This window comes from Lathyrus oleraceus, chromosome 1 (assembly GCF_024323335.1).
Source record: "Lathyrus oleraceus cultivar Zhongwan6 chromosome 1, CAAS_Psat_ZW6_1.0, whole genome shotgun sequence".
Lineage (NCBI taxonomy): Eukaryota > Viridiplantae > Streptophyta > Magnoliopsida > Fabales > Fabaceae > Lathyrus > Lathyrus oleraceus.
In genome coordinates this window covers 460,554,570-460,626,658 of record NC_066579.1, presented here as the reverse complement: position 1 = coordinate 460,626,658, position 72,089 = coordinate 460,554,570, and the positions used below count along the sequence as shown (strand labels likewise).

The 72,089-nt window shown below is 37.2% G+C and overlaps 1 protein-coding gene and 1 pseudogene across 1 annotated transcript; one reads left to right on the top strand and one right to left on the bottom strand.

The window, feature by feature from the left end:
* Positions 1-21,504: 21,504 nt before the first annotated feature.
* LOC127115321 (chaperone protein ClpB1-like) lies at positions 21,505-30,204 on the bottom strand (annotated as a pseudogene).
* Positions 30,205-36,902: 6,698 nt separating this feature from the next.
* LOC127085588 (UDP-glucose:glycoprotein glucosyltransferase) lies at positions 36,903-51,673 on the top strand. The gene is made up of 37 exons (XM_051026102.1): positions 36,903-37,235; positions 37,316-37,747; positions 38,415-38,568; positions 38,757-38,928; positions 39,381-39,454; positions 40,526-40,622; positions 40,737-40,849; positions 40,935-41,050; positions 41,763-41,820; positions 42,232-42,384; positions 42,476-42,574; positions 42,676-42,822; positions 42,917-42,985; positions 43,587-43,678; positions 44,112-44,274; positions 44,689-44,823; positions 44,903-45,002; positions 45,092-45,186; positions 45,311-45,423; positions 45,565-45,775; positions 45,889-45,957; positions 46,088-46,233; positions 46,742-46,843; positions 47,034-47,181; positions 47,513-47,569; positions 47,648-47,778; positions 48,165-48,253; positions 48,338-48,684; positions 48,780-48,869; positions 49,258-49,322; positions 49,525-49,627; positions 49,728-49,886; positions 50,054-50,194; positions 50,329-50,372; positions 50,469-50,583; positions 50,840-50,992; positions 51,122-51,673. Exons 1-37 carry the CDS (start codon positions 37,084-37,086, stop codon positions 51,299-51,301), a joined length of 4,884 nt encoding a protein of 1,627 aa, XP_050882059.1. The 5' UTR covers positions 36,903-37,083; the 3' UTR covers positions 51,302-51,673.
* The last annotated feature ends 20,416 nt before the right edge of the window (positions 51,674-72,089 follow it).

Genomic DNA, 72,089 nt, shown 5'->3' with positions numbered 1-72,089 from the left:
GACTGATATTGATGATCGGGATCACCTAACCGACCTCCGGTCCCACATCCCCTAGCTACCCGAACCCGTGGCCCTAACTCACGTTGATGATTCTCCCTAGGTGTTTGAGCATCTGAGGGTCCAGGAACATCACTACCAATTGCAGGAGATGGCCTGTTGAGATAGTCAGACAAATCAGTGTAGTCTTGTGTATGCATCGAATGTGTACCGCCATAGTTGAGTTTATAACCCATGCCAAAGTAGTTAGGTTGTGTTTGACTTGTTGGTGGGCGACCGAGACGATTGAAGAGAGACATTGGTATGAATGATGCGTCGAGGAAAGGTTGGAAAGATTGTTGAAGGTTTCAGTTTTGAGATGTTTGTGCTTCTTGGATATGGTAGGAGGAGGGACGATTTATGTTGAATGATCGTTGAGTGTTTTGGCTAAGGCGGCTTTGGTAGAGTGATGTGTTGGGTGCGAAACAATGTTGGGTCTCTGGTTGATGATCTAGTTGTTGGTGATGGTACGGGGTATACTATTGGTATTGTGGTTGCGTGTATGACATATTAGGATTGTATGTTTGTTCTTTTGTGGAACGAAAAGTTTGACGGATAGAAGGTTGTGTGTAGCCGGTCTAACAATGTTGTTGGGGGTTAGATGTTGAGGCGTATGGTGTGTAAGTTGCCTGACGTGGGTCGTATAGGTACATATCCTCGGCGATGAACTCAAAATAAATTGATATGTACCAAGCCATATAAGTACGACTTGGTTTTTCTTCAGTTGGTACCACAGCGTCAGTTAAGACATGGTCATGGCGGTGCTTCCATTTGCGATACTCAGGTCTAGTGAAGCTTTGCCATGGGTTGAAATTCCATTGGTCTTAACTTTGCGTAGATGTCATTCTCCTAGGTTTGTTGGGGGATCTGGGATGTGTTGAAGCATACCGAACTGCAATTTCACACGATCACTATTGTGCATCTCCATAGTGGTGAATCTTATGATCGGTGTGCATGTTAGTTCATACGGATGCGTCTTCTTCGTTGATTTCATGGTCATGATCCAAATTTAGGTATGGACGCCAAATGAACTGAAATGTGAATGTGTGTTAGATTATAAACTTGGTAGAAGAAATTAACAAATTATTACGAAATAATTAGGTTATTATCTATACATCTGTTGGTCGAAAGTGATCCAAGAGATTGTGATACTAGGCAATACAGTGTCTAGGACATCTGTTATAACTCATACCACGTGCCGACCATATGCACCATAAATATAAAAATATTAGTTAGAGATAATAATCAGTAAAGTAAGTAAATATATAGCATTTTAAACATCTTACTTTTGTGCATACGGGAATGTGAAAGGGTTGTTGTTGACGGGCGCTAGGGACGGTAGTCTTGACCAACCCAATGCTTGGAGCAAAATAGCACATCTAAAAAAGATAAATGTGTCTTTGTGTAAATTTTTACACAAGGAACTATAAAGATAGGCCAGACAAGCGGATCCCCAACTGTAACTTCCTATTTTATCTACATGTCTTAGTAAAGGTAAATACATAACATGCATACTAGAACTACTACCTTCGGGAAATAAAAAAGAACCAATTAAAATCATAATGTAACACCTAGTTTTTATTATTCGAGCCTCTTCGGTAGAATGCTCATCTAAATGTAAGTTGTTATAGTATGCCTTAAGGCGTAAAAGGAGTATATCTTGACCTCTTGAGTTATCATCTAATAAATCAGTATCCAAGAGGTCCATGCAAATTGAATTCGCATAGTTGGTTTTACCATTTACAACTTTACCTTCGATATGCAGTCCCAATAGCATGTAGACGCCTTCTAACGTCACGGTACACTCACCAGTTGGAAACCAGAATGTGTGTGTCTCGGGACGCCATCTTTCACATAACGCAAGAATGAATTTATTATCCACCGACCAAGACATTATTTTGTTTATATGTCCAAAACCGGCAAGTTCGACATACGGTTGAATCATCGGGTCCATGTGTACATATTCGTGGACTCGAGTACGGAACCTTGAAACATCCTATAAAAGAACAACAAAACACGTTACTAAGTTGATATGTTATTAAAAGATATTCTAGACAAATAACAAAAGAATTAAACGCTTACATAAGTTGCTATGTTTGCAACTGTTCCTCTCTGTGATTCGCTCATTGTAAGGATAAACATCTTGTCGGAGATGAAAGAGGTTAGTGCTGATGAAAAAGGTTGTTGCAGATGAAAGATTTGATGTTGTTGAGGAGTAGTGAGTGTTGGTGTGGGAGAAATGTGAGAGTCACTTGCCTATTTATAAGGTGTGACATGCAAAAGTGTGGAAGCTTGGGAAAACGTGATTGCATGTGTTATCCAAATGAATTGGCGCCCATGTGCATTTGCTACATGCTAGCGCCAATCAAATTGGTGCCTCCCTAGGCTCATGCATGACACATCTAGAGCTATCCCGGCGCATGCATGGCTTTGCATGCTTGCTTACGAGGTCTGCATGCATGCAAGACATGGTGTCGCCAAATGGACTGACGCCCATGTGCAAGCATTGCAAGCAAGCACCAATTCATTTGGAGCTAGGGCTTGCATGTGTGACACGTGGCTTTCCTCTCTCTTGCATGCTGGACACATCACTTCCGTCTAGCTTTCATGTTTGACACATCACTTCGGACTTGCTTGCATGTTAGACATATCACTTACGTATTTAAGTGTCTTACTATCTACATCTAACAATCAACACACATTCATCTGCAGCAGGAAATTAATTTTCACCTGCACAAGAAATATTATAATGTCATCTTCACCTAAATATAGTGTCAATGTTCACTACAATGGTGAGACATATGAGTCTGAGTTATGCGGGTTTTGTTTTCGAAACACCGATACCATTCGACTTACGATCAAGAGAAATTCAAATTTCTTGCATCTGAAAAAACGAATTCAATCTTACATAGGATCTGGTATTGTGTTAAAGATCACGTATCAAAATCCAATTTTTTTTAGAACTGTCAATGCAAGTTTTTCCCACTAAAGGTACGGGATGATGAAGATGTTTAATATATGTTTGTTAGTCACGACCATTCTGACTGCAATTGTATTGAGTTGTATATTACTCTTCAACCAAGTATACCATCTAAGCAATCTCAAATAACTAATCAGGATGAATCTGATGAATTTGATTCACAATACTCATATGACATTGACCTAGAAGCAGAAGTAGAAACAGAAGTCAACATCGTTGATGAAGAAGAAGAAGAGACCGAGACACAGGTCGATCATATGTTGAACAACAACGTTGAAGATGATGATCAATCAGCGCCATTACCTCCAAGTCGTGTATACAATCCACCTCAACATATGACAAACATGGATCTGCATAACGATGAAACATCCAACAGTGTTTTTTATAACCCATATCCATGATCAGAAGGCGAGTTAAAGGTGGGAGACATGTTCCGCACTAAAGAAGAATGTGTGCGAGCTATCAAAAAATTTCACATGAATAACTCTGCTGATTTCACAATGAAACGCACTGATTCGAGAAGGTATGTCATCGAATGTCGTAACATCCTTTGTAAGTTTTGGTTGGCTACGTCTCACAAAAAGAAAAGCGACTCTTGGGAGATAGCTTCAATAGACTCACCTCACAGTTGCATTGTAACTAAAGTTGAACAAGATCACCGTAAATTAAGTGTTGCATTAATATGTCAAGATATTTTGCCGCTTGTTAACAAAGACCCATCAGTGAAGGTGAGTATAATTATATCTCATATCAAAACAAGATATAATTATACTTCATCTTACAAGAAAGCGTGGATTGCAAGGACAAAGGTTGTTGAATAGATATTCCGCAACTGGGAGGATTCATACAAAGAATTGCCACGATTTTTATGGGCACTAAAAACATATGTGCCAGGAACTGTTGCAATTATGGAGACATTGCCAGCAATTACGCCAGATGGAACCTGTATTGCTGGAAATAGAATCTTTCACCTCTCTTTTAGGCGTTTGACCCGTGCATCAAAGGTTTTGCATTCTACATACCTATTATTCAAATTGATGGAACATGGTTATATGGCAAATATAAGGGTATTTTGCTTATGGCGGTTGCATAAGACGGCAACAACAATGTCTTTCCCATTGTCTTTGCTCTGTTTGAAGGTGAAACTGTTGGTGGTTTGGGTTTCTTTCTTTGACATCTCAGAACACATGTGGTTCCACAAGCCAATCTCTATTTGATTTTTGATAGACATGTTCCCATTGAGACTGATTACAATAACCATGACAACGGATGACATGATCCTCCTTCTATCCATGTCTATTGCATTAGACATATCGCACAAAACTTCATGCGTGCAATCAAAGATAAGAACCTTCACAAGAAAGTGGTGAATGTTTGGTATGCTCTAACTCAACCGTCATTTCAATATTACCGTGATGAAATTAGACTATCTAATGAAGATGCGGGAAGATGGTTGGATAACATACCAGTAGAGCAGTGGACAATGGCATTTGACTGAGGTTGTCGATGGGGCCACATGACCACAAACCTTGTGAAATGCATGAACAACGTATTCAAAAGCATTAGAAATCTGCCAATAACCGCCTTGGACAGATCAACATATTATAGGTTGGCTTCTACCTTCGCAACCAGAGGTGAAAGATAAAGTGCGGTGTTAATGTCTGGGCAAATATTCAGTGAGTGTTGCATGAAAGTGATGAAAGAGGAGAGCATAAAAGCTAGCACACACGCGGTAATAGTCTTTGACCGTTATAGGCAAAATTTCAGCGTAGAGGAAACAATGAACCACAATAAGGGGAGACCAAATTCATCCTATGTTATCAAACTAAATAGAAGTTGGTGCGACTGTGGAAAATTCCATGCCTTCCGCATTCCTTTCTCCCATGTCATTGAAACATGCGCACATACTCACCAGAACGCTTACAACCATCTATATGATGTTTACAAGGCCATTACCATCATGAATGTCTATAACAAAAGCTTATCGGTGCTACCAATGAAGGATTACTGGCCTCCATATGAAGGTGACATAGTTTGGCACAACGAAGAGATGTGTAGAAAGAAAAAAGGACGACCAAACAACACACGTATTAGAATAGAAATGGATACGACAAATAAAATGATAAGACTATGTAATATATGTCGTCAATCAGGACACAATAAGAACAATTGTCCCAATCGAGGAGCAACATCTGAGTCATAATATTTTTGTAATTGAATTTTTGTAACCTTCAACCTTTATATATCATTAACTTTTTGTTACAACAAGGTTCGCAACAAGCATCACTACAACATAAGCAAACTTAAAACAAAATATTTCTAATTGATTACAACAATCAAAGTGATGGCATGTCGTACAAACATCATTTCCTTAGCATCCTTATCAGTTTTGATTCGCACCCAACCAAATATACTGTCGAGTCTCTCAATACTTCTAATGTTTCCCCTTCTGGTATTTTTCCATACAATCAACGAACTAGCTCCCTCTTCAGTTGATCAAAAGTAATGTTCCAGAAGAGCATCAACATCTTAGGTTTGTCTCTAGAATAAATCACCTTTTCATAGCGGCGGCGAACACCAAACATGTTTGCAAAATGATGAAATGAGATGTGGAAAAATAATTCACACAACACCTCTATTTATAACCAAAAAAATTGCACGTTGCACTGAGACGTCAGACCAATTGGCGTCTCCTCTCAAAAGTAACACATGGGCGTCAATTGGATTAACTGCACCATGTGTCCTAGTCAATCCAATTGGCGTCTCCTCTCTAACTTTAGGAGCTAGCGCCAATTTGTCCGACACTTCCTCTTAAAAGTGGGATAGTTTGAGATTTTTTTTTAAATTAGGATTATTTTGAGATTTTTTTTAAATTAGGGTTATTTGGGTAAAAAATTCTATTTATTACATAGTCTATCATGATATCGATCGGAAAAGAATAAAAAATTAAAAATAAAAAATACTTTATCTTTATAAAGGAGTGATTGTTTGTTTATCCATGGTAAAAACAAAATTGGATTCCTCTTGGAATATAAAGATTATTTTGTTTTACCCATTTAGGTGACAACTATATAAAAAATATTTACTTTTATTAATAGGGCATGTTTATGTGGCTTTTTTTAAATAAATAAAAATTACGTGAACTTTTCTATTTTTTATTTTTATTATTTAAATTACGGAAAGAATGTAAATTAAAATCCGCTCAAATTATAGAAATAGATTAATATGAAACAATAAATCAATAACACTTCTTTATTGTAAAACAAACTATTTTTTATTAAATAATAATATAAATTATTTGTATATTGGTTTGTTTTACAATAAAGAACTGATATTGGTTTATATTAGTTTACCATCTATAATATGAGTAGGTTTTAATTTACCTCTCCCTCCTAATTAAATTTTAAAAAATAAAAATAAATTTTATTTTTTTAAAATAATTAAGTTTTTTAATTAAAATTTTAAAATAATTATTATTTAAAAATATTTACCAAAATAGTCACTTTTCCAAAAACATCATAGGCTCCAAGTACATTGACTCATCCAATGAAAATATTATTCATTGACGTCACATGCATTGGTGCATCCATGGTCATGGCGTTACTAGGAGTGACGCATGCATGTGTAGGCGTTGTCGCAACCTAAAAAAATAGAATGCGAAAAAACAACCGGCGAGAAAAGAATGACAGAAGAGTCGCCACCGTGCGTTATTTATCCCAAAGGAGGGAAAGGAAACGCTCGAAGTAAACCTGGAGAAAGGAAAGGAAAAGACAAGGTCTCGCAACCAAATCTTGGGTTCGGGAGTCGATTATGCGAAGGGAAGGTATTAGCACCCTTACGCATCTGTAGTACTCTACGGGATCCACTATTGTTGTTCTTGTCTAAAGGGTGTGTTTTTATCTAATGTACTATTTACTAAAAGAAAGATCGAAAGAAAATGACTCGCACGGATGTCGCATCCACTGCATACGTATCTCATTTGAATATGAGAATCAGAGTCTTCGTAGCTCGGCTACCTATGGGTGAAAGAGAAGTGTGCTCGCTAAGACATCGCGTCTTATGCCTACGTATCTCATCTGGAATAAGAATCAGAGCAAAACGTAGTTCAGCTAACTACGGGAACAAGGGTCTCGATTGCAACTAGGGCAAGAGAAAGGGAAGGTCTCGATCGCAACGAGGGCGAGAGAAAAGGATCGCAACGAGGGCGAAAGCAAACAAGAATTAGTTGTTAGTTATCAGTCAAAAAAGAACTCGGCAAGACATCGCATCTTGTGCCTACGTATCTCATTTGAACATTAGAATCAGAGTTGTCGTAGTTCGGCTACATAGGGATTGCCATCTGAACATGGACTTACAAAGGAGGACACCAGTTGTGTCAAAGGAGAGTGGGTAATGTGTTCACGTCCTAGCAGTAGGTGTCGCAGCTCGTTGAATCGAGTCTTAGGCAGTTACCTCTTTGCAATAGGACGGAGTGACATGCCACAGGATCGGAGACGCACGGAAGGTCTAAAAAATGGGGAAACTCTGCCCTAGAGTTGTCATGCAATGTGGACTTAAGTGTTAGGATTTACAAATGGGAATATCTCCCTAATGTTAGCATGAAAAGAATGAGGGAATTCTACCTATGTTATCATACAAAAGAATAAGGGAATTCTACCTATGTTATCATACAAAAGAATAAGGGAATACTACCTATGTTATCATACAAAGGATTCTACCTAACGGGTGCTACCTAATCGGAACAAGAATCGACGAATGGAACAAGAAGAGGATAAGGGTAAAGGGTAGATGGCGATGCCTGGGGCAATCGACTTACAGGTGGTAGATGGCGATGCCTGAAGCAATCGACTTACAAGAGAAATGGCGATGCATAAAGCAATCGACTTACAAGAGAAATGGCGATGCATAAAGCAATCGACTTACAAAAGGATGGATGAATATGTGTTGGTTCTGTTAAGTTTTGAAAATGAATACTCGACGTTGGATCGAGGTTTTGATTTTGTTATGAAATGGTTATTGGATGTTTGTTTTAGTTCTTGTATTAACAGATGAATAAAGAATGAAAGAATAAACATTATACACTTCATGGGATAGGGGTACACTTGTTATGAATGGGGGTTGTTCATGGTAATCAGACAATAATAATATATGCCTCATACATCATACAAGTAGGCCACAGTTAACAATCAAGTCAGATATATAAACAAGTATATTATCAAATCAAATAATCAAAGAATGAAATGAATGAGCATTAGACAATGTATGGGATGTATAAACATGTTAAGCAATCAAACAATAGAAGCATGGATGAAAGAAACAAGTATAAAAAAATATCAGATGAATCAGACAGGTGAAACTATGCACACAAAGAATCAATGAATAATTTAATCAGGAAATGATGCAAGGATCAAATAAAATCAAGATGAAAGGCCTCTAATACATGTCATATGAGATGGACAAGGGAGGATCAAAAGATCTCTTTAATTGCCTTAAGCAATCCCTAAGTCAAACATCAATCATAGAAAAGTCAACTGAAAAGTCAAGTCAACTTTAAAAATGTCAAATAAATAGTAAATTAATCAAATAAATTATGAAAAATTAAATTAAGTAAGGTGGGGTCAGGACATCATCATCCCCCAAAAGGATTTCAAAAATAATGAAAATTGGTTATTGAATTAATTGAATCAACACAAAGGTCAAACCAAAAGTCAAACAACAAGACTAGGTTAGAAATAAATCAAGAATAAATAGTAAATTAATCACAAAAATTATGAAAAATTAAACTAAGTTAAATGGGGTCAGGACATCATCATCCTCCAAAAGGATTTCAAAAATAATGAAAATTGGTTATTGAATTAATTGAATCAACACAAAGGTCAAACCAAAAGTCAAACAACAAGACTAGGTTAGAAATAAATCAAGAATAAATAGTAAATTAATCACAAAAATTATGAAAAATTAAACTAAGTTAAATGGGGTCAGTACATCATCATCCCCCAAAAAGGTTTCAAAAATAATGAAAATTAATGTATAAATTAATTGAAATAAAACAGAAGTCAAATGAAAAGTCAACCAAGCAAACTAGGTCAAAAATAAATCCAAAATAAATTAAAAATGGGAAATAAAATTCCAATAAAAGGCCAGGTTGACCATGAGACATTGGTCAACCCTCATCCCCAAAATCAGAACCTAAAAATAATTTTAAGTCAAGAAAATAAAATTAATAAAAATATGTGTGTTAAAATGGACTATTTGAAATAAATAATTAAAATAAAATATTAACATTAAATAAATATGAAAATTAAAATTAAAATAAATTAAATAAAACATTGAGGAATATAAAAAATATTTTTTGGTATTTTTATGAATAAACAAAATATTTTTATTAATTAAAAAGCAAAACAGAAAATAAAATAAGAATTAAAGAAAATGAAAAATAAAATGAATGTATAATGGTTGATGGGCCTGAATGTGGGAGTGTAGGTAGCAGTGGAGTGCCAAGGCCCAATCCATGAAGAATTCCAGCGTGACACAAAGAAAATAAAATGTACATTAAAAAAAGTTATGTCACACATGCATCAATTGGTTCAGCTGGACTTAAGTCATTAGATGACAAAAGCAAGGCGGACGGTTGAGATGGAAAGGCGCGCGCGATCTGAGCGGTAGCCAAGAGGACACGTGTTATTATTCATGCAGCAATGGAAAAACCCTAACAGCCATGCATAAACACGTGAGAAAACGCAGGAAAATGTTCAAACTTCTACACATATCTCATGCTGTGGTTCACGAAATGGCAAGATGTAAAAATCAAAATTCAAGTTTGAAACGAGTAGAACACAATGGTACTTTGTTTCATTAAAAATAATGGATTTAGCATGTAGAAAAGCGAACAACAAGGGGGCTTCATGCACCCAGATTCAACAAAAAATAAATGTTACAAAATCCAACTTAAAAGCAATGTCTCATATTGAAGGGTTCATGGACAAGCATGGCACAATAACAACATAAAAAATAAGCATGGAAATAATGGCAAACAATCATGGCATAAATGAAAACTAACATGAAACAAGCATGGTAGGCATGACAAATAGTTGTGAACAAGCATGAAATGAAATGAACAAAGCCATGGAAGAGAGTGAGTAAAGGTTTACCTAGTGGATGCAAGGTCTACTGCCCCTTGAGGATGGAGAAAAGGAAGAGAAAGATGCTACTTTGTGCTTTGAGAAATTTTAGAACTTGTGAAAATGGAAAGGAATGAGAAATCTCTTGCTTGCCTTGCTCTGAACTTTTTGCAGCCACCACCCTTCAAGTTAGGGTTTTAGAAGCTTAAGTATGTAGGGTTTAAAGTGCTTAATGGGCTTGAAGTGTTTGGCTTGGTTTGGTTCATGACAAAATGATGCAAAAAGTGGGGCGGTATGAGCAAGTTCTAAATGTAGCAAAACTTAAGTGAGTGAACATAAAGCAAATGGCCAAATGAGGTAAAAAGTGTGTTGGTTGGTTTTGTGGTTTGATTTTGTTTGGCTTGTGCAGCACAAAAATAGTCCAACAGGGTGACTTTAAGACCTTGTATCTTGATGAGTATGTAACCAAATGGCAAGGCAATGCAAACAATAGAAAGAGGGCATGGAGCTTAACATCTTTCATGTTGAACACAAGTTGAAATGATGAGTGGAAAGAGGTGAAAATGGCCATAAAGTTCAGGTTCCATAGCTGCAAAATGGTTGGGCCAGTTTGGCCTAAATGCTGTCAAAAAATTCAGTCTATGATACCAACTTTAGATGAGTATATCTTTCAAACCAATGATCCAAATGGGATGATTCCAAAAGGATGTGAAAGTGGACATAGCAAGGTACGACTGTCATGAAGAAAGTATTTTTAAAAGATGCCTTGAAGTGCAAGAAACCTGACCCATAAGTTTTGACAAATCTTGAAGATTTTGGTCTTAGAAAATTTTCTAAGTGTCCTAAAATAATGTCTTACTTTGACCAAGCATAACTTTCTCAATTTTAATCCAAATGAAACAAACTTTATATCTCCAGAAATCTTGGAACAAGAGGAACAACTTTCATGTTGGAGAAATTTTCAAATGGAGTTTGAATCTTGATGGAATATAGGCTTAAAATGGATGCAAAAACCATAAAAACTTGCCCTAAATGGAAAGTCAACTATTTCCAAATTTAGTAACTTTTCCAACTCCTGATTAAATGATGAATGTAACACCCCGAATTAAATAAGAGGATTATTCAAATTAAGTTAATAATATATTTAATAATTTAATTAAATAAATTGAATTATTGGATTATTATTATTATTATTATTTGGAATAATTATTTGGAAAATATATATATAAGTTGGAATAAGGAAAAGGGTTTTCAGTATTGGTAAAGAGTTTTCACGTGAAACAGAGAAGCGGCTGAAAAGTGGAAAGTGGAGAAAGGGCAAAGAGGAAGAGCTAGAGAGCAAAGGTTGAAGAACGGAAAAGCTTGAAGCTCGAAGAATTGCCGGATTATCTCAGGTAAGGGGGGTTTATCGTCGTTTAATGGGTATTATCGATTAACATGTAATGGGTAGTGAGAAGCCGTCGATTGACTTTAATTGGGATTTAGAATGCTGAGAAATTATGTTGAATAAGTTGTATTAAAGCTGAAATTGAATTTGTGTTTGAGTGTATTGTGAATTTCTTAGCGTATAGCTTTTTACGGAAGTTGAATCGGAGGTCCGGAAGTCCTCCAACGACGGAAAATGCGGAAACTCTGCATTCTGCCTTGTGTTAGCGCAGGAACTGCTGTTTCGCCTGCGTTAACCGGTTAACCCAGGGTGTTAACCGGTTAACACTGTTATAAATTGTGAAAAATGTTGAGTTTTGCCTGCGTTAACCGGTTAACCTATAGCGTTAACCGGTTAACACTGTTGCGTTTTGCCTGGAAGTGTAATTTTTCCTGCGTTAACCGGTTAACCTATAACGTTAACCGGTTAACACTGTTGCAGTATGTAAAAATGGTTGATTTTTATGATGTAAGTGTAATTGGTGATTGGCCTATTGTATCCAATTGTGATAAATAAATTCGTGGAGTCTATGTTGTGAAATGTTGATGCAAATATGTTGATAAGTTGTTTTTGTGGAAAATATTAAGTTGTAGGCTGATGAGCCAAAGTTGAATACAAGTTGTTTTGTTGAAAATGCTGAGTTGTAGGCTGATGAGCCAAAGTTGATTTTTAAGTTGTTGTTGCTGAAAAAGCTGTTATGTTGTCGTTGTTATTATGTTGTTGAACTTTCAAGTCGTACATGCCATATACATTCATATGCATTAAGTCGGGGCTTTTGCTCACACCACGTTGGCCTGGATTGGCAAAATTATGGGGCTTTTGCTCACACCACGTTGGCCTGGATTGGCAAAATTATGGGGCTTTTGCTCACACCACGTTGGCCTGGATTGGCAAAATTATGGGGCTTTTGCTCACACCACGTTGGCCTGGATTGGCAAAAATTTTAAGTTGAAAGTTGAAGGCTTATGCCTTGATGCCCACTAAACTGGCAATGATTTTAAGTTGGGAGTTTTACTCCAAATGGTACCACATGCATGAAGAGTCGAGTCTCATTTGAGTTGCATTTACGTTGTGTTTGAATATGATGTTGAGTTGAATATGCTGCTACCGAATGCATGATATGATGTGGGTGATTAACGTGTAAAGTTACTTAACATAACATGATGATTTATAATATTTGTTATATCGATTGAGGAACTCACCCTTACAGTTATATTTTTCAGGTAACGAGCAGTGAGTTGAGTAGAAGCTAGTGCTTGAAGTCTAGAGTGGTTTTAGTGGGTCATGCTCTGATAGATGTAACATCGGGACGGGATGTTTTATTTGTTGAATAAATGTTAATTTTAAGATATTACAGATGTTGAATGTTTCTATCCGCTGCGAATTTTTAAAGAAGTGTTTATGTTGAATTAAATAATGAGCATGACTGATTTTTTACGGTGAATTATGTGAAGTATTATGTGACACCCTTGGTGCATGATTACTCTGATATTGATTTATATGCTGTTATTTTAATTAAATATTTGGGGTATTTTAGAAGGGTGTTACATTAGTGGTATCAGAGCAGGTTGGTCTGTCCGGCCAGTTGTCGTGTCGTTACTGTCTAACAATTGTGTAATTGTTATTAATCTAACGTTAAGTTGTGTTGTATTGATAAGTTGAAATGGCTGGAAGGAATGACGCTGCGATGGCTGCCGCAATGCAAGCGATGGCACAAGCTGTGCAGAACTTGCCAAACGCTGGTGGAGATGCTGGATCACGTAGCTTGGCGACTTTTCAGAGAGAGAATCCGCCGGTGTTTAAAGGGAAGCATGATCCTGATGCAGCCTTGGGATGGTTGAAAGAGATTGAGAGAATCTTCCGTGTTATGGATTGCACTCCAGCTCAGAAGGTTCGGTATGGTACTCACATGCTAGCAGTCGAAGCTGATGACTGGTGGCTAGAGACTCACGAGAGATTGACCGCGGCAGGTGAAGTCATTACTTGGGATGTATTCCGTAGGGAATTCCTGAGAAAGTATTATCCGGAAGATGTCCGTGGTAAGAAGGAAATTGAATTCCTTGAGCTGAAGCAAGGAAACATGTCTGTCACTGATTATGCTGCGAAATTTGTGGAGTTGTCCAAATTTTATCCTCATTACACTGGTGCTGGTGCTGAATTTTCAAAGTGCATCAAGTTTGAAAATGGATTGCGCTCTGAAATTAAGAAGGCTGTTGGGTATCAGAAGATACGCATTTTCACTGAATTGGTTGATAGCTGCAGGATATTTGAAGAAGACAATAATGCTCATTACAAGATTGTCAGTGATCGCAGAGGCAAGCAACATCAAAACCGTGGCAAGCCGTATGATGTTCCAGCTGGAAAATGGAGACAAAGAACTGCTCCGGCTCAGAGAGCTAGTGGGGGAGGTGCTCCTGCTGGTATAGTTTGCTTCAAAATGTGGTCAAGCTGGTCATAAGAGTAATGTATGCACTGCTGAAGTAAAGAGGTGTTTTCGCTGTGGTAAGATTGGTCATGCAGTAGCTGATTGCAAGCACAAAGAAGTGATTTGTTTTAATTATGGCGAAGAAGGGCATATTGGAAGTCAGTGTCAGAAGCCGAAGAAAGGGAATCAGTCAGGAGGCAAGGTCTTTGCTTTATCGGGTTCTGAGACTTCTGCAGATGATCGTTTGATCCGAGGTACGTGTTATATTAATGGCTTTCCTCTTGTAGCTATTATTGACACAGGTGCGACTCATTCCTTTATATCTTTGGATTGTGCTGTGAAACTTAAGTTAGAGATATCTGAGATGTTTGGTAGTATGGTAATTGATACTCCTGCGAAGGGTTCAGTGACTACTACTTCGGTTTGTTTAAATTGTCCTTTGAGCATTTTTGGTAGAGACTTTGGGATGGACCTAGTGTGTCTTCCACTAGTGCAGATTGATGTTATTCTGGGTATGAACTGGTTGGTGTTTAACCGAGTTTCTATCAATTGTTTTGATAAGACTGTGATCTTTCCTGAGATTGAGGAGGGAAAGAGTTTGTTTCTATCAGCGAGACAAGTGGATGAGGAAGTAGCTGATGGGGCAGAGTTGTTTATGCTGTTAGCGACTTTGGGGGCTAAAGATAAACTGATGATTTGCGATCTAGCCGTGGTGTGTGATTTTCCTGATGTGTTTCCAGAAGAAGTGAATGAATTACCACCAGAACGTGAAGTGGAGTTCTCGATTGATTTGGTACCTGGTACTAGACCGATATCGATGGCTCCGTATCGTATGTCTGCTGTTGAGTTAACTGAATTGAAGAGTCAGTTGGAAGATCTATTGGATAAGAAATTTATTCGTCCGAGTGTGTCACCGTGGGGTGCACCAGTGTTGTTGGTTAAGAAGAAAGAAGGTACTATGAGGTTGTGTGTGGACTACAGGCAACTGAATAAAGTGACGATCAAGAATCGGTATCCTTTGCCGAGGATTGATGATTTGATGGATCAGTTGGTTGGTGCAAGTGTGTTTAGCAAGATAGATTTGAGATCTGGGTATCATCAGATCCGTGTGAAAACTGAGGATATTCAGAAGACTGCTTTCAGAACAAGGTATGGACATTATGAGTATTCTGTGATGCCTTTTGGTGTGACTAATGCGCCTGGAGTATTTATGGAGTATATGAATAGGATTTTCCATCCGTACCTAGACAAGTTTGTTGTGGTGTTTATTGATGATATTTTGGTGTATTCGAAATCTGAAGAAGAGCATGCTGAACATTTGAGAGTGGTTTTGGAAATTCTACGAGAAAAGAAGTTATTTGCTAAACTCTCTAAATGTGAATTTTGGTTAGAAGAGGTGAGTTTTCTTGGGCATGTGATTTCAAGAGGTGGTGTTGCTGTTGATCCTTCTAAGATAGAAGCGGTATCTAAGTGGGAAGCTCCGAAGTCTGTTGCTGAGATTCGAAGTTTCCTTGGTTTGGCTGGTTATTATAGGAAGTTCATTGAGGGATTTTCTAAGTTGGCGTTACCATTGACGATGTTGACTAGAAAGGGGCAAGCGTTTGTTTGGGACTCAAAATGTGAAGAAGGTTTCCAAGAGTTAAAGAGAAGGTTAACTACTGCTCCTATTCTGATATTACCGAGTCCGTCGGAATCATTTGAGGTTTACTGTGATGCTTCATTGTTGGGTTTGGGTGGTGTGTTGATGCAGAATAAGCAGGTTATAGCTTATGCTTCAAGACAGCTGAGGGTTCATGAGAGGAACTATCCGACGCATGATTTAGAGTTGGCGGCTGTGGTATTTGTTCTGAAGTTATGGAGACATTACTTGTACGGGTCAAGATTTGAGGTTTTCAGTGACCATAAAAGTTTAAAGTATTTGTTTGATCAGAAAGAGCTGAATATGAGGCAGAGAAGATGGTTAGAGTTTCTGAAGGATTATGACTTTGGGTTGAATTACCATCCAGGTAAAGCAAACGTAGTGGCTGATGCATTGAGTCGGAAATCATTACACATGTCTATGTTAATGGTTAAGGAATTGGATTTAATTGAGCAGTTTAGAGACTTGAGTTTGGTGTGTGAGAGTACTCACAATAGTGTTAAATTGGGAATGTTGAAGTTGACAAGTGGTATTCTGGATGAGATCAGAGAGGGTCAGAAATCTGATATGCTTTTGGTTGATAAGTTGACTCTAGTGAATCAAGGTCAAGGTGGCGAATTCAGAGTTGATGAGAATGGTATTTTGAAGTTTGGTAGTCGGGTGTGTATTCCGGATGTTACCGAGCTTAAGAAGAGTATTCTTGAAGAAGGACATCGTAGTGGGTTGAGTATTCATCCTGGAGCTACGAAGATGTATCATGATTTGAAGAAGTTATTTTGGTGGCCGGGAATGAAAAGAGAAATTGCGAGTTTTGTTTATTCTTGTTTGACTTGTCAGAAGTCAAAGATTGAGCATCAGAAGCCGTCTGGGCTAATGCAACCGTTGGCTATTCCAGAGTGGAAGTGGGATAGTATTAGTATGGATTTTGTTTCTGGTTTACCGAGGACAATTAAGAATTTTGAAGCCATTTGGGTGATTGTTGACAGGTTGACAAAGTCGGCTCATTTCATTCCGATTAGAATGGATTATCCGTTAGAAAAATTGGCTGAGTTGTATATTGAGAAGATTGTAAGTTTGCATGGTATTCCGTCTAATATTGTTTCGGACAGAGATCCTAGATTTACATCGAAGTTCTGGGAAGGTTTGCAGAAGGCTTTGGGAACTAAGCTGAGATTGAGTTCTGCATATCATCCGCAGACTGATGGTCAGACTGAGAGGACGATTCAGTCATTAGAAGATCTTTTGAGAGCTTGTGTTTTGGAAAAAGGAGGTGGTTGGGATTGTTATTTACCGTTGATTGAGTTTACCTACAACAATAGTTTTCATTCGAGCATTGGTATGGCGCCGTTTGAAGCTTTGTATGGTAGGAGATGTCGGACACCGTTATGTTGGTGTGAGTCCGGTGAGAGTGCTGTGGTCGGACCGGAAATTGTTCAACAAACTACGGAAAAGATTAAGATGATTCAGGAGAAGATGAGAATTGCTCAGAGTCGTCAGAAGAGTTATCATGATAAGAGGAGGAAGTCACTTGAGTTTCAAGAGGGATATCATGTGTTTCTTCGTGTTACTCCGATAACAGGTGTTGGTCGGGCTTTGAAGTCGAAGAAGTTGACACCTCGATTTATTGGTCCTTATCAGATTTTAGAGAGGATAGGAGAGGTAGCCTATCGTGTCGCTTTACCGCCGTCACTTGCGAATTTGCATGAGGTTTTTCATGTGTCTCAGTTGAGGAGGTACATTCATGATCCGTCGCATGTAGTCCAAGTAGATGATGTACAAGTGAGAGATAACCTGACTGTTGAAACATCACCTATGAGGATCGAGGATCGAGAGTTGAAGCAGTTGCGGGGTAAAGAGATTGCCTTGGTGAAGGTAGCTTGGGGAGGACCAGCAGGTGGCAATGTGACTTGGGAACCGGAGAGTCAGATGAAGGAGTCTTATCCGGAGTTATTTGCTTGAGGTATGTTTTCGAGGACGAAAACTCTTTTAGTGGGGGAGAGTTGTAACACCCCGAATTAAATAAGAGGATTATTCAAATTAAGTTAATAATATATTTAATAATTTAATTAAATAAATTGAATTATTGGATTATTATTATTATTATTATTTGGAATAATTATTTGGAAAATATATATATAAGTTGGAATAAGGAAAAGGGTTTTCAGTATTGGTAAAGAGTTTTCACGTGAAACAGAGAAGCGGCTGAAAAGTGGAAAGTGGAGAAAGGGCAAAGAGGAAGAGCTAGAGAGCAAAGGTTGAAGAACGGAAAAGCTTGAAGCTCGAAGAATTGCCGGATTATCTCAGGTAAGGGGGGTTTATCGTCGTTTAATGGGTATTATCGATTAACATGTAATGGGTAGTGATAAGCCGTCGATTGACTTTAATTGGGATTTAGAATGCTGAGAAATTATGTTGAATAAGTTGTATTAAAGCTGAAATTGAATTTGTGTTTGAGTGTATTGTGAATTTCTGAGCGTATAGCTTTTTACGGAAGTTGAATCGGAGGTCCGGAAGTCCTCCAACGGCGGAAAATGCGGAAACTCTGCATTCTGCCTTGTGTTAGCGCAGGAACTGCTGTTTCGCCTGCGTTAACCGGTTAACCCAGGGTGTTAACCGGTTAACACTGTTATAAATTGTGAAAAATGTTGAGTTTTGCCTGCGTTAACCGGTTAACCTATAGCGTTAACCGGTTAACACTGTTGCGTTTTGCCTGGAAGTGTAATTTTTCCTGCGTTAACCGGTTAACCTATAACGTTAACCGGTTAACACTGTTGCAGTATGTAAAAATGGTTGATTTTTATGATGTAAGTGTAATTGGTGATTGGCCTATTGTATCCAATTGTGATAAATAAATTCGTGGAGTCTATGTTGTGAAATGTTGATGCAAATATGTTGATAAGTTGTTTTTGTGGAAAATATTAAGTTGTAGGCTGATGAGCCAAAGTTGAATACAAGTTGTTTTGTTGAAAATGCTGAGTTGTAGGCTGATGAGCCAAAGTTGATTTTTAAGTTGTTGTTGCTGAAAAAGCTGTTATGTTGTCGTTGTTATTATGTTGTTGAACTTTCAAGTCGTACATGCCATATACATTCATATGCATTAAGTCGGGGCTTTTGCTCACACCACGTTGGCCTGGATTGGCAAAATTATGGGGCTTTTGCTCACACCACGTTGGCCTGGATTGGCAAAATTATGGGGCTTTTGCTCACACCACGTTGGCCTGGATTGGCAAAATTATGGGGCTTTTGCTCACACCACGTTGGCCTGGATTGGCAAAAATTTTAAGTTGAAAGTTGAAGGCTTATGCCTTGATGCCCACTAAACTGGCAATGATTTTAAGTTGGGAGTTTTACTCCAAATGGTACCACATGCATGAAGAGTCGAGTCTCATTTGAGTTGCATTTACGTTGTGTTTGAATACGATGTTGAGTTGAATATGCTGCTACCGAATGCATGATATGATGTGGGTGATTAACGTGTAAAGTTACTTAACATAACATGATGATTTATAATATTTGTTATATCGATTGAGGAACTCACCCTTACAGTTATATTTTTCAGGTAACGAGCAGTGAGTTGAGTAGAAGCTAGTGCTTGAAGTCTAGAGTGGTTTTAGTGGGTCATGCTCTGATAGATGTAACATCGGGACGGGATGTTTTATTTGTTGAATAAATGTTAATTTTAAGATATTACAGATGTTGAATGTTTCTATCCGCTGCGAATTTTTAAAGAAGTGTTTATGTTGAATTAAATAATGAGCATGACTGATTTTTTACGGTGAATTATGTGAAGTATTATGTGACACCCTTGGTGCATGATTACTCTGATATTGATTTATATGCTGTTGTTTTAATTAAATATTTGGGGTATTTAGAAGGGTGTTACAATGAATCCATGATCCAACCTTGATCAAATTTCACATGTAGGCTCCCTTAGGCATGAATTTTGAGATTCCACTTTCAAAATGTCATGAGTTGACTTTTCTGGCCCCACAGTTGACTTTTCCCAACTATCTGATTTCCGATTCCATTGATCAATTGAAGCACCTCTGGCTCAAATAAAGAGATAATTTTTTGTATGTAGACCCTTGTGGACATATGGAGGGCCATGTAAATGAGTTTCACCCAAGGAGTCAGAAATAAACCGATTTTATACCAAACCCTAGTTTAGGGCAAAAATGATCAAGAACTGATTGCACTGATTGCCAATGGATCTTTCTGAGATAATTGTGGATCTTCTTAGGCCAAGATGCCTCTATAATCATGACATGAATGAGCCCCCTTCACTTCCAACCAAGCATTGCCTGTTGCAGATAGCCATGAAACCCTAATTTTTGATCGAATACAGATGCACACTCTGAGAGCTCTGAATCTTCCACTGATGAACTGAGGACCATAATAAGACATATGGAACCCCTTGAGACTTGTATACATAGAAAATGAAGTCCAATTCTTAGTCTTTCTTTGTGTGGGCTCCTTATGGTAAAAGAGTGGTCAATCAAACCCTGATTTCCCAAGTCACTGATGTAGTATGCAATGAGTATGACCTAGTATGATGCTAATGCAATGTGAAACATAATCCCACGCTTCCATGAAAAATGAAGGGTAAATTTTGGGGTATTACAGGCGTCACATGCAATGGCGCATGCATGGTCCACTTTATGTATGCGTCAATGCACGTGGCTACTGCCCCACCACTCCATCTATAAATACACAACATCACCCTCCCATAATTTTTTACACATCTTCTCACTATCTCATTCCATTTTCCCATTCTCCTTCAGTTTTCTTTAAAATATCTTCATATTCTTATACGTGTCCTTATATTCACAAGAGAAGTGTCGATTTAATTTTTTCAGCAGTGTAATCTCCGATGAAGATCCGACTTTTGAATGTAGATAGATTCGAACATATTAACAGGACCTTGAACTGTTGGTTAGATGGAGAAATTGCAGATGGTGAAATGGTCGGGTTGACGACATGAACTACATTATCTAACCATTTTGTTCGTCGTATCCATTTTGATTCGAATATGGGTGTTGTTTGGGTGACCCTCTTTCTTTCTTTGCATTATTTCATTGTGCCAGAGAATGTCCCTTTGATATGCAGGTCAGTAATCCTCTTTTGCTACCACTGAAAAGCTAATTTTGTAAACATTGCAATGGTGTATGACTTTATAAACGTCAGATAGTAAGTTGGAAGGATCCGGTCGAACCTTTTAACATGTCGCTATGACATGGGAGTAGGGCATACGAAAGGCTTTGAACTTTCCGCAATCGTACCAACCTCTATCTAGTTCCACTCGATAGTGTCCACTCAACATGCCTTCATTGTGATCCATTGACTCAACAATATTGTACCAACCTTTAGTATGATCAAACACTATGATCACATGTGTGTTAGCTTTAGCAGCTTTCGCAAAAGAGATGTGTCATCATTGGAGAAATCGACGGTAGCACATCTTAAACGAATCAATCATACATAATGCTAGACCAACTCAATATTATATGACATGATTTAGGTCGATTATAACGCCACAATTTGTATTTGAGCCAAGACATTTGATTGATCCACGCCAACGAACTTCGTCATTATACGCCCAACAACAAATCCCCGCCCAAGAACAATGCCAACCAACCCAAACCTAACGACCAACCTCACACCATTACCCTACCATATACACCCAACCTCGCAACCAATTCATGCCACACACCTAAATCTAAAATCAGGAATCAAACCCTAACCACCAACAACCATACGCAACCACCACATTTGTTTATAGTATGGATGATTTATACGATTCAACCTCATGTCATCATAGCCCTCCATTTATGAACACCCAAAATCTCATTGTCACAACACCATACCATTATTTGACTATTACACCACATGAACCATTTCTTCGTTTCCAAAACGATCCAATGTCCCAATTCGGGCAACCATGTCGTCCACAAACAATCCAACCACAACATTCCAACTACGATAACATGGGCACTGAACTCAATTACGGCAGCACCGTTTGTGGTAACACCCCCAACTATTGGGGAGAAATGATGACAAATTTATCAAATACCACAAGACCTTCCACCGGACCTTCACACCAACTACCATTGCATCATATCAGCATTCAAAGACCCCAAACACCTCAAGGAAATCATGGGAGACCTCGAAGACAGTCTAACGCACCGAGATGTAGAACAGGGGGGCGTTTCAATCGGACGGATCATTAATTTTTTGCCAATTTATATTTTAACTTTATATCATAATATTAATAATTATTTTTCATTTACCTATTTATCTTATTTATTTATCTTATTTTTTTCATATATATATATATATATATATATATATATATATATATATATATATATATATATATATATATATATATATATCATGTGTCACATGCAATGACGCATACACTTGATATAATAAAGTATACGCCAATTGCATTGACTTTACCTGGATATATGTTTCAATGGTATTAGCGCATATGTTCAATGACAACATGCATGTGTCAGTCCAACTGGCGCATGCTTTAGAGGTGTGCATGCAACATAATTATATTGGTAAATAACTTGAAATAATGATTATTTTGAAAATTAAATTGAAAATTTTGGTTATTTTAAAAAAAAGATCAAAATTCCACGTCATTTTATAAAATAAAATAAAAAACATTTAGACATGCTACGTCAGCAGAAGTGAAGATTCATTACCAAATTGTCACCTAAGGGGGCAAAGAAACATAATCTTTATATTACAAGGGGAATAAAAAAAATTACAAAGGTAAAGTATATTTAACCCAAAAAATAAATTATGTAGATATGCGGCTTATATTAGAAAAAAATATGAATAATTATTTTCTTCTCTAAATATGTGCGAAATGATGAAAGACATATCAAAAAGAGTCATGAAAAATGTTTCTTAATTGTCAAGGAAACAAATCAACGTTTGAAGATGATAATGTTTTAACCATTGTAATCGAGTCTGATTCCATGCACAAATTTTGCAAACCTTTCTCTTTTGTGATGACTTCTCGACAAATTTATCGATAATGTTGAAGTAATAAAATAAAGATCTTATCCATGAGGATTGTTATTTAACAAAACTATGATTATGCGAATAGTAAAAGTAACTATTGGGTGGCGGTTCAATTTTTTATGAGAAAAGTAAACTTGTTTTGAAATTAATGCGAGAAAGCGACTAGGTATTGCGTAAATGCCTTGTTTATCCCTTGTTGATGTTTAATGCATTATACGGATGGTAATGTCGTTATACTTTCGCGGTGAACTAATAAAACCATTATACCCAATCCTTGGTGTATAATTCACTAACTTTTACTAGAGGTCTCTTATCCATATTCAACCGGCGTAGGTGAATTTAGGCGTTGTTATATATATTAATTCAAATGTCACTACTAGTGGTATCATATCCTTATTCGATCAACGAAAGTAGATTAATTTCCCTAGTTCATACTCATAAGCTTATGGTCAGTAATCCCTACTCGTCTATAATCATATTATCAGTGCGTCCACAAATAATAAGCATTACAAATAAAGGCAATTAAATAAAAATACAAATTCAATTATCCATATAACATCAAATTAAAGATGTGATCCAACAGGTTCTAAACAAGTTCATCAAACAAAACTTAATCTATAAGAGTTTAGCTACTCATATTGATACAAAGAAATACCAAGGAATAAGATGAAGATAGTGTGAAATCCTTGAAGAGTTTAGCCTCTAATGCTTACAATGCTCCAAAAATCGCCCACTTAATACGTTTTGCCGTTAGTTTGAGTAAAAACCCCATAACCCTTGTAAAAGTATCAAAATTTCCCTTTAATAACCATTAAAATGCGTCAGAAACGCATCAAAAAATTCCCCTTTAAACTGCGTCAGAAACGCATCATCGCATCCAAATACCTTTTATCGCGCACGATACCTTACTATCATCCCCATGATGAAGCGCAATGGCGTGCGAGAAATGCATTAGCTTTTTCGTCCTTTTGTGCCTTTTTTCATCAATTTTCACTTAGTCCATATTCTCTCCGCACTTGGTCAATCTAAGCACTTTTTTTGGAACTTTTGCTTCATATTGGCTCCATATTGGCTTAAATTGCTCCAAGTTCTTATCGAAAACATGTAATGATAGAATGCCACGATCAGTCTTACAAGTGTTTATGTCAGTATATAATATTATTAAGAACACACTTACAGGATCATAGCTCTCAGCAAGTATGTAATCAATTGCTGCATCTGTAACTGCCAATGAAAATTCCTTTCTCGGCAAGATGACTAGCTACATCCTTCATTTGCAACCTTGCAACCTTCCTCAATTGATCGTGAGAAAGAGGATTGAATACAACTATTTCGTCAAGTCGATTCAACAATTCTGGACTGAAATGCCTTTTTACTTCCTATATTACTTGGTCTTGAGCAACTTGCATGGTACATTTTCTTGAAAGTCCTTTTAGGAGAAGCTCGACGCCAAGGTTTGAGGTCATGATAATGATTGTGTTCTTAAAATCAACAGTTCTGCCTTCTCCATCCGTTAATCTCCCATCGTCTAAGACTTGAAGAAGAGTGTTGAATACAAATGTATGTGCTTTCTCCACTTCATCAAAAGGTACCACACTGTATGGCCTTCTCCTTACAGCTTATGTCAATTCTCCACCTTCCTCTCGTCCAACATATCTAAAAAATTCAATTCACAATATTAATTTTGGCTTTTAATATCTATCAGGCACTGACAGAGACATGCATTTTCAAGAGGTGTTGGTGCTACATAGTTTACTATAATAATCAAATTCAATTCCTAGTTCAAGTGTTGTCAGTTCAGTGGTAACAACTTCACTTCACATTGTAATCTCGAAGAACAAAGTTGAATTTCATCTGGAACAAACGAGCAGTTGTAAAATGGTCATTAGTCTCGATGTTGTTAACAATAACTTACCCTGGTGGTGCACCAACCAATCTTGATAGAGTGTTGTTCCATGTATTCCGACATGTTTATTAATAACAACTGCTTTTCATCATCAAAGAATCTTGTCGGTTTTGTTTTACCAACACCGGTTGGACCGAGGAATAGGAAGGAACCACTTGGTTGTTGAGATATTCCTAAACCAGCTCTTGATTTTAATATAACATCCATAACAACATTAACTGCTTTATCTTGTCCCACAACTCTATATTTCGCAGTCTGTCACCAAGTCCAACTAACCTTTCTTTCTCATTTTGGCGTAGTCGAATCACTGGTATACCGGTCCATACTTACATCTGCATGACGAGCTTTTCTAGCTTTGTCATTCTCTTTCTCCAAAGTGTGAAGTTCCACTTCCAGTTGCATTCTCTTCCTTTCAAGGATGTCAATTTCCCCAAGTTAACTATCAAGTTGAACTCTAACATTTGCACAAGCCTCGTCAACTAAATCAATTGCCTTATCAGAAAGAAAGCGCCCTTAACAAAGGAAAAACGCAAACATATCGCCGTGTTACCAAAATCATCCATATTCAACACATAGATCATTATTATTAAAAGAAACAAACATCAAGAGAGTACAAAGAGCACATGCACCAGATATATACCGACTAGACAATTGAGCATCAATAATAATTGCCCCGTCTTGAATTCTAACACCATGATGACCCTCATATTTCTCTTTTAATCCGCAAAATATACTAATAGTATCCGGCACACTAGGCTCAGAAACATAAACCTGTTGAAACCTCCTTTCAAATGCTGCATCCGTTTCCACATATTTCCTATATTCATCAAGAGTTGTTGCGCCAATGCATCTAAGTTGGCCACGAGCAAGCATAGGCCTGATAATATTGGCAGCATCCATCGCTCCATCAGTTCGACCAGCTCTAAGAACAAGATGAACTTCATTGATGAAAAGAATAACCTTCCCTTCAGCATCTTCCACTTCTTTCAAAACCGCCTTCAACCTCTCTTCAAATTCTCCCATATACTTAGCACCGACAACTAATGCACCCATATCCAAAGCAACTAACTTAACATCGGCCAAATTGCTCGGAACATCTCTTTTAACTATTCTCTGAGCCAGTCCTTCAATAACAACCGGATTATTCTTAGTCCTTCTTGACAAAATCCTCACAACTCTTCTTATCTCTTCATCGCGTCCAATAACAGGATCAAGTTTCCCTGCTTGTTCAACCAAGTCTTTACCATAAAGTTTCAAAGCATGAAAATTCATGTCAGCAGAAGCACTATCAACTTTCTTCCTTTCTTTACCGCCGCGAAGGTTTTTGTTAAGAATATGTTACCAATCAATTAGTATTGATTGATACTCAATTAGTCATAACTGTAATTGATATTATTTCCTATTGTATATTCCCTATTTGCATATAAATATACACCATGTGTGATCATATTAGACACACAGAGATACAATTATAATATGGTATCTAGAGCTGGTTGACCTACTGTCTTCCACAAAATAAAAATATATTTTTTTTCTTTTTTTCCGGCCACCCACAGCGCCGCCGCCGTCTCCGCCGCTCCTATCGACTTTTCGGCGAGATTCCTATACGCCAGAATCGTCTCCTACAGATCGGCCAGATTCACTGCCTTCCGCCGCCGCACGCGTCCGCACACGTCTCTCCTTCATCGCACGTGAATCTCACGCGCCGGACAATCAGCCGCACATCCGCTGCCCCCAGCCGTCGCCATTTTTCCAGATCTACTCTCGGTTTTTCATTCCGAGCCATCAAATATCATGGGAGATACCGATTCCATCATGTTCACTACAGATGTCACTATTCCCGCCGCTGATTACAATGATTTCCTCCAATACAAAGCAGCCCATCAACAATCATCATCTGCCGCTGCTGCTCAGTCGGGTAATCCTGTAGCTTTTGTCTCTACATCTTCACTTGGTCCTTGGGTCCTTGACTCTGGTGCATCTGATCATATGACTGGTAATAAATCTCTTTTATCTCATTTGTCTTATTCTGATTCTTTGCCTTCTGTCACTGTGGCGGATGGTTCTAAAGCCAAAGTTCAAGGCCTTGGTCAGGCACATCCACTTCCAAACTTGTCTTTAGAGTCTGTCCTTTACATTCCTGGTTGTCCCTTTAATCTAATATTTGTTCACAAGCTTATTCGTACTCTTGATTGTTCAGTTCTTTTTAATGCTAATTCTGTTCATATCCAGGATCGACGTACAGGACGGACGATTGGAGCAAGGAGTGAAGCTGGAGGATTATATCATCTTTCTCCACCGGTGGCCTGTGCTTCTATTGCTTCTCAAGAACTCACACATCAACGTTTGGGTCACCCTAGTCAAAATAAAATGCGTCTTTTAGTTCCTAGTCTTTCTAAGCTTTCTTCTTTTGAGTGTCAGTCCTGTCAATTAGGCAAACATACTCGTAGTACTTATGGTCAACGAGTAAATAAAAGTGTTGCATCACCTTTTGCTTTAGTTCACTCTGATATTTGGGGTCCTAGTCGTGTGAAGTCTACTTTAGGATACTATTACTTTGTAACGTTCATCGACGATTACTCACGATGCACTTGGTTATTTCTAATGAAAAATCGTTCAGAGGTTTTCTGTATATTCCAAGAGTTTTATGCTGAAATTAAAAACCAGTTTAATACTACCATTAAAATTTTACGCACAGATAATGCTTGTGAATATATGTCATCCCAGTTTCAATCTTTTTTAACATTACAGGGAATTATTCACCAATCATCATGTGCTCATACACCACAACAGAACGGTGTTGCTGAACGGAAGAATCGTCATTTAGTTGAAACTGCACGGACTCTTCTTCTTCACCACAATGTACCCTCTCGTTTTTGGGGTGATGCTCTCCTCACCACATGTCACCTTATCAACCGAATGCCTTCCTCGGTCCTTCAAGATCAGATTCTATACTCTATCTTGAATCCGAAACACGATCTCTACCCCATTCCCCTTCGTGTGTTTGGTTGCACATGCTTTGTTCATGATCTTAATCCAGGTAAAGACAAACTTTCCGCTAAATCTCTCAAATGTATTTTTCTAGGCTACTCACGTATACAAAAGGGATATCGTTGTTTTTGTCCTCAACTTCAACGGTACATTGTCTCTTCCGATGTAACATTTTTTGAAGGTTCTCCTTTTTTCTCTGCCTCTTCGTCCTCCCAGGAGATTTGTAATTTAGATGATCAAGATATCCCTTCTGTCATCCCCACACCCATTAAACCTCCTTTGCAGGTATATCAGCGACGCACAACGCGTCCATCGGCAGTTAGAGATGATATTGATCCACCAGCACCATCTCCTACTCCAATTGTTCCTCCAGCTATGTCACCTGAACTTGACCTTCCAATAGCATTACGAAAAGGTATTCGATCTCATAATCCAAATCCTAAATATGTTTGTGCTTTAAATTATGACCGTCTATCTACTTCCTATGTTTCTTTTGTGTCTGCTTTGGATTCTGTGTCTATCCCTAAGTCTACAGGTGAAGCTTTGACTGATCCCAATTGGCGTCAGGCGATAGTGGAAGAAATGACTGCATTGCATTCAAATAACACTTGGGACATTGTTCCTTTACCTCCAGACAAAACTACAGTGGGCTGTCGATGGGTTTATACAGTGAAAATTGGACCAGATGGTCAGATTGATCGTTTTAAAGCTCGTTTGGTAGCCAAGGGATACACACAAATATTTGGCCTTGATTATGGTGACACCTTTTCTCCAGTGGCCAAGATTAGTTCAGTCTGTCTCTTCCTTGCATTGGCTGCTATTAATCATTGGTCGCTTCATCAGTTGGATATTAAAAATGCATTCTTACATGGAGAATTGAAGGAGGAAGTGTATATGGATCAACCTCCAGGTTTTACTATTCCTGGTAATTCAAGATTTGTTTGTCGGCTCAATCGATCTCTTTATGGGCTAAAACAATCTCCACGTGCTTGGTTTGGTCGCTTCAGCTCTGCCTTGATACAGTTTGGTATGACTAGATGTGAAGCAGATCATTCTGTTTTCTTCCTTCACTCTTCCAACGGACAACACATCTTTCTTGTGGTTTATGTTGATGACATTGTTATCACTGGAGATGATACAGACGGTATTCAGCGACTCAAAACTCATCTTTTCAAAAAATTTCAGACAAAAGATTTGGGTCCACTCAGATACTTCTTAGGTATTGAGGTTGCACAATCCTCATCAAGCATTGCAATTAACCAACGTAAGTATGCATTAGACATCCTAACTGAAACTGGTATGCTTGACTGTCGTCCGATTGATACTCCTATGGATCCCAATGTCAAGCTTCTTCCGGGTCAGGGGGAGTTGTTGAAAGACCCGGGAAGATATCGACGTCTAGTGGGAAGACTCAATTATCTTACCGTCACCAGACCGGATATTACTTTTGCAGTGAGTATTGTGAGTCAATTCCTTAATGCTCCTTGTGATACTCATTGGAATGTCGTTATTCGGATTCTCAGATATATATAAAGAATGCACCAGGAAAAGGCCTATTATATGAAGATAAGGGTGATGCTAAAATCACTTGTTACTCAGATGCAGATTGGGCAGGATCACCGTCGGATAGGAGATCCACTTCTGGATATTGTGTTCTTATTGGAGGAAATATGATCTCATGGAGAAGCAAGAAACAAAACACAGTTGCATTATCTAGTGTTGAAGCTGAATATCGGGCTATGGCAGCAGCCTCAAAAGAACTTGCTTGGCTTAAGAATTTGCTCTCAGAACTTAGGTTCGGTGACCTTCAGAACACAAAACTCATATGCGACAATCCAGCGGCACTCCACATTGCGTCCAATCCGATTTTCCATGAACGAACCAAACACATATAAATAGATTGTCACTATGTAAGAGACAAGGTACTGTCGGGAGAAATAACCACATAATTTGTCAAATCTGAAGATCAATTGGCTGATATGTTTACCAAGTCTCTCAAGGGTTCTCGAGTGAATTATATTTGTAACAAGCTCGGATCATACAATATATACGATCCGGCTTGAGGGGGAGTGTTAAGAATATGTTATCAATCAATTAGTATTGATTGATATTCAATTAGTCATAACTGTAATTGATATTATTGCCTATTGTATATTCCCTATTTGCATATAAATATACACCATGTGTGATCATATTAGACACATAGAGATACAATTACAATAGTTTTCAACCTCCGTTTTAACCTTAGAAACATCCACACCAGATTGTTTCAACAAGAAACCAATTAGATAATCCTCAAGAATTTCCAATATCAACCGCTAAATGAGTGTCGCCGCGCAACTTTTGTGCGCCTGTGCTCTCCTAATGAGTTTAACAATTGAAGAACTTGCAGGTATATCATTTGGCGAAGGAGATTGAGTAGCCAGTTTCTTCAATTCTTGTTTCAAAACTCCTTCCGCAGAGCGTGATTGTTCTTCACCACCAACATTTGAAATTGCTTGGAACAATATACCATTGGTATCAGAAATCAAAGTTGATGCAAGGTGTAGTGGATTCAACTGAGCATGTCCTAAACTCTTTGCAAGTTCATGTGCACCAGCAAGAGATTCGTTTGTTTTGTGAGTAAAAGTTTATGTATTCATTTTTAACCTGCATCACAAAAATAAAAATGAACTAAAATAACCATAGAATCTGAACAAAGAAAATCACTATGACAGTGTTCAATGTTACGATCTAAAAATAATTAGGTTTCATTCAAGAAATCTAAGAATCTGAATTTTGGGTAAGTTGAATAAAGACCAGTTGAATTTAAAATTTATGTATATGAGATAGACACGATTTTGCATGTAGGGTTTAAAAATCACATTCGGCAAGCCGCGACCGCGAAAAAAGTCGCGACAACGGTATCGGCAATCACCATTTTTATATTAAAGAACAAATTATGTTAATTCACACTGCGAACGCAATAATGCAATCAATGTTGCAACACCTATACCGACCAAAATCATCGAAGCATGTTAATGATCATGCATGGTGAATCCACTACACCTTTACGCAACTAAGACTGTTTTTTAAAATCCTGAGCATGATAATGATCATGCATGGTGAAAATGAAAACCCTAGTTGACTAATAGTTATTGTGTCAATACTTTGTTTTTCTTCATGATACATATAGATATAAATTTTCAACAAAGAAAACGCATGAAGAAAAATATATAACAAGAGTTGAAGCTACCTTTGGAAGAAGAAGACGAAAAGAGAAAAGAAAATTTCAGAAATGAAGTGAGTGAAAGACGATTTATGGGAATGATGAAGCAGAAAAAACTATAAGAGTGCACTTTTTGTTCACGTCTTTTTCATTTTGAGAGGAGTTACCAAATTTTTAATTTTTTAAATTATTTATAGTATGAAATGGAAGGCTCTATGAAAAGCATTTTTAGATTTTGTTCACTTTTAATTAGGGTTAATCATCAATTTAAGAAAAAAATCAATAAAAAACACAGATTTTCTTAGAACCAATTAGTCGGCAATTATATATATTTCAAAATAAATTAATAAATTAATTAGTTATAATTTAAAGATATAGACTTCTTTCTATTTTCATAGTGTTGGACAAAGTAATAGAAATATCTTCATATTCAAAATATATATATATATATATATATATATATATATATATATATATATATATATATATATATATATATATATATATATATATATATATATATATATATATATATATATATATATATAAGTTAAGTTAATAGTAAGAGCTTTTGAATAGAGATTTTTTTTTATGAAACTTTTGTTTTTGTCGCTTCCACATTGTCACCAATCAAGCCGCAATGAGCCATTATTATGAAGGAGAGAGTGGATTTGATTAAAAAAAGGGAATTATGGAAGTCTCTTGTGAAGGAGGAAATCGATTGTTATCAAAGGTCACGATAGATTAGAAACTTTTTCAGAAACTGTGCAATTCTTGGAAGGAGACGCTAGTCATCAAACTCATTGGGAAGAATGTTAACTATCATTTGATGAAGGATATGTTCAAGAAGATGTGGAAACTTACCCAGAGCTTTTGAGATCATGGGCGCAGACAATGGTTTTTTTTTATGGTCAACCACAAACTGCTCGCATATAGGGATAAGATTGTGTCTGAAATCCCGTGGAAATTGTTTGACCATTATTTGGCAGTGGCTCGATGGACTTCAGACTTTGCATCTCCTCTTGCAAAGGTGGAGAAGACTTTAGTTTGGATTTGATTTCCAAAGCTTAAATTATTGTATTATGATGAAAGTGTCCTTCTTGGTTTGGAAACTGTTGTGGGTACTCCTGTTAGGGTATATAATAACACCCTGAATGTAGAGAAGGGGATGTTTGTGAGAATTTGTGTGGAGATTGATTCAACCTTTTCGGATGTCGAAAAGGTCAGTGTTAATGGTCATTGGTACAACATGCAGTATAAAGGTATTCACATTATTTGCTACAAATGTGGTTGTTATGGACATTACACCCATGATTGCAAGAAAACACAAGATAATCTCACGTAGTCGTTCGTTCCTATGGTGGCGCAACCAGGAGTTCCGTCGGGAAATGATGATGTCCATGAGCAAAGACTAATAGAAATGCATCAGGAAGTGGGAAAAGATAATGTTGAAAATGTAGCAAAAGAATCTGGTGAAATTAATGCAGTTCATGGTGATTGGCTGGTGGTGTAGAGGAAAAATGCAACAAAAAAGTCAGTTATGCTCAAGGGGAATCTATGGAACCTTGTTTTGCAGGTGATATGCCTTAAATAAGGACAACCACTTTTGTTAATGAGAACTAGTGCTCAATGATCATAACTAGGATTTGATAAACAACAACTAAAGTCAAGTATAAAACAGTTAAAGATGAAAACTAAATTATTATAGTTTGATGGACTTGACACTCTGATGGCAACAAAATGGAATATAACTTAGTCCTCATCTCAAAATAAACTCAGGCAAGTGTCTATAAGAATGAAGCATTTGACAAGTCCTGAAGTATATGAAAGCATGCCTCGATACGTATGAGTGAATACACTGTAAAAGCATAAGGACTTTTTGTAAAAATGCATGGCTAAATATCACACACACACACACACACATAAAAAGATTTTAACTTATTTTTCTCAAGAAAATATTTTCAAAAATACATTACAGACGTGCAAGACAAGTTAGAAATTGTTATAAAACATATGGGCAAGTTTTTGCTCTTACCAATCATTTGACACCTTATGGCAATCGATTGAAGAGTTCAAAAATGTGCCCTAATCGATTAGGGCAGTGCCTTAATGACAAGTAATGGCTAAATATCTTTTCTTTCTATTTTAAGATTATTAATCGATTAATTTAGGCCTATCAACCGATTTGAACGTGATGTCAATCGATTGACAAGTCATAAATTGGCCTTACAACTTTTCCTTTTTTGTGTCAACCTCTAGCAAATTAATAGAGGTCCCTATTTACATTTTTCAACATCCAGAAACGTGATTTCATTCCTCATTTCTCACCTTTTCTCTAAATATTATTTTTATTTACTTTCTCTCACAAAAAGGTTAGCCATAATTCTTTATCAAGAAAGTCATTTTGTGAGTGAGAAAACTGAAATTCTGGAAGGTTAGTTTTGTAAGTTCACTAAGGAGTTTTTATTTCTACCTTGGTTAAACATTTCATCCCTTTACGAATTGTTTGTTTGGGTTCGAAGCTAAACCCATAAAATGATTTGATTTGGGGATTGTGTAATTAAGTCTCTGTTTAGGTTTGAAATTTCAGTCAATACAAAAGCTTTCATAGGTTCGAGATTAGCATGTGATAAGATCTCATAGGCTCTTGGTTAGCCCGTGATGAAACCAAGTTTCGATTAAATCTCAGTATGTGATAAAAGTTTGTTTGGGTTAAAGCTCAGTCCATGATAAAAGCTTATTTCAGTTCGAGATCAACCGATGGTTTAAAGGTTGTTATTGGTGTTATTCTCTTCCCTTAACTCTTTATGTTTTTGTATTTTATCTTCTATTGCATAACTCTAAAAAAAATTCAATCTCTTATTTTAATCGTAAATGTTTTTCAAATCCAAGTTTTCTTAAAATACACAATTCAACCTCCCCCCCCCCCCCCCCCCCCCCCCCCCCTCTCTTATGTGTGAAGTAACATATCCAACAAGAGGCATTAGAGTGTAACTCTTGTTTAAGGATTGATCATCTCAAGAAGAAGAAAAATTTCAACTTGAGATGTTTTATAAATACACCACCATTTTTTAATAGTAGTAGATTTGATATATGACAAGCTAGGTTTAGAATTTTTATTCAAAGTATACATCATGAATTATGAGAAACTATAATCAATGATCCGTTTATTCCTACTTACCAAGTAAATGGAGAAGTAGTAAATAAACCTGATTCCCTTTGGACCAAAGAGGAAAAGAGAAAATTTGAAATAGATCTCAAAACCAAAAGCTTTATAGTAATGTATCTAGATGATAGTAAAATTTTCTATGTTCACCATTGTCAATTTGCCAAAGAAATATGGGATACTCTTGAGATGATATATGGAGTTTCTCCAAGTATCGAAGAAGAGGAGATGGACATGTGGGACGAGGAAGATGAAGATACCACCGTTAGATGTTTTTCAAATTTTAGAAATATTAAAAAATATATTGGAACGTTTGCCGCTAACCAAAGTATAAGAGTTAATAGGTGAAAGTTTAATCATATTCTTAAATCAAAAGATGGGAACATTTGTTACAATATCATTTCCTGCTGAAGGTGACATACCACATGTCAAATATGAAGAACTTCCCCAAGACTCTGATGCCTGAGCAGGTCAGGCAAATTGTACATGATTTTGGTCTCCTCTCATTTGTCGGTTGCTCACTCACCATGCTCGACACTTCACTTCTTACTAATTTTGTTGAGAGATGACACAAGGAGACATATTCCTTCATATCCTATTTTGGGAGATGACTATCACTTTGGATGATGTTTCCTCCTTGTTATATCTCTCCATCGGCGTTAAATTCTTCATTGCTCCTGTTATTAGCCCAAAGCTTGCTTGTATGATGGTTGTACGAGATTTGGGAGTTTTAAAGGAGTCCGTGCTAGAGGAGTTTGAATTTAACAGGGGAGCTCACCTTCAGATGTATTGACTTCGGGATAGGTATGGCGAGCCTGTGGAGGCACATATGTATGAGGTTTTCGCTAGGGTGTACATGCTACATATACTAGCATGTACACTATTTGCGGACAAGTCTCATGTTTATATTGATGCTCGATACATATGATTATTTAGTAGTCTTAATGATACCAGTTAGGCTTGGAATACGATGCATTGACCATCCTATATACAACAGTTGGAGTTACTACTACCTTTGAGACCATACAACTTGCTAGTTATTTGAGTCTATTCCAAGTATACTTGAAATTCTTATTTGTAGTTTGGTTCTTATTTGATTGTTATAAATAACATTTCTTAATTATTATCTATTGTGTCTGTGTTATTTTATCAGTCATGGATATATGGCCATTTCCCCACCATCTACGATAGAAGGGTGCAATATACCTCTGCGGGCGCCCAAGAGCGAGGAGATGGAAGGTCAGGAAGACACATCTAGGTGGTGTTGCAGAGTACACGAGGAGGCTTGATGTTTTGACTATAGATAATGTCCTTTGGACACCATACACATGTCATAGAGTCCACAATGAGTTTGATGAGTCTTCTTTATTTTTCTAGTTATATGCGGTGGGAGTCCTTAGTCACCAGACACTTTCCTGAGAGGTGTCTGCTACAATATGGTTATGTACAAGGCATCCCACGACCAGGTCTGAATGTTTCAAATGTGGGCATTGATAAGTGGTTTCAGAGTAACATCATCAGCTCTACCTGTGCCATTATAGATAGCCCAATGAGGGGTTAACATGACTCATAATGTGAGGATGGTTACCCAAAATGGTACCTCATTGTATCACATCCTTTTATCATTCCACTTATTGAGAATACATATGATGTTGGGCCTTCTGATACTCGGGTACCTGTCGATGACGTGCCGCCGCCACCTCTACCTGATGTTGATGACCAACAATAGTTATAGATAAGTGTAATTATTATGTATAGTCTCACAGGTTTGCTAAACCGAAATGGTGAGGTTTTTACTAGATTATTACAGACAACACACATAGCCCGTAGGGGACCTATTTAGATATTTTTATTTTTATTTTTATGTAATGTGTAACATTAATCAGACATTTTCATGATACTTTTTGTTAGATAACGTTTTGGAACTTCCATTGTTGCATGATGAACATAACTTAACATTTGACAAACAATTACATAACTTAGGCAAACAATTACATAACTTAAGAAAACAATAATAAATAAAATAACCTAAACACTACCAGGTGATTCTAGACGTTTCAACATTTTAATTATGTCGTAGACAAATATTGAAATCTTCGCATCTAACTCAATTGACCCCTTAGTTAGCCTACAACAAAATGATCTTCACATAACTGTCAAATCTTCATCAGTCTTCAACTCAATAAGATTGTATTTCACCCTTCAATTAGTATTAATCCAATCTTCATAAAACTCGATTTTTCTCACCTTTCTGTTATCAGTACCATGCAACAACTCATTCAACTTGGATGTCAATGCGCCGAGAGATGCGGTGTCATCCGGAAGTCGAAACTCTACAAGAGGTGCACCTCCGTTGAAGTACACTTTTGTCTTAATCAAAAATCGAGAAAGAGGTATTTTGAGATGTTTTTCTCAACAAGTGCCCCTTATTTATACAACTTTGAATTCATTCTGAACCACACAAAACGATCGGTGCAATCACAACCATCCAAAAACTGTCGGCAAAATCCTAACCGTTGAAAATCTTATTAAATCGAACTACCATAAATTTTACATTGGTTGAAATTTCCGATATAATAAGATAATTTTTAAAAATACCGATAAAATTGCAAGCGTCCTGAATTTTTTTTAAAATTATGGTATTAATTCTTACCAAAAATTCTAAATACACTATCCAAAATTTTGATTCTACCAAATTTTTTGAATTGCCTTTCGAAAATTTTGTCCGCAATTTAATTTCAATTTTTCAAACACTTTTAAAATTATGAAAATAAGTGGAAATGTCAAATACAAAAGAGGGGATGAAACCATCATCTACTCAACTTAACTCAGCCCGAGAAGCCCATTTAAGTTGAACTAGAAAACTTCCAGCTGTGACATATGTCCCACTTCCTCTTCCATACAACCAATAACTATAGAGCAACATGTCACAACATTAACGACGTGGCAAATCACCCTCAATTCCAATTTCCTACTTTCATTGTCATTATTATTCATTTTTCTTCCCACAACAAGACCCGAATCACTGAGTCAGTGACCAAGACCAGTGCAGAGAGACATCAACAACAACTTAATCAAACAAATCTCATCTCATCTCATCTCATCCATGCTAATCTTATGATAATACCCTAATTAATCATCCACTAAATGGGGTTTAGATCTAGTTATTGTTTTCTTCTCTTTTTACTTGCAACCTCTTTCTCTCATCTCATTGTTGCTTCCGATAATCGAAACCCCAAAAATGTCCAAACCGCCCTTCACGCTAAATGGCACGGTACTCCCATTCTCTTAGAAGCCAGGTACGTCGTCGTTTTACTAATCATGTAACTACTAACTAATCATGTAATTAATCTGATTTTTTTTCTCTTCATTTTTGTAGTGAATTATTATCTAAACAACACCCTCACTTTTTCTGGAACTTCATTGACATTTGGATTAATGCTAATCATGATCCTAATCACACTTACACAGCTAAATACTGTGTTAAGAAGATTCTAGAACATGGTCGTTCACTTTTAACGGAACCGTTAGCGTCATTGTTTGAATTTTCCCTAATTCTGAGATCAGCTTCACCTACCATTGCGCTTTATCGTCAATTGGCTCATGATTCGCTATCGTCGTTTCCGCTGATACATCACGATCAAGAAATCGTTGAAACGAAGAACAATAACACTCGATTGGATCCTCTTGGTGTTGGTGTGAGTCTCCAGAGTCCTGGAGGGAAATGTTGTTGGATTGATACTGGTGAAGATTTGTTTTTCGATGTTTCGGAATTGCAAGCTTGGCTTCGGAATTCTCATGATCCTCAACAGTGAGTATTCTACTACTATCTTTATTTATCATGTCTTATTATGTGTTGATTTTTGTTTTAGGCTTGTTTGGATAAACAACAACTAACTATACTGAATGCTTATAGCATAAGCACTTATGGAATAGGAGTTGTTGAGAGCAGTGTTTATAGATAAATAACTTAATTGAATGTTAATGCTGCTTAAAGCATAAGCTCTAATCATATAGCAAGTACCGAGAGTGTTTATACGTAAACAACTTAATTGAATTTCAATGCTGCGTATAGCATAGGCACTTATCATATAGTAAGTGTTTATATATAAACTATTTCTACAACTAAAGATGAAAAAAGTTAATTACAACTTAATTGAACGTCAATGCTGCCTATAGCATAGTCACTTATCATATAGTAAGTGTTTATATAGAAAAAGTTAAATTACTTTGTATAAATTGTAACATGTTTTCATAGGCTATCGTGGATAATTTATGGAACTAAGCTAAAACAACTTACGAGCATGTCATAGGTGGTTTTAATAAGCTCTCTCAAACAATCTCGCAAGTGTTTACGTTAGGAGATAAGTTCAAATAAGTCGATTCGAACATGTTTATTTCAAGATTGTTGTTGATTAATACATGTGTAATTGTGAGCTGCATGAGTTCCAACTGAGGTTTGAACTTTTTGTCATTAGGGTGGGTGATTCGTTTCAAAGTCCTCCGTTGTTTGATTTTGATCATATTCATTTTGATTCAACTACTGGGAGTCCAGTTGCTGTCCTTTATGGTGCTCTTGGGACCCATTGCTTTAAGGAGTTTCATGTTGCTCTTCTCAAGGCTGCCAAACAGGTTAATTATAATGACAATTTATCTTAACTTGTTGTCAATAACAACTCTTAAGTGCTTCTTCTGATTTTTCCACGGCGAATTTGAATATTTTTACTAAAGCTTCCCGTTTTGAATTATCCCACAAACAATATTGTAATGATTATATATGTGTTTCCCTCACAAATACTATATGCTGTCTGAATATTTAGGGAAAAGTTAAATATGTCCTGAGACCGGTGTTGCCAGCTGGATGTGAAGCACATATTGGCCACTGTGGCTCTGTTGGTCTGAGCGAGACAGTAAACTTGGGTGGTTATGGCGTGGAACTTGCTTTAAAGAATATGGAATATAAGGCCATGGATGACAGTGCAATTAAAAAAGGTTGGAGTGTGATTATCATGCTTTTTAAAATGCAGACTACTACATAAGGTTTATATTTTGTAAGTAGAAGCAATTTTGTTTTAGGTCGGCCATAATTAATGATAATTTCTTTTTTCTCCTTTTCATTCTTAACTGTTGCCAACAATTTTGAAGTGTCACTTCTAGAGAAATTATGCAGTAGTATTTCTTATAAATTTTTTGTTTAATATCTCTGTTTGTATTACTATCTTGAGAACTTTTGATTATTTCGATTCTTATTCCCCTTTCATGAAAGTTATTGTTCTCTGGCCTTTACTTTTCCTTTTCATGTCATTTTCTCCGGTAATGTGTGCTAATTCTTTTTGTCTACTACTTCTACTATGAATTTAATTTTCATGTTTGGAAGCTATCGAGTTTGGAAACAGATAGTTGAATGTGAATAACTCCCTTACTAATACAGTTGTGGGTTACAGGTGTGACTTTGGAGGATCCTCGCATCGAAGATCTTAGCCAAGAAGTTAGAGGATTCATATTCTCTAAAATTCTGGTTTGTTCATTCTCACCTATGTTTATCATACACATGAAAAGAAAACTGAATTTTGTGGCCATTTTTTAATTAGTTTATGTTATTTGTATCAAATTAAATTAGAATGGGGTTTTGAAGGTACCAAATTTATGTAATATATGCTTTTGTTCTCCCTTCTCTCTATCTTAAGTAATATGTTTTAGTTTGGCAACCAGAAAAAGTACAATGAGGGACAACCCCTAGCTGTGTAGGGCTGTCTGAGATTTAGGGTTTGATGGTGTGATAAGAGTTCACCCATGTAAAGATAGTGGAGAGCTTCCCTATATGTTTACGAGGGAATTTTGTGATCCCTTACCCCTTCTGTAAACGGGATATATACAGGAGACTCCTTGGGCCTGGATCAGAGGCCCAGAGGAGTGATTTCTCCATTTTCCGGTCAAGGATGAGCGAGTGGGAAGACTGAGTCCTTCCTGCAATCGTGGGAGAAGCAGTTACTCCCCATTCCTTGAACAATTATATGCGCGCCACGTACCCTGTTAGCTATATCAGTGGGAAAACGTGGTTTAGTTAGGGCGGCTAGGCCCAGGCCCAATGTGGCGACCAGGTTTGGGTGTCCAGAGTAAGTATTCGGTTCGGGCAGCCTACAGCACGCTGTTAGGGACTCGCCCGGTATTGGTGCAATTGCCTTGGCTGAATTAATTGGTAAAAGGCCATGCAGCATTAGTTTATTTTTTACTGGTAACTATAATGTCAACTATTCAGCTTGAAGTTGAGACTTGAGATTATACTCATACATACTAATGCTTTCTTGCCATTCTTTTCCCCAATAAGCCTTCACATTCACGACATCACATTTCCGGGTTCATCTAAATTATTATTATACTTATATTTTTGTATATGCTTCTTATTATGTGTCTATAATGTTAGTTTGGCTCTATATATTTGATGAGTCATAATAGTTTTGAATCTTTCCATTTGATGTCAACGGATAAGAATTAACTTCTAAAATTTCATCGTTTGCATTTACTAGATTTATGCCTAGGATATTATCAAAGGCAGATATAAGTTTACCTGTCTGTTTTTTACTTGCAGGATCGTAAACCTGAGTTAGCATCTGAGATCATGGCTTTCAGGGATTATCTACTGTCATCAACCATATCAGATACACTTGATGTCTGGGAACTGAAAGGTATGGGAACCTCTTTTTCCTGTTTATATGAATTGATTGATTATTTATTTATTTATTTCTATTTTAATTTGATTTAAGAACTGTGCAGTAATATATATTTTTTAATAACAACAGATCTAGGATATCAAACTGTACAGAGAATAGTCCATGCTTCCGATCCTCTGCAGTCAATGCAGGATATTAATCAAAATTTCCCTAGCATAGTTTCTTATTTGTCTCGCATGAAGGTGAATTTTGTTGGATGCTCAGATATGAACCATCTTTCTCCAAAATTATTGACTAACATTCTTATGGAACTATGATGCACGACAGCTTGATGATTCTGTTCGAGATGAAATAACTGCAAACCAACGGATGATCCCACCTGGCAAGTCTTTAATGGCAATCAACGGTGCTTTAATCAATGTCGAAGAGATTGACCTTTATATGTAATATGTTTTTTCCTTCTGCTGATATTGTTTAAAGGTTTAAATATGCTTTTAGCCTCTACAAATATGAAGAGTTTGGATTAGTCCTTCTAAAAGTATTTGTTTGTAAAAATATTCCAACTTGAATAAATTTTGCAAAGACGAAAACTAAGTATCAGGAATCAAAAGCAAAAAGTAGTATAACAAGGGACTAAAGCCAAAACTCATGATATTTTCCGGGACCATTTACATATTTAAGCCTTGTTTAAGCAATGATAGTAAAATATTTTCTGTTCTTTATATATATCATGCTTGCATGTGTAATGCAGCTTGAGGTTGCTGTTGCACTATCATCTTAACCATATGAAACAATTGCTATTGCATCTTGATGGTTTTTGACATGAACAAAAAGTTGGAGGATTCAGATCAAGGCAGTGTTGTCAAATTTCCGACATGTCATTATGGCATGACTGATTTTGTGCTAGTAACCATAGGCCATTTTGAAGTTATAGGTTTTAGATAAAGTAAGAAAAACTAAGATTATGGTATAATATACCTGATAGTAACCTGATACAAAAAAGGGATATAAGACTCCTAATCCTAAATAAACAGGGAAGTCCTAGAAGACGGTCTACGATAATTTAAGTAAAATTATAATTATGGTGTAATAGTTGCACCTCGTAAGTTATGAACAATTTAAAACTTATGGTATTGTATTTTTATCTTTTTTTAGGTTGATTGACTTGGTTCATCAGGATCTTCTGTTGGCTGATCAGTTTTCAAAATTGAAGGTGCCTGTCATCTAATCTTCATTTGGCATATTTTTACTACTGACTAATTTCCTGTTAACGTGTTCATGTTTGCAACTATTAGTGGACAAATGAAAATCATCATCCGGTGCACTCAAATGAGTTGGGATATATTTATTATACACAAACTGGAAGTATATGATGTCATGTATCAATCATTGATAGTTGCCTAAGAAAAGTTGGGAACAAAATTTAAAATGGCAGATAAGTAGCATTGCTTTGGTATAGCTATGGACTGTTAAACTTCATTAGTGTCACATTGATTTCTTCCCATGTTTTCTATGAAATGTGTTTTTCCATATTTTCTGTCAGAAAGATGGATATTTTGCACTGGATTGTTTCTTTGGTACCTATATTTATAGACTGTAATATTGATGTACCCAGTAATTACAGATTCCTCGTAGCACTGTGCAAAAACTGCTGTCAACTTTACCTCCACCAGAGTCGGATATGTTTCGTGTTGATTTTCGTTCTACTCAAGTTCATTATCTGAACAACTTGGAAGAAGATGGCAAGTACAAATGGTGGAGGAACAATCTAAATGAGGTCAACTACTTCATGATTCTCAAACAAAAATATTATTTTCAAAACATCTGTGTAAATTTTCATCTGAATGTGGTTCATTTTTTATTTTTAGATCTTGATGCCAGTCTTCCCTGGGCAGCTACGTCAAATCCGTAAAAATCTATTTCATGCTGTTTTTGTTCTTGATCCAGCAACCACTTCTGGTCTTGAGGCAAGTTTATTTCCTCAAGAATAACATTTTCACGCCGTAATTTGTATTTATTTCCGAGTGAAATCTCTCACTGCATAGTTTATTGTTTGAAAACCTTGCAGTCCATTGATATGATCATATCATTGTATGAGAATAGTTTTCCTGTGAGATTTGGTGTTCTACTGTTTTCTTCAAAGTACATCACATATTTAGAGAATCATTCTACCAAAGAGGACGGAGATAAGTTTGAGGACGACATGTCTGATATGGTAATCTTCACCTTAGCAGTTTAGGAATACACATTTTTTAGGAGTTTTTTCTGACCAGATTGTGATACACTGCTTTTGTGATTTCACTTTTCAGATTATACGTCTCTTCAGCTATATCAAGGGGAACTATGGTATTGAAATGGCTTTCAAGTTTTTGAGCAATGTATGGAATTGTTTTCAGTAAAATCTATCTTCTGTTCATGGTGTTTCTACAATCTTGTTTTGTTGCTTTTATTTGCATTAAAAACCAACAAATCATACACAAAATCAACATGACTTAAACCCAGAATAATACATATCGAGAGAAAACTGACAGATCCACTTATATCTTTCATATGCATATTCTTCCCGCTATCTTGAAAGTAACCGTCCAAGTTCAACTTCTGAATCTGTCAATTTTCCCGTTTTGTCTCACTTATGATTCACACTTATTTTTTCCTTTGCCATGCCTATAACTGCAATATTTTTCTAGATAATCACTAACATATAAATTCAAGGGTTTAGTTCAAATGAAGCCATGGACCTAGTTTGCCAGAGAATTGACAAACTCCCAAGTATTTCATGCATACCCTGTTTACAAGAAAAAGCCTCATCCTTCCTTTTCATATACACACTGCCCGATTTCGTCCCTAAGTTTCCTGTTTATCTTTTTTATTATTTTTATATTTGGGATAAAAATGACATAAAATGTACCCCATATAAGCTGTTTGTGAGTATTTGTTGACGTTGTTCTGGGTCATCTAAATCTATCGACATTATTGTAGGTTAACAAATTACGCATTGAATCAGATGATGATGCAGACGATGCTCACCTTGAACTGCACCATGTTGAATCAGCGTTTGTGGAAACAATATTGTGAGTGCTTTAGGCTCTTTCTGGCAATTAGTTTAACATGTCTCTAATATGACTCTTCCCTTATTTTTCAGTAGCATTATGTGTTTTAAATTTAATATGTCAATCGCGTAAAGACATGGATGATAGGGAGCTGAGACCTTCTATTAGGAAGGTGTAAAGTAGGAGAAATATGAGGGAAACAGGGGACTAGACCCCTGTATAATTTTAACAGATGTAACTGTTAACGATCTGCAATTAGTTATTTAGCTGTAGGATAGGAATCATAAAAGAGGGCAGGAAGATAGTATTAGGCATAGAATTAGATCATTGTTGTGAGACTCTAGGTCTTTCAAGCACCTTAAATGAATTTTTACAGTCACTCATTAAAGATTTTCTTCTTTCTTTTCTGATCCAGTTCTTTCATTGAATTAAACATTCTCAATATTTTCTGTAGACCAAAGGTGAAATCCCCTCCTCAAGAGATATTACTAAAGCTGAAGAAGGAGCCAGAGTTGAAGGAATTGTCACAAGAAAGCTCCAAGACTGTCTTTAAGCTTGGTTTATCTAAGATTCAATGTTCTCTGTTGATGAATGGACTTTTTATTGATCCCACCGAGGTAATGAGTAATGACCTTTTTGAATATTTTCCTATACCTCATCTTATTTGCAAAACTATTAGTTTTAAAACCTTTCTGCAGTTCTGCTCTTTTTATTTTCGTTTGTATTAGACTTTCCTAGGTAATGAGTACCCGAGTTTTCAATATTTAGACTTTCCTAGGGATGTCCTTCTCTGTTGATGAATGTGTTTTTCCCTAAACATGCTCCTTGTTTAATTGCCAATGGTTAACCACTTTCACATTAGTATATAATGTACACCCTGAACTGTAGAGGATTCAATTCATTTTATTACTGTGCTTGATGTCCTGTTTAACTTTCAGTCTGCTTTATGTGCTCAACTTTTAGTTTCGTAAACTAAAATTTGGTATTACTTTAATTACTCTAATAATTATATTTGCAATTGATTTTAACAGGAAGCTCTACTAAATGCCTTGAATGATGAGACTCAGAGATTACAGGAACAAGTATATTTTGGACAAATAAAATCTCACACTGATGTATTGGACAAGCTCCTATCAGAAGCTGGTATTCAACGCTATAATCCTCGGGTATAATGTTTTAAAATTTTATATTTCTGGGAAACTTGTATAATGTGATGTGTGGCTAACCAGTTTCTGATTGATGTAGATTATTTCTGATAACAAACCAAGGTTCATATCTCTTGCGATGTTTACTTTTGGAGAGGCATCTATACTAAACGGGATTAACTATTTGCATTCTCCTGGAAGTAAGTTGTTTGATATGTTAAAATAAACAGGTCCATTCCTACACACTGGTCTTTTGTCTTATCATTTGGACTGTTTTTATCCAATGCAGCAATGGATGATTTGAAGCCCGTGACACATCTTTTTGCCGTTGACATCACTTTAGCGAGTGGGATTAAGTTACTTCGCCAAGGCTTCAATTATCTGGTTAATACTGATTTGCATTTCTTTTAAATATTCTTCTATCTTTTAGCCTGATGACTGTCATTGGTTGGAGTGTTGGGCCACTTATTCAGTACTTGTATTTTTTTATTTGAACATTATTCTACAGATAGAAGGGTCCAAAGATGCTCGTGTAGGTCTTCTGTTTAGTGGCAATCATACTACAAATTTATTTAGCCTCCTTTTTGTGAAGGTTTTTGAAATTACTACATCCTCATATAGGTTTGCTTTATAATTTTTAAAGTTGACTTTTAATAATAGATTGATTGGCATTTGTCTATTTGATTATGCAGTTTTATGCATTTCTTTTCTAAGTTTGTGCACGGTTTTATATCTATTGTATGAATGCATGGTTTTATGCAGCCATAAAAAGAATGCATTAAACTTTTTGGATCAGCTGTCCTCAGTCTATCAGCAGAAATACATCCTTACATCTCCTGTGGGTGTTGATGGGACCCAAGCATTTATTGATGAGATCTGCAAGCTTGCCGAGTCTAACGGGTTACCATCTGAGAGCTTTAGATCTTCCCTCTCAGAATTTTCTGCTGATGAAGTGAGAAGCCATTTGAGTGAGGTACTTCTTCTGGCTGCTTTTCCCTTTTCTGAACTAAATATCAGCCTTTCAGTGACATTTTTTATTGTTCAGTAACCGTGAAAGTTTGCACTAATGAGACTTCTTGTTATCAGGCAGAGAAGTTTTTGTCTACAGCCCTTGGGTCTGAATCTGGTGTCAATGCTATCTTTACTAATGGAAGGGTAAATCTGTCTTTATCTCCTGCCATATTTTATGTCTCAGTTGTTTATGTGTGTATTCATATTTGATTGGGTCTTTCAAAGAATCTCTGCAAGTCCTCCCTGTGTTAACCTTAGCATATATGTTTTACAGGTTACTTGTCCTATTGACGAGGGCACATTTTTGAGTGCTGATCTGCATCTTCTTGAATCGATAGAGCTTAAAAAGAGGACGAAGCATATTGTGGAAATTGTTGAAGAGGTGAAATGGGAAGATGTTGACCCTGACATGCTGACAAGGTTTCACTTCGTTTTCACTCCGTCTCTTATGTCCTGTGGTTATTATGTTATGTCTCGCTACAACTAAGTATATGACCAAACCAGTTACTATCTCTGCATCTTATCATATTATTATATGAAGTTTATCAAAATCAGCATTTTGGGGACATTTGTTGTTTTGTCTTTTGCTCAATAATAATATACCACACAATAACTTAGACACAAACATTTGTAGCGTTAAGATGGAAATGATGGCTTAATAGAACTGGAAGTTTGACGAACTTTGATGGGCTTTATGTTGGTTTGTGTGTTTTGCAACATCTCTAGTTAGCTATTATGCTTGAAGTTAAAGCTTGTTCATGCGAAGGATTTTTTTAAAAATGTTTTAAGAAATCCTTATAAAAATGCCCACAACATTTTATTTTTCCAGCCATGACATATCATTTTTGTAAAAATTATTTTTAGTTGTTGGTTCTTTATCTGTTTTGCGCAATGTTTTAATTTGAATTTTCCTTAATTTCTTTTGCAGCAAATTCATTAGTGATATTGTCATGTCTGTATCATCTTCAATGTCTATGAGAGAGCGGAGTTCTGAAAGTGCTCGTTTTGAGGTTTTGAGTGATCAACACAGGTAATATTTTAGTCACTGACCTCAATTCAGTTAGAAAGAATGGTTAGTAGGAAAGTAAAGGCACAAATTGCGGTTGATGTTATATTCTTTTTGAAGGTTTATTCATTTTTAGGTTGTTGACTGAAGTTTTAATTATTTAGTTATATGAAATATGAAGGTAATATTATTTACTGTTGTTTGTTCTATGCAGTGCCATTATTCTGAACAGTGAAAATTCTAGCATTCATATTGATGCGGTTCTGGATCCTTTAAGTCCAACCAGCCAGAAGTTGTCTGGAATTCTTCGAGTTTTGTGGAAATACATTCAGCCCAGCATGAGGATTGTGCTGAATCCAATGGTTGGTTTATATTTTATATTTTCAATATTTTGGTTTTCCATTACCTAAGTTAATACCTTCTTTAAGAGTCTTCTGAAATCCTTGGGATCAAAAAAGGAAGTAGGATAAAAGAATGTAATTATTGTGTATGATACCTGTAAGTTGAAAAGACAGTTTTGTCCTTGTGGCCTGACTAGGAGCTCCATTCTAGTTTGGCTTTTGTAGTGCCTTTGGCCTTATGAGATTTTTTTTACCCTAATATGGAATTTTCTACTACAAAAGCTATATTTTGTTTGAATTTATCTCCAATACAATACACTGATATTCAATGATATTTTTCATTTTATGCCAGAGTTCCCTTGTTGATCTTCCTCTGAAGAACTATTACAGATATGTAGTACCGTCAATGGTATATCTTACATTTTTGGTTTGTTCATAATTCATGATATTTAATCTCTGGGTTCTTAGGGTTTTATTGCCTTTGCAGGATGATTTTAGCAGCACTGATTCTTCGATAAATGGCCCAAAAGCATTTTTTGCCAACATGCCATTATCTAAGACTCTCACCATGAATCTTGATGTTCCAGAACCCTGGCTTGTTGAGCCCGTTCTCACTGTGTATGTATTATGTATATGTATTAGTATTGTATTATCCTTAACATTTGTTGCATATTAAGCCATTTATAAGCCTCCACGTAACAGCCATAAGCCACAGCCTTTAGCAGAGCTGGTTATTAGTATGCTATCTCTAAAGATCAAGCTATTGGGTGGGGGCTCATGAATAGCTGCATATTGAACAAGATTTACTATGATTCACTTTTATTTTCTGTCTACTTGTGTGAAAGTATTATTAGAGCAAATCGCAATGACCTCCCTTGTATTTCAATTTTGGCATAACTATAGCCTTTGTTATTAGTTCAGTATTAGACATGTTAAACCATGCTAGATATATATTTGATGTTATTATATCATGTTACTCCTTAATGTGATTTCTCATTCTGCAGTCATGACTTGGATAACATTCTGCTTGAGAACCTCGGTGACACAAGAACACTGCAAGCAGCTTTTGAACTGGAAGCTCTTGTCCTCACAGGTAAAATTGCATTATTTTTATTTTTTAAGATATAGGCTGGTAATTCTTTCCGATGTTCCTATGATCTATTGTTCATTGAATCAGGTCATTGCTCTGAGAAAGATCATGATCCTCCACGAGGTCTTCAGCTGATTCTCGGAACCAAAACTTCACCCCATTTAGTTGACACCCTTGTGATGGCCAATCTTGGTTATTGGCAAATGAAAGTTGCTCCTGGTGTTTGGTTCTTGCAGCTTGCTCCTGGTAGAAGTTCTGAGCTCTATATTTTTAAGGAAGATGATGATGGAAGTAAGAATAGGCAATCATCAAAACTCATCACTATTAATAGTTTACGGGGTAAAGTAGTTCATATGGAAGTAGTGAAAAGAAAGGGCAAGGAAGATGAGAAATTGCTGATTCCTGATGACGACGATGATCTGCAAGATAAGAAAGTGAGTGCTTGTTAATTTATTTTGAAAATTTGGTGACAGAGCAAAAGAGAGAAAACATTATATTCGAATGCAAATCCTGACACTTGTTTTTATAGGGAAGTAGCTGGAATTCTAACATACTAAAATGGGCTTCTGGTTTCATCAGTAGCAATGAACAATCGAAAAATGCTAAAAGCAATTCGCCCGTGAGTTATACTTTATATATTTAATTTTTAAAAGTTTCTCCATTCTGTTCCTTTTGCACAAATTTGTTTTCTTTTACTAGATTTAGTTGGAGACCTTGTTTAGGGACTTTTGAGTAATTTAGGGACTTTTGAGTAATAAAACCTTGGCGCAATTATTTTTGTTTTGATCTAGTAATGCTTCAATACTTTGAATTATGTATTTTTTTTTACTTGAGAACTGAGATAGCTATAATTCTTGCTCTTGAATGAAAAGACCATTTATATAGCCTTTGTGTTGATGAATTTCAATTTATTTTCTTGCCTTCATCTCCCTTTTTATCTTTCATCATATCAACCCACTGCATAATTTCCTAGAGTTGTAACCGAGTAAACCTATTTTTCACAATAGGAGACTGCCAAAGGGGGAAGGCGTGGAAAAACAATTAATATCTTCTCAATTGCTTCTGGACACCTGTAAGTTCTCTTCTTTTTACTTGTTTTTTTGGCTTTCAGTAAACTTTTTTAATTTCAGTCCTTTGAATTTCAAAAGTTGAAAAATGTTTTACTTGATCCCGAATCTATTAACTGTCACATGCATGTCTTGTTAATTGTTAGGTATTTAATTTCTATCATCATAAATGCAATCTTCACTTGTTTTGTGATGTATTTCTGCCAGATATGAACGCTTTTTGAAGATTATGATTCTAAGTGTTCTAAAGAATACCCATCGTCCAGTTAAATTCTGGTTCATAAAGAATTATCTCTCTCCTCCTTTTAAGGTTAAATATTTCTTCTTCTTTTAAATTGGAAATTCAAAGCAGAATTTACCGAGTTTGATTGACATGCTTGAACTATTTTGGTTGTCATCTGGACACACAGGATCTGATTCCCCACATGTCGAAAGAGTATGGTTTTGAATATGAACTAATCACATACAAATGGCCTACTTGGTTGCACAAGCAGAAAGAAAAGCAACGAATAATTTGGGCATATAAAATTTTATTCCTGGATGTCATCTTTCCCCTTTCCTTGGAGAAGGTATAATGGTTTTCTTCTTCTTTATCAAGCTTAATACTTCATTTGTGTTGTCTTCTCCAATCCCAATTCCAGTGTCACATGCACCACATGTTACATTGACAAGGAATGAAAAAGAAAAGTCACATTTAAAATTGTATGTTTAAATTAATGTCTACCGATATTTGCAGGTCATTTTTGTGGATGCTGATCAGATTGTCAGGACTGACATGGGAGAACTCTACGACATGGATTTAAAAGGAAGACCTTTGGCATATACTCCATTTTGTGATAACAATAAGGAGATGGATGGATATCGGTTTTGGAGACAAGTAAATGCCACTGTTGAATATCATTTATTGTATATTTTGTTGTACACGAACTCTTGGTTGTCGTCACACATATATAATTAAATGTAGGTATAGCATTGAATGCTAATTTTTCTTTGCCTTGTTGTTTTGGTTAGGGTTTCTGGAAGGATCATTTGCGGGGGAGACCATACCATATTAGGTTGGCAACTACTTTCTTTTTACTCTTGGCAAAAGGGTTGGAGTATATAAAATATCATTTCTCTGATAGTTGTTTCCCATTTTCGTTTACTTTCAGTGCTTTGTATGTTGTTGATTTGAAGAAGTTCCGAGAGACTGCTGCTGGAGATAATCTCCGAGTTTTCTATGAAACCCTTAGCAAGGATCCGAATAGTCTATCCAACCTGGATCAGGTGAGAAATAGTTTTTTTTTTGTTATTTATATTTACTTTTAAAGAATCACTATATTTATCATTTCATAAACTCAATTTATCGTTTCATAAAGTCACAATAGAAGGAATATTACTTAAATTAAATGTATAAAAAGTCACAATAGAAGGAATATTACTTAAATTAAATGTATAAAAAGTCACAATAGAAGGAATATTACTTAAATTAAATGTATAATAGAAAGGGTCCTTGGCTGAAATTTGCACTCAATTGGTTCAGGATCTTCCTAATTATGCTCAGCATACCGTGCCAATTTTTTCTTTGCCCCAAGAATGGCTATGGTGTGAGTCATGGTGTGGTAATGCTACAAAATCCAAGGCAAAAACAATTGATCTGTGCAACAATCCAATGACAAAAGAGCCGAAGCTTCAGGTAAACTTTTTCTATTTGAATCTTCTCATGTTCTTTCATTGAAACTTGTATCATATAAGTTTTGATGTTTTGTAGCCTCACTTGTTTTCTGCATATGCTTCATTAACTTATCTCGACTTTGGTCAATAGGGTGCTAGACGAATTGTATCCGAGTGGCCAGACCTTGATTTAGAGGCAAGAACATTCACTGCGCGAATCTTGGGTGATGAGCAAGAACCCATTCAATCCCCTAACGAATCTAATGAATCCAAGGATTCGACTAATGAAGATACATTGAAAGAAGACTTGGAATCCAAGGCAGAATTATGATTTGTGAACATCAGTGACAGAAGTGCTCTGTGCAAGTCAAAGTTGATATTTGATGAAGTTGACACCGTAACGCAGCATGGTATCTTAATTTCTTACCGAGGAGTGCTTGGTTGATATATTAGAATGCCACAAAACACTAATAACAGTGAATGCAATGAAGATTTGCCTTCTCTGTTAAGAATTTTTGGTTTAGAGAGAAATGTTAGTATATTCAAAACTAATTATTGTAGACAGATGTATGTGCTATAATCTGATGTACAATCATGTTCTCATCCAACTCTATTGTAGAGTATGGGAAGAATGCTAGAGTCAGCAATGCCAAACTTACCATGTAATAGTGTAACTTTATTTTACATCAGTTCTCTCTTTCAATGACTGCATGATACTTACTACCTTCATTGGGATAAGGCAATATGATTAGATTAAATTATAATAACTTTTAAATGAGATATAAAATGGTTTAATGACATGGAAAATCTAATTGTTACATTTAATTTACAAATACATAGTCACGTTCAAGACTTGTCAACTCATTTTTTAACGGTTTAAATGCACTTTTGGTCTCCTTATTTTTAAGTATTTTAAAATTTAGTCTCCTCATTTTAAAAATCAGTTTTTTGGTCTATAAAGTTTACTTCTCTTGGGATTTCTTTGGTCTCCCTCTATTTGATAGACTCGGTATATGTGTTGGACATCAATATGTTATAATTGAATATTTTAAGTTACAGTAATTAATATTAGTATTAAATTTTTTTTTAATTAAAATAATAATTTTAAATGAATTATTATTATCTTTATTAATGGAAGAAAACTAGCTTTGTTGCCTCATTGCGTGTCCTAGCCGTCGTCTTCTTCCTGCCATTTTTTAAACTCGATTTTTGTTTTCCACATCTGCAATTCTCCTTTATTTCGTTCTCAAATTCGTCTTCCTCGTCTTAAAAGGTCTGAGAAATCAGTTTCAAAAAATAACTACAAAAATCGTTCATTGAGGTACGAATGTTATTGTGGTATTGTTGCTCCATTGATGACAACACAGACTGATGCAAACCCAGGACGTCGTTTCCATGGTTGTGGAATGTATAAGGTGTGATTTTCTTTATGTTGTTTTTGTTGTTCTTCTTTGTTATGTTATATCGTCACTAAAGCAACTTCATTCTACTCCATTTATTTTTCTCAGGATGCGAGGTTACAAGAAGTGTAGCCACTTTGTTTGGTTGGATGAATAAATGAATCCAAGGGCAAAGGAAGTTTTTACGTCATTATTGCAGAATTTGAATGATGAGAAACATGAGGTAAAAGATTATATTTAGGAAAGATGAAGAAATGAAGATGAAGATGAAATTATTTAAGAAGCATTTGAAGTTCAACTGGATGATTACCATTGTTGTGTTAATTACATATATTATTTCAACTATAATGAAATAGGATATGTCCAATATGTTTAGGTTATAAGTTGTAACATGTTTAGCATATGTTGGTTTAGTTGTGTTCCTTTTTGGAACATTGTTGGTTTAAGTTGATAGGTCAAATATGTTGATTCAGTTGTGTTCCTTTTTGTAACATTGTTGGTTTAAGTTGATAAATATGTTGGTTTAGTTGTGTTCCTTTTTGTAACATTGTGTATGTAACTTGACTTGATAATGAAATGAAATTACAATATGTTGGTTCAGTTACATAATAGTTGAATAACAAATCATAACAGTTCATAATATATCATAACTTGTTCATAACAATTGAATATTGTATCAAAAGATCATAACAGGCCTGAACTTGTTCATAACAGTTGAATAACCATAACAGTTGAATATTATATTAAAAGATCATAACAGATCATATTACAACTTGTTCATACCATATTGGTTCCTAACAGACTAAATCACATCAAAAAGATAATGGTTCATAAACATACCATATTGATTCATAAGATACCACATTACATAAAAAAAGACCATGATTCACAAACAGACCATATTGGTTCATAAACCTAACACAACAGACCATAACATACAGACCCTAACATAGCATAAACAACTAGGTATTACAAAACAACACTGCATTTAATCTTGAGTAGCTTGTGGTGCTTGAGAATACTGTCCAATCTCAGACTGGTTTTTACTTGACTTCTTGACCTTTTTTGCTTTGTTTCCACCCTTAATGGGCTTTGTTTCCTTCCTTTGGTATTACTCTATCAGCAGTTCTTTTACCCTTGCAACTTCTTTTGTTATGTCCCATTTCTCCACACTTCTTACAAGTAACAATTGCATGTCTCCTTGAAAGCACATGAGGGTTATTTGGTTCATCATTTGTCTTGTTTCTCAATTTCTTTGGATGACCAGTTGCTCGTCTCATAATAGAAGGATAAATGGCACATGACCAACTATAGGCCACAATTATGGTTCGTTTGTTTGAAATACAATATTTGAGTAGGTCTTCTCAAAAGTTGACTTCCTGAAAAACCATAAACACAATCAACCATACAGATCATACAAATCAAAGAATTCAAAATGCATGTGAATTATATCTATAATACTCAGCCACAAAACTTTCAGGTTGTTTTTTGATGTTCCAAATGCATGTGATTACATGGCAGCAAGGTATTCCAGATAAATCCCATTTTCTACATGAACATGTTTCATTTTTAAGATCCACACAGTAGGTCTCAATCCCATTGGTCACACCAAAAATTGAAAGGTCATCATCATCTACATGCCATGTTGGAGTCCATCCTTGTGCATGTTTCTTATTCTTCTCAATTACCAGTTGGATTCTAGGACATATAAATCCATCATACCCTTACAACAACTCTTTTTGTTTTGTGATCCTCTTTGTTATATAATGTTTGATTCCCTCCAATAAAGTGATCATTGGCTTATCTCTATATTCCAATACTTCCCTGTTAAAAGCCTCACACATATTGTTTACTTGCATATCATACTTTGTATATGTCTTGAAATGTGACCTGGTCCATAGTCGTGCAGAGGTATCCATCATGTCCTTCCATGCATTTCCATTCAATTTTTTCATTTTCTGCATTGCTCTTTCCCACATTGATATTGTAATTTCCATAGATGTTGCCCACATCACCTCCTTTAATTCCAAACCATGGTATTTCTTCTTCCAATTACCATATAAATACTTGACACAAAGTCTCTGCTCTACATGGGCACTAATACCTTGAATTGTAGGAACCATCCCCTGTCACATATAAGAGGGCAAAGAAAATGACACAAGACAAGATAAGATATTATACATGACATAGAAAGGCAAAGAAAATGACATAAGACAATATACCTTCTGTTGGTCAAAAATAAAGTCATATGCTTTTTGATTGAACGCACTCAAATCCTCTAGTAAAAGGTGTAAGAATCATTCTGATGAATCTTTGGTCTCAGCTTCAACCATTGCATATGCAACTAAAAATACTTGGTTGTTACCATCCCTGCCTACTGCAGACATTAATTGTCCACCATACCCCCTTTTAAAAGCAAGCATCCAATCCAATGAGTGGCCTACATGTCTTGGGAAAGCCTGCATTGCAAGCCTCTTAAGATTTGACTTTTACAACTCTTCAGCATAACTCCTCAAATGATTAAATTGATCAAATCCAGCAACTTGAATCAAATCCATGGCCTTACTTTTTGCCCTCTATGCTTGATCTTGTCTAATCTTCACTCTCCGCCTCTCAATAGATTATTCTAATTACCATCCTTTGGCATCATTCTTCTTGATGAACATATTTTTCTGATATCCATTTCATACTCTTTGATAACATCTCTTATCATCTCTTTGTTTGTAAACATCATTCTCAATTGAAACCCACTTCCCTCGCCACTCTTATAAGTTGGAAACTTTACTACATCTTCATCATTCTCACTCCCAAGAGGTGTGTATAAATGATCAGAATCCTCACACTTCTCATGTTGTATATCAATTGGGCCTTTTCTACCACTATCATCACCTAAAGTTACATAAGAGAGTACTTTAGTCCAATTCATCTCATCAGAATCTTCACTAGCCCCATAAACTTCATCATCATCACTATACTCATTAAACTAACTTGCGATGTAATCATCACAATTGAATTCAACTTGTTCATTATTGACTTTAACCTTAGTTTCATTGACATTAGGCTTACTAACATTAAGCTCATTGACTTTAACTCCAGGCTCACTAACATTAGTCTCATTGACTTCAACTTCAGGCTCACTAACATTAGGCTCATTGACTTCAACTTCAGACTCACTAACATTAGGCTCACTGACATTAGGCTCGTTGACTTCAACTTCAGGCTCACTGACATCAGCATTACCCTTAGTAACACTACCCTCAGTAACATTCACTTCAACATTAGGATGACTAAAACCAGTGCATTGTACCTCATCCTCATCAATGTAGTTTTTTGTTTCACTTGGATCCACAATCACAGGGGGTTCAGATACTTTGTGCTCCACATATACATCCATCGCCTCGTGTCCTACACATCTTTGGTAAACTGCAACATATCCTTATCATTATTCAATGGTCTAAGACCACGTACAAAGCTGAAGACAAGGTTCCAATACCACAAACATTTTATGTCTACATAACCCTCACTTTTAATCAATCTTTTCACATCCATGTATGACATGAAATCCACATCCCATTGTCAATTCATCTCAGTTACCTCTCGATCAACATACCACTTTACAGGTTCAGAAACTAATTTCTCCCTATGGTGTATTCTTAACCAAACCTTATTAGCTTGAGTTGACCTGAAAATTTATTGACCATAACAAAACATTAATATCAGACTAAGTTAACATTCAGTGGGACCATAACAAAACATTAAACAAAACATGGGGGAACACAACAAACATTAAACAAAACATGGTGGACCATAACATCTGACTATTACACGTAAACAAGAAACAACTAAGGGACCACAACAAAACAGCTGAAAAAGAAAGTGGACCATGCGAATATCAGGAAAACAAAGCAACTGTGAATCCTAGAAAAAAAGACAATAAAACATACCTTAAACAAAACTTCACTTGTCCACTAGTCTTCTTCACGAATCCCAGTGTGCTTGAGTGGATTTAGGATTTCTTCATGATCTTCTTCAAATAGTGAAAGAGAAAATGCAATTAGGGTTCAAAAGGATTTAGGGATTTCTGGAAATGTAACGTTGCATTTTTATAATGTTTAAAACAAAATTAAATTTATTTAATTAAATTACAATTATTTTGTAAAATAAAATATATGTTAATATCATTTAAATATTCAAAAAAGGTGACATGGATGTCCAGCGTATGTGCCACATCATTAATGAGTTTGTCAAATGGAAGTGGACCATGAAAATCCCAAGGAAAGTAAATTTTAGGGACCAAAAAACTAGTTTTTTAAATGGAGCGACTAAATGTTTAAAATCTTAAAAATAGAGGAACCAAAAGTGCATTTAAGCATTTTTTTAATTTGACACAACAAAAACAAGTCCTAAATTTAGTGATGGAAATCTTAAAATTTAAAATTTGGAAAAATAAGTATTGTCCTTATAAATGTACTCTAAGTTTTGTCTTTCCTCCAAATGTACTCTTCTATTAAATTTCCTCTTTGTAAAAATAATATAAGGAGAAAAATGATATATGGCGATAAAAAAATTATTTAACCTTTAACAATTTGAAACATTGTATTTTCGATTTTAAAAATAAAGTTAAATATGTTTTTTATCAATACATTTAGTCAACATTCTAACTTTAGTTCCTAATAAACATTCTAACTTTTATTCACATTGCATTCTTTCGTAAAATAATTGAACCATTAACACTTCTAGCATTGTTCCATACTCTTTACAAACCTCTTTCTTTCACCTCTTAAGTTTCCTTGACCACGATGTTTATTGTAACTTTTCTCACCTCTTTGACAAGTCGAATTCTTTGAATTTTGCGACTCTATTCTACCAAAATTCTGAAAATTCCCTTTGTTTTTCATGGTCCATTTTTCCTTTCAATCTCATGTCCTTCTCATTGAATCGAGCTTGCAAAGCGATCTCTGTCTTTGCCTTATCGTTATTCCTATTCTCCATCCTTTGCTCATGAGCCTCAAAAGAACTTTGCAACTCCTTTTTGCTCATCGACGCAAGGTATTTAGACTCCTCAATCTCCACAACTATGTTGTCGAATCTTAGTGTTAAAGAATCCAAGATTTTAGCGACAACATACTGCTCCGTAATGGTTTCTCCACGTGCCTTCACTCTGTTCATCAACCGAGTGTTTCTTGTTGTGAAATTGTTGATTGTCTCCTTTTCCTCCATTTGAAACAATTCGAGTCGGCGTTTGTGAGTTTGTAACCTCACTACCTTCGCTTTGTCATCCCTTGCATAAGTTTTCTCTAAGATCTCCCATTCTTGCTTCGACGACTCAAAATCACCAACTTTCTTAAAGTTGTCGCCATTAACACATTGATGAATCAAGAACAACGCTTTGTAATCCTTCTTCTTCTCTTCTTTATGTGTTGCTTGTTGTACTTCAATAGCATTCTGAACAAGAGGAGTAACATCATTCTCGATCACCTCAAGAGCATCTTGGTAGCCAAACAACACCTTCATTTGTTTGTACCATTTGTCATAGTTCTTCGCATCAAGAATGGGTATATTTTTAGGGATTATTTCATTGAAAACTGAATTCATATTGCACACTGGGTGTTTGTGGATCTGAATCAGACTCTTGATGTCAAATGTTGGAACAAGCAACCACGAGATTGGTGAAACAAAGATGGAGTAATTTTGGATATGGAAAGTGAAAGAGGAGATTTGAGAGAGAGTGAGAGAGTATTGAGGGTGAGATGTTATATTTTCATTAACCAGGGTGAGAGTGCACTCTAAACCCTTATATAAGAGTTACAAATCAATTAGGATACAATTTGACCAAGTACAATAGCAGAAAATACAAAAACTCGGGCTTGTAACCGGTTACAGCAATACGTGTAACTAGTTACACCTGATACTGAATAAAACAAAAATTAATTCAGCTTCAGTGATAATCGGTTACACCTTCGAAAATCTCACTTTTCTACTACTGAAATGCATATCAGTCCTTGCTGTAATCGGTTACCAACCAGTGGTAACCGGTTACAACACTTGAATTTATAGAAATATGCTTTTCTATTTTGTATATTCTGTAACACAATACATATGAGGTATTTATAGAATATGAATTACACTAGGAAATTGGGGTAATTATTCTCCCTATAAATGTTAATCCTAAATAAGGTAAGAATATAATAATACAGTTAATTACTATTTAATTACAATTTAAATACAACCATAATGAGTTGTACGACATAATCTGTTTTGATTATGTGCTAATATTCAACACTCCCCCTAAAGCTGGCATGAATATATCATTCATAGAAAGCTTGCACACCATGTTATCAAACAGTCTCTTTGGAAGACTCTTTGTAAGAATATATGTTACTTTACTTTTTGTGGGTATGTAGGATATACAAATCTCACCGCTGTCAATTTTTTATTTGATGAAATGCTTGTCCACTTCAACATGCTTCGTCCTGTCATGTAGGACAAGATTATGGGCAATAGAAATAGCAGCCTTATTATCGCAGTAAACTTTAATTGGAGTTGGGCCAAAAACTTCAATTCTTCCATAAATTTTTTTATCCATAATACTTCACAAAAACCATGGGCCACATATCGGAATCCAGCTTCTGCACTGCTCCTGGCTACAACATTTTGTTTTTTGCTCCTCCGTGTAACTAGATTTCCACCTACAAAAGTACAATATCCTGAGGTAGAACTTTTATCATTTATATTATCTGCCCAATCAACATTTGTATAGGCTTCAACTTGTATATGTCCTTTATTTCTGAATATCAACCCCTTTCCTGGAGTACCTTTCGAATATCTTAATATTCTGAAAATAGCTTCAATGTGGGATGCCCCTGGTGCATGCATAAATTGGCTTATTACACTCACTACAAAGGTTATATTTGGCCTTGTATGTGACAGATAAATTAGTCTTCCAGCCAATCATTGATAACATTCTCTATCTACTATTTCATCTTCAACAACTGACTTTAGTTTCACATTGGGATCCATTGGTGTTTCTACTGCTTTGCACCTTGTCATCCCTATTTCTGTGAGTAAATCGAGTATATACTTGCGCTGGTTAAGAAAATTTCCTTATTTAGATCTTGCGAACTTCATCCCAAGAAAGTATTTTAACTTTCCAAGATCCTTGATATCGAACTCAGCCTCAAGTCTTCTCTTCAGATCACTAATTGCTTTGACGTTATCTCCTGTAATAATAATGTCATTAACATACACTATTAAAATAGCAATCTTACCTTCACATGAGTGTTTAAAGAACATAGTGTGATCTAATTGACTTTGGGTGAAGCCATGTCTCTTAACAAGACTTCCAAATCTCTCAAACTAGGCCCTTGGCGATTGTTTCAATCCATATAAGGATTTTCTCAATCTGCATACTTTGTTTCTTCCAAGATTTTTTTCAAATATAAAAGGTAAACTCATATATACTTCTTCATGTAATTCACCATTTAAGAAGGCATTTTTAACATCATATTGATATAGTGTCCAATTGAAATTTACTGCAAGAGAAAGAACAATTCTGATAGAATTGATCTTAACAATCGGGGAAAAAGTCTCTTGGTAATCAATACCATGAGTTTGAGTAAATCATTTTACTACTAATCTCGCTTTGTATCTTTCCACACTTCCATCAGCCTTGTGTAACACCTCAAAATTTGCCCTCCTCTCTTGGGACTAGCTTAACATATTACATATCATTTTTTAGGTCATTAGGCATTGCATATTGCATATCATGTGGTTACATGGTGCAAGCCATTCTCCCAAGTCTTGATCAGAAGAAAGGAGGTCATGTGCAAGCTAGGGTTTCATTGGACTGGTCATTAATCATCTGAGGATGTGGAGGTCCAAACTAGGGTTTTGTGGTTCTCAAAGGAGATTGGTCTTTATCTTGGTTGAAATGATTCATCATCATCATCATGGTTTGTCATCATCAAGTGTTGGAGCATATTCCTTGAGATTAGGGTTTTGACCACTGGTCAACCCTAATCAGTTGCATTGGGCCAATCAGGGCATAGCTAGGAGATGGGGTCTGTGATGGATATGGGGATCATTCCATGGTTTTATGGAGCTTATTGAGGCTAGGGTTTCATCCTTGAGCCATTTCATTAGAGGATTGGGGCTCAGATTGATCAGTGCATGGCCAGATTCATCTATCAGTTGAAAAAGTCAACTGTAGTCAACTGTGCTTGATTTTAGGGATTTGGAGGTGGAATTGAGTTGGATACACTTCATTCATGTTGGAACAAGTGTTATTTGACATGTCAAAGCTCAAGAATGGAGAAAATAAAGTCAGAACAAAAATTGCCAAAAATAGAAAGTGACTTGTAATGGAAGTTTCCAAAAATGGAAAGTTTTTGACCATAAAATTACATGTCCAAGGAAGCTTCAAATGAAAATTTGTTCAACATGAAAGTTGTAGATCTTGTTCTTACCTTTCCAAAAAGTCCAAGAACTTGAAATTTCCATGTATGGTTGACAAGTTATGGTCCATTCAATTTCAAACAAGACCTATAATCAAAGTGGCATAACTTTCACATGGAGTGTCCAAATTGGGTGATCTTTTTATGAGCAAACTCCATTTAACATGTACTTTCATGGTGCATAATTGGAATTTATCAAAAATGGTCAATGCAAAAGGTCAATTTTCAAGTGTACAATTAAAATCCAAGGGCAAAATGGTCCAACTTGAGAAATAATTGGAATTTTGGAATGAGAGTTTTTGCAACACACCACATATGCCAAATAGAAATGGTTTGGACTGTCATAAGTTTTCAAGGTGCAATATTTGGCTAGGCCATTTTGGAACTTGCACTTAAAATGCAAAATTTGGCATGACATAGTGAAAATGAAAAATACAATGTCAATCAACATGGGATCAAAGCCAACACATCACAAATGATATTTAGGAGATGTATGAGCTGTCATACAGCTGTCATGAGCCCTTATGTGAAATACCAATTTTGCCCTTGCATTGAAAAAACCACATTATGCTAATTACATTTCATTTGGTTAATTGGTGATTAGTAAGGTGATTAAGCAAGAGTATAAAGCTTTAATTGTAACTGAATTTGGATGATAATCACATTCTCCAAGATTCATAACAAACTTTCCCTCCAAAAGTGCATTTTCTCTCAAATTTCATCAAGCTTTTTTTCAAGAATTCTCCATCAATTCTTCATCAAATGGCATAATTCTTTTTGATTCGTTCTTCACAAGCCTTGATCTCTATCTGTTTTGGCAAGCTCGTGGCAATAGCATCAAGAATCTCCACTGTTGTAAGCAAGCTCAACAATGGCATTTTGTGATTTCTTCCAATTGAAGCGACATTGAGCTAGCCTAATCACTTCATTCACCTTCCTGAACCTTGTGCTACAACTATTTTTGGCTTTGGCATCGTGAATCATCAAGATTGAGCACTGCCATCAATTCAAGGTGCATTTTCGAATTTCTCCTTTGCTTAAACTATTATGTGCTTCTTGTAGATCGGTTAACATAGATTAACATGATATGCATAGTTTTTGAATTGGTTAAGTATTGAGAGAGTAATCTGAATTCGAAGTTTGATATGCGTTTCCTTTTTGGATCGATCCCGTTGCCATGCTTAGAGTTAGGTTAAATGGAATACATATTCGTAATGTACATGTTCATACGGTTCTTTTGACTATAAGTTTGTGCGTTTTGGTTGAGTTTGGATGTTCTTGATTTTCTGGAGATTCTGGATGAGTTCTTGTTGAAGAACGCTCAAGAACAAGCGCTAGATCCATTTTCCTGCGCTTCAGTTTAAAATTCGTGTTTCCCGCGCGCCTTGTCCAATAGCAACACGCCAGCGCTTCTATTTGAAACGGCGTCGTTTCGGCCAGACGCTTTAATATTACAACTTTGCCATTGTTCTATTTAATTATTATATTATTTCAATTTCTTTTGCAATTTCTTTTTCATTTTGATGCTTGATCTTGTAAAATTCATAGATGACTCATTTCTTATCCAATTTTGGTGAGATTTGTTCCATGGTACTCCTGATGATGTGTAGAATTTAATGGTTATTTTTGTGGATATTTTGCATGTGTAGAAAAATAATTGGCCTATTGATTTTGTTCATGTGTCATATTTTGTATGTTTTGCCAAAACCTTCATGAAATGCTCATACCTTTAAAGAAATGAATGAAAATGTTTGTGCTTATTCTGGACATGTTGATGGTGATTTCCATGTAAAGTTTGTGATTTTTGGATACTTGGTTGATTAGATATGATTTTTTGAATCAAGGTGTGACAATTTGTGTCACACCAAGCTAGGTCAACTTTCTGATTTTATTTGCCTGGCCTAGAGATGTTTGATTGAGCTACTTTTTTGCATAAATGATCATTGATATGTCAAGATAACATGTGAATTTTTCTGGGATTTTTGGTTGCATTTTCTAATTGATTGATAATTTTCTTCTCTGTATGCTCATTTTGTGAATTTATGTGACACATGTTGGCATTTTGCTTGTGAAATTCTCATATGGTACTGGATGAAGATGAAATTTGATATGTTGATTGTAGACACATTGTGGGACATCATGCTTTTGGTCCCATTCATTTCTTAATTGTTGTCACTGTTTTATGAATTATTGAAATGGATGCTTGCTTGGATGTCTTGAATTGGCTTACATAATTGTGTCTGGACTTTTTGATTTTCATTGACCTACTTTCTTTTGTCCAATTGAGCTGAAAATTGACATGCTACTTGTTGATTGTGTCCTGTTTAGGTGTGAATTATTTGAGGATTTTTGGAATTGTTTTGGTATGCCTTTGATTGAAGTCATTCTGTTTGGACTTTTGGTGTTTATTTGACCTAGTTTGTGGTATATTGTGCATGAATTGATATTGGTGAATGATATGAGCATGAGACCAATTGCATTTGCTTTCTATTTGTTTGAATGTGATTTTGGATTGGTTTTGCTTGCTGTTTAGATTTTTTTTATCCCTTTGGACCCTAGGCTTGGCCTAGTGGTCTAGTTTCTCACATTTGGTGTGGATTTTCAGGTTGAAATGCAAAAAGGCTTAAAGGAAAAAGTGCAAGTTGATTAAATTGAGTTTTGTTTGATGTTGTCCACTAACATGACTTTGTTTTGTAGGGATTGATGCTTGAGTTTGAGCTCATAGCTTGCACTTATGTGCATTAACTTGTGTTGCTTTGTACAGATTAACTGATTAACAATTTGCTGTTTACTGTTTGTCTGTCTGAGTATTGATGATACTTGATTGATTTCAGGTACATTTAGTCGCTTACAGTTCTTTAAGAACTTGCTTGCTGCTGCTTGGTTTTTAAACCACTTGAGGTAGGACTTCTATTCTTCATGTAGTCTGGAAGACCTGGCCTGTTACTTGGCCAGGCAACTGTCTGAAGTCCTCCTTAAGAGACGATGTCTGTGGTTGTTTACTTTTTGTGCCAAGCAGGTAAAGACCTCTATGAGGCAATTGGTGGATCAAAGGGATATGCAATCTATCCCCCACTATTCTGTTGAGTCGTCCCTCTGCTCACACGGCTGTCTGTTGATGCATTGGGACACAAACCCAAGATCTTGTGCTGTTGCACGATCGAGTCAGAGTCTTGAGCGTAGAAGGGTCCCTCCATTCTGGACCCACGCTCCTTTGTCTGAAGCTCTCCCTGGTCAGGGATAAGAGCTGTGAAGTCTAATCTTCACTCACCTTTCATCTGCTTCACCTTAGCCCCGTAATGGCAAGGTTAAGAGCGAACACTACCATGTACAGATGACTTGCTTCGGCAGTCAAACCCATTGTTTGAGCCTCACTTGACTGGTTATAGTGTGTGCTATGTGAATACTTGCTTGAAATGCTTGTTTTGATCTATTGATGCTTGTATGCTTGTATGCTTGCTTCTTTCCTGGATAGGATTAGCTTGCAGTTGTGCAAGTAGGTAGAAACCACAACGTAAGGGCAATGATGCATGACAACACTAGGCTCGAGTACAGCTCCCTGGTAGTGTGTCTCCCCTTGGTTTCTGGCTAGATTTTCTTTCCCTTTCGGGGGAACTACGTCGCCCTGATCCTCATGTCAGATGAGGTACGTAGGCAGGAGACCGCGCGAGGTCTCTCCGGGCACCCTTTTCTTTTTTGCGTGTGTTTTGTTTGGCAGCTATCAGGCTCGAGTTCCCGACTCCCTGTTAGTCTGTGTGTGCCGTTTCTTCTGACGTCTCAGCATCTCTTCTGGCTTGCTTGATGACTTGTAGGCTCGAGTTCCCGACTCCCTACTAGTTTGCATGTTATTTCTTTCCCTTTCAGGGGAACTACATCGCCCTGATCCTCGTTCCAGACGAGGTATGTAGGCAGGAGACCGTGCGAGGTCTCTCCGGGCACTTTTTTTCTTTTTGTGTGTGTTTGCCTGTTATCTTCTTGTGTGTCAGGATATGGACGTAAGCCCAGCGATTGGCTGTCCGTATCCTGATGTTGCGGGTGTTTTGGTTCGGATGCTGATGTAAGTCCAGTGATTGGCATTCAGGCTCCATGTTTGCCTGTGTGTTTGTTTGCTTGTTTGGCGTGCGTGAGCCGAACTACGGCAGCTCTGATTCTCGTTCCAGACGAGATACGTAGGCATAGGATGCGACGTCCTATCGAGCTCTCTTCCTCTTAACCCCACCTGTGTGTCTTCGGTGCGTGTGTGTGTGTGGTGTTTTAGCAACCTTTTCTTTTCTTAGAGCGTGGATCCCGTCGAGTACGACGGACGTGAGGGGTGCTAATACCTTCCCCTTGCGTAACCGACTCCCTTACCTTTTCTCTTTGGTCGCGAGACCATGCTCTTTCCAGGTTTCTCTGAGCGTTTCCTTTCCCTATCTTGGGATAAATAACGCGCAGTGGCGGCTCTGTGTTGTTTTTTGTTTCAGCCCGCCGGTTGTTTTTTCGCGGATGCGACAGCTGGCGACTCTGCTGGGGATTCTCGGATGTAGACCTGTGTTGGTCCATCTTCCCTAAGCGAGTCTCTCCTAGCGTTCTAGGATAGTTTAGGTTGCTTGTGTTTATTTATTGCATTTATTATTCTGACTGTGTATATTTGCATAAATATTTGCATGCATCATACTATCGTGTTGCCGTCCTCTGTGCAGGTGGTTCCTCTGTTTGGGGTGGGTGTTCTGAGTGGGGCTAAAACCCAGGCCCGAGTATACACCTAGGATTAGTGTGGTCTCATGTTGCCTCTTTCATGTTAAGTCAATATGTGCCTGGCAGCATGATGTACCACAAGCCGGACGAGGTTCATTTGATAGTGCTTGCCTCTGTGGGTATTCCACTTTGGTTGAGTTACTTCATCTGAACTGTTGACTCTGGTGACCGATCATTTCCCGGATCTTTGGTTTAGACGATCTCATGAGAGCTACAATGGCACACCCGAAAGGGCAAACCCATTGAGTATCTCTGCCCGATTGTCGAGACTATTATCCGCCTTAGGGTGACCTGATTAGAATTTACCTGTGAGGGGAGGGTGATTCTTTCAGATGCATGTTCAGATGGTGACTTTGATGGTGACTAATGGTTCCGTTGATCAGGGTCCTATTTATAAGTCGGATTTATGGCCTTTTATTGCTGAGACGCCGGAGTGCTGTCCAAGTTACTTATCAGTGGGGATCCGTTTATTTCAGGATCCCCCGGGCCGATTCAGATGATTGTTGGTATCTGTTCAGAGATGGTTAGATGATGATGATGGTGTATCTTGCGGTTCCGTTTATTTCGGAACCATTGAGTCGGATTTATGGTTAATCAGACTTCAGATGGTTGTGATCAGTCCAGAAATCAGGGCTGTGATTCAGAGCAACAAATGATCAGATGACTTGGAGGATGGCCCAGTGCATTGCATACATCTGCATCATTCTCATTTTGCATTCATCTGCATCGAACCTATGTCTAGCCATATGGGGAGTATTATTGATTGAGAATCTGGTTGAGAGACATCTTGAATTTCAGAATATGGATGTCAAAATATTATCTGTCTCGATGATGCCAAAATCAAAGGACGGAGTCTTCCTCATATGGATAGATGGTGCATGCGTGAGTCATACTAACCCATTTGCTGTTTTGTAGGTGTCAACCGGTGCGCATAGCTTGTTTGCTCAGATATCCTGCTAGGGGCAACAAATCCAAACTGATGGATCCTCCCAACGCCGACATCCTCGAACTGAAAGAGATGGTGAGGGATTTGTTCAGTGTTGTGCAAGGGCTTGCCTTGGGGCAGAAAGCCATTGCCGAGAAGGTGGGGAGGATTGAAGACTGGTTGAAGGAAGGGAAAATACCAGGAAATGCTTCGTCGTCTGGAACGAAGAGATCCTTTGGTGATGGTCAGCATAAGAAGGAGGATAGCGCGAGTGCTGTGAATGTCCATGCCCAGAAAGGACACGGTAGGGGTCATTATTACCAGCATACTGCTGCGGTAATGATTCCTATTGGTAATCAGTCAGTACGACAGCAACGTCAGCCACCTCAACAAAGAGCAGTGAGCCAAGTGAGAGGAAAGGGGGTCGATCGCCATTTTGACAAGCCACCCGTGACATACGCTATTCTGTTCAAAAAGTTGATGGATTTAAGGTTGGTGCAGCCGAGGGCGATGGTTCCGATGAGATCAGATCAAAGGCCTCCTAACTATGATGAGAACGCCCAGTGCGAATTTCATTCTGGAACACCGGGGCATAACATTGAGGGCTGTAGAGCATTCAAGAATGTTGTCCAGGATCTGGTAGACTCCAAGGCCATCAATTTTGCACCATCTCCGAATGTTAATGCCAATCCCATGCCGGCACATGGTCAGGCGATGGTGGGTGCAATTGCTGAAGATTCGGATCACGCCTTTGCGGTAGGTGAAAAGACTGATGGTAACTGCAAGTTGGATGGTTGGATAAAGTCGTGCATACCAGGGAACTGGAAGGCCTGAAAAATCAGCACTGTTACTCATCCTGAAGAGTAGTACTTTCTTGTTTCTCAATTTTATTTGCATGAAAGCCATACGTGTTGCCCGACACGTAATGGTTCATTGTAAGGGCCACCTCATGTTCATAATTTGCAACATTTCTGCATCATTAATAAATGGATGTTTTTCAGTTAAAAACGGTGTTCCCTGTTTTTCATTTATTTTTGCAGTTTAAAAACAAATAAAAATGGCAATGTTTATTTTCATTTTTTCCTTTCTTTTTGATTTGTCTCGTTCCGAATTCAAAAATAATTCTCCGGATCTCATTGATAACAATTTGGTTACACCTCATATGACTTCGACAAACCGATCTATCATGCCGAAGAAGAAGGCGAAGAAGATTGTGATCTGCTGGAATTAGCCAGGTTGTCAAAACAAGAGGAAAAGGTGATTCAGCCGCACGAGGAGCGGATTGAGGTTGTTATTCCAAGCACCGCCGAGGTCAGAAAGGAAGGAAATTGGGGCCGCTTCAGAGGCGAGTTGAGAGTAGAATGATAGCCTTGTTGAAGGAGTATGTGGATACCTTCACCTGGTCATGTCAGGATATGCCAGGATCGGATATCAATGTCGTTATAGGCGAGCTACCATAGAGAGAAGACTGTCCTCTAGAGAAGCAGAACGTCGGTGCCACGTATCAGAGTGACTTTGTTTCATGATATGATTCATCATGGAATCAAATGCTATGTTGATGACATGATAGCAAAGTCCCCAAACAGGAGAGGGGCACCTGGCAGACCTGGCCAAGATGGTTAACTGGTTGAGACAATTCAAACTGAGGATTGAATTCAGATAAGTGCACTATCAGAATGCGGGCCCGTAAGCTGTTGGGGTTCATTGTAAGGGAGGAATCGAGGTTCATCCTGCGAAAAAAAAACAAGAAAAAAAAAGAACAATAAGAGAAACGCCTGAACCGAGAAAGAAAAAGAGAGGTTCGTGGTTTCTTAGAAAGATTGAACTACCTGTCATGGTTCACATCTCATCTGACAGCCACGTGTGAACCTATACTCAAGCTGTTGGAAAGGAAAAGATCAAACGGTCAGGTGAAATAATGATTGTCAAAAGGGTATTGAAAGAATAAAGAATAAGTTGCAGGAACCTCTTATTTTGATACCTTCCGTGGAAGGAGCGATTGTTAATCTGTGCTTGACGGCCTTCGAGGGGTCTACGAGGTGTATTGGGTCAGCATGACGCGTCTTGTCGAAAAGAGCATGCAATTTACCTTAGCAAAAAGTTTACTGACTGTGAAACAATACATTCACTGTTCGAGAAAACTTGTTGTACTTTGGCATAGGCTGCTCGCCGACTGAGACAGTGTATGCAGGTTCATAACACTTTGTGGATTTCCGAGATGGATCCGACCAAGTATGGGTGTGAGAATCCAGCATCGACCGGATGGGTTGTGAGGAGCAAAAGAAGGATGACTGATTTTGGATACTCTCAGAAAGCATTCAAGGGGTGTATTGTCTGATTACATCGCCCCGCAACCCATTGAGGATTATCAACCGATGAAGTTTGGATTCCCTGATGAGGACATCTCGAGGTACTCTAATCGAAAGATTGAGAGTAACCGATCCCGGAGGAGGGGCCTGACCCCGAATCCGAACGGATTCTGATGTCTGATGGGGGAGGTTAAGGTGAATAAGCTTCGTTTCCCGGATAGCATTTGAATACACCAACAATGGTGGCTGAGTACGAAGTCTGTATCCTGGATATCGAACATCGGTGCGTACATCTACTGGGGCAACTCCTTTTTCATTGGTATATGGAATGGAGGCTGTATTACCTGTTGAAGTTCAGATTCCCTCTTTGAGAGTCCTGATGGATGTCAAGTTGCAAGAGGCTGAATGGGTAAGGACCCGGTATGAAGAGATGAGCCTGATTGAAGAAAAGAGGCTAGCAGCCATCTGTCATGGGCAATTATACCAACAGCGGATGAAGCGTGCTTTCGACAAGAAGGTACGACCTCGGGTATATCACGTGGGTGATATGGCGCTGAAAAGGATCCTTCCTCCTCAAAACGATCGTAGGGGCAAATGGACACCCAATTATGAAGGTCCATTCGTGGTCAAGAAGGTTTTCTCTGGTGGAGCCTTGTTGTTGACGACCATGGATGGCGAGGATTTTCCATCCCCTGTGAATGCGGACGCAGTTAAAAAATACTTCGTATAAAGAGACCCGCTGGACGAAAAGAACAAAATAGTCCAGGCAAAAATGGGCATCCCGGCGAACCAAAAACAGAAAGAGGTTCGGGCAAAAATTAGGGATAGAATGAAAAAATGTACACCCGGCAAGTCGAAAACCTGAAAAGGCGACTTGGGCAAAAAAGGGTATCCCGGTGGACTGAAAACCTGAAAGGGCGGTCCAGGCAAAAGAGGGATTGAAACGAACAACTGCGTCAGGCATGATCGTTGCGCTTTGGTTAAGGCATCATGGATAATACCCGGTGGGGATCAATCGGAATCGTCTTGTTCAGAAGGCAGAAAGCACGGAGAGTCCGAGGACATATGGGGTGTAACCGAGTTGAAACTCGATGAGATCACGGGTTTCACATTGCCATTAGGATAGATTTTTCCTTTTGTGCGCAATTACCTCTTTTCAGGAATTGCTTCCTTTGTATTGCTCATTTGAGCCACACTTTTTTTCAATCAATAAAATGCATATTCAGTCAAATAATTTTGTTTTTGTTTTTCATTACCGCTTTGATTGCAAAAACATCCAGATATTTGTGATAAAGAATCTTGCATTTTAAGACATACAGGTCCCTTCCAATGCATGTTTATAAGATTGAAAACTTGAAATCTTATTTGGAAGGTTGGGTGACCCAAGTGTTGAAATCTTGACACGCCTGGGGCACGGTTTTATCTAACGATCTGTTTTGCAGGAACTGTTAGGTATTTTCACTCACTTGCAGGTTGTGATGTGGAAGCTGTTGACCAAACAAATCCCCATGGAGTCCGATCAGGGATGAGTGAATGAATGTGAAGGATAAAGAGACGTTGAGACGTACGACGATCCTTGAATGATATCAAGAAGACTCTTCAAAATCGGAAGATTGGAAAGTCTGTAGAGATTCCCCGCAGGGTTCAGTCAGGGACGAATGAATGGGTAGAGAAGCGATGAGAGACGTCGAGACGTGCGACGACCTTTGGAATTAATCAAGAAGACTCTTCAAAGTCGAAAGATTGAAAAGTATGTATAAGTCCCAGGGGTACGTTTCTCGTCGAGCGCGGAGCGATTGGCAGTACAAGATGATGGAGCAGAAAAGGTCCAGACGAGTCTGGGAATTCTCAAAAGTGGAAAGCTGATACGAGATTGGGAGGTGGATACCATGGTTCGACGAGTCGACGGGTGTTCTGTACCAACTCTTCTCATTTCCCCAGTGAGGTCCCCAAGCAGAATTAAAGGACCAACTCCCCTGCCGATCCAAGGTCTGTGACTTTCCCAGCCGAGTCAGGATGGTTATACCCGGCAGGTTTAAAGTGATGTTTCCTCAGCAGCTAGGTCTGAAGGTTGCTATTCCCCGAGTGGAGCGGGTTTCAATGAAATATATCTCCAGCAGTGTTCATCCTACCAGTGGATTGGATGAGTTTCCGTAGCGGACTGATATCTGCATCCCCAGCTGAGTTGATTCTATCTATGGATTGCATGGGTAATCCCCAGCGGAGTGGCATTCGCTTCCCTAGCAGGGTCAAGATGGTTATCCCCAGCAGGTGTTAGATCGATGCTTCCCCAGTTGCCAGGCCTGGAGGTGGCTGTTTCCCAGCAGAGTATCGGTGAGCATTTCCCTAGTGAAGTCGTCAGGTATCTGTGGGGTTTCCCCAAAGCAGGTTCGGGATTGATATCCCCAGCAAGTCAAAGATTGTTGTATCCCCACAAAGTGCAAAGGAGGTTCTTCCCCAGCAAGGGTTGCCTTGTCCCAGCAGCAGTATTATTCCCCAGCGGGGTGGAGATTGGAGTATTGACGAGTTCCTCAGCAGAGTGTCTCGTGCTCCTCAGCAGAATCTCTTGAGGGGGATACTTTTTATACATTCATCATGAAAAAAATAGCATAACATGTTGCATAGAAAAATAATAAAGCGCGTAGCATTTCCATAATTATGGAGCATTACGCAGAAAAATCAATCATGCATCATATTGCAAGCACAAGCTAGTCTCAAGCCGTGGTTACCGTTTGAGAGGTGGTTTTACCAGAAGTAGAGGTGTTACTCCGAGGAGTTTGGCCTCATGATTTGATCAAAGGTATTTCCCCAGTAGTGCGATACTGGAGGAGTTTTTCCGTCGGGCAGAGATGGAAAGGTTACGTGATCAGCGCGATTCAAGCCGTGGTTACCGCTTGAAGGTTTGGTTTCATCAGATGGTGAAGATGGTACTCCGAGGAGTTCAGCATCACGACGTCAGATCAGCAATGTTCCCCAGTAGTGCGATATTGGAGGAAATGTTTTCGTCGGACAGAGATGGAAATAATATCAGAAGACGTTACGCGATCAGCGCGATTCCGGGGTTCAAATGGAGAAAAGGAGATGTTGAGGCATTTTCTGGAGATGGGGTTCAAATGAAGAAAGGGAAGTGTTGCGACATTTTCTGGAGATCGGGGTTCAATCAGAGAAGAGTATATGTTGAGGCATTTTCTGGGGTTCAAATGAAGATTGGAGTTGAAGAATGTATCCGGGATGAGGTCCTTAGGATTATCTTCTGTTCATGTGTCACCTTAGACTCTGGCTGAGGCTGATGGAG

What these genes read in the sequence shown, in the direction of transcription:
- LOC127085588 (XM_051026102.1), top strand. Translation starts at nt 37,084, where the DNA reads ATGGGGTTTAGATCTAGTTATTGTTTTCTTCTCTTTTTACTTGCAACC. An exon ending in CTTATTTGTCTCGCATGAAG is followed by an intron (nt 40,850 to 40,934) that starts GTGAATTTTGTT and finishes GATGCACGACAG; the next exon opens with CTTGATGATTCTGTTCGAGA. An exon ending in TCAATTGCTTCTGGACACCT is followed by an intron (nt 49,323 to 49,524) that starts GTAAGTTCTCTT and finishes TATTTCTGCCAG; the next exon opens with ATATGAACGCTTTTTGAAGA.